General features: G+C 38.2%; 1 long non-coding RNA gene across 1 annotated transcript; it reads left to right on the forward strand.

Annotated features, from left to right (window-relative positions):
• The first annotated feature begins 26,749 nt into the window (after positions 1 to 26,749).
• Positions 26,750 to 39,446, forward strand: LOC134481470 (uncharacterized). Its single transcript, XR_010056959.1, has 2 exons — positions 26,750 to 28,217; positions 30,116 to 39,446. It is a non-coding gene; the product is annotated as an uncharacterized LOC134481470 (long non-coding RNA).
• The last annotated feature ends 32,643 nt before the right edge of the window (positions 39,447 to 72,089 follow it).

Genomic DNA, 72,089 nt, shown 5'->3' on the forward strand with positions numbered 1-72,089 from the left:
GTTGTTTTTTTTTTATTTCACTTGTTGATGGTTGGATGCTTTGAGACTGAATTCTTTTGTTTTTGTTTTTGCATTTTTGTCTTGCTTTAATTTGAGACAGGCTCTTCTATCTGCTTAGACCTCATCAAGAAGAATAGGTTGTCTATCCTAATCTAACCTGTGAGTTCCAGACATCTACCTTGCTCTGTCACCCAATTGCTGGGATTCAAAATGTGGATCACACTTGGAATATTTGTACTGTTTTATTTTATGAGAATTTTGGTGACCCAACTCAGTTCCTCATGTTTTCAAGACAAATATTTTAACCAATGATCAATTTCCCCAACTTTCATTTTAACCTACTGGGGACTGTGTGTATCTGCGTACGAAGTTTAGCACTTATTGTCTGTTCCCTTGTTAAATAATCTAAGCTCCACACCATATTGCTTGTTGCCTGTGTCACTGCTATGATCCAGATTTTGTATGACTATACCCCAGTGTTCTTCTTTGATTGAATATTTTGCCCTAAAGTGGTACTATTAGGAGGTGATGAAACTGTGGGTTGGGATCTAGTGGGATATTTTAGGTTTGAGCATACACTTTTAACCCCTTAGTTCTTGGAGAAACACTGTTATGTAAAATGTATTTTCAAAATTAACTTACCCATTTATTTTACTTTAATTCTTATCATCTTTATCCAAATAGTCAATAATAGATAACTTGAAAATCTTAATTGATAGAACCAATATTGAGTTTTAATCTGGCCTTCTATAATATTTCTACAGTGAGCACTAGATATTGGCTTTCAATAAAATTTTCACATATATTCCCATTCACAGAGGAGATGTGAGCTTTATAATATTGTTTTTGATTTTATAGGTGAAAAGTATAAAAATGTTGTGAGTGAAAATCTACAAATAGGTAGTCAGGTCTATAAGCTATCATGCTTCAGACTAGCATTCACATGTATATTATCTTTCTCCCTTTACTTGTGCCAAAGCCTCATCTTCAAACTGACCTTCACATGTACATATTAGGGTGAGATTCTGCCAACAAGAAACCTAAGAAATTTGGTAGAGATGGCACTGATATTATGAAGTAGAAACTTAAGGGTTCTTTGGTAATGTGGTTAGATGCTGTTTTCCTAGAGCAAACATGTAGAGGAACAAAAGTGGACCCAAGTGTGAAAGCCTAAGGCCGACTCCTGAAGGAATGTTTTGTTGAAGCAGACACAGTAGAGAGGATGTTCTGCTAAAGCAAGCTCTTGAAAGGACATGTGATGAAAGAGTCTTCACTAATAATGCACACACACACACACACACACACACACACACACACAAACACACACACACACACGTATTGGTTTGCCTTACATTGTATACATGAAATGTATTTGTCAGGACACCACATAGAGGAACACAAAATATTTCCAGTGATGTGCTATAGCTTCTTGCTGCTTCCAAGACTCAGACTGATTAGACACATGTGCTAAGGCAAGACCAGTGCTGAGACAAGACCTATACTGAGGAAAAACATATGTTTATGCAAGATCTGTGCTGAGTCACATGGAAGATATAAAGTTTGGAGGGTATATGAAGGACTCATGACAGAGACAGAGCTTGGCTTGCTGGTGAAGCTAGGTTTAAAGCACTGTGCACCTCTTGTCTCTCTGATCTTCACTTGCTTGAGAGAAACACAAATGAAAATTTTCCTGGTGACTGGTCCTGTTGATCCCTCCTGATGACTCAAGCTGAAGTGGAGGCTTAGCTGCCTCTTCTTGGTCATGTCACTCCTGTTATGAACTCAACTTTACTTAGTGGACTGACAATATATCCATGAGTTGTTTGCAAGTGGATCAAACTTCTGCTGTCTGATAACCTGAGATCTGAACCCCTGATTTCCAGACAACACAGAGCTTTCTTTTCTCCAAAGAACCTTTCTAAACAGGTCAATTTTCCCCATATTCTTCATTTTCTACTATCTCTTGTGGGTGATGGGTTATAAGAAAAGCTAAAGCCTTTAAGAACCATCATTAAAAATAAGGTTAAACTGATTAAATGATAATTCTAATAATAGTAAAAAATGTTGTTAGATTTGATTCCTTAAAGATATTTTGGAAGATGAAGCAATACTCTAGTTGGTAAAATGCCATACAATCTGAGAATCTGTGTTCAATTCTCCCATTAAAACAGCAAAATACAAGAGGCGTGTTGGCACATAATGGTACCATCAGTCCTGGAGAGATGGAGACAGGTTTATTACTGAAGCTTGCAGGTCAGCCATTCTAGACTAATCTTCCAGGCACAGATCTTAGTTATAGGGACTCTCTCAAAACAACAAAAATGAATGATATACAAAATTGTCCTCTGCCTCCATACACAGATACACACATCTGTTCACATCTTTACACCCACACAAGTATACATATACGTGTATATGTACACATATATACTTGTTCATAAAAGATACCTTAGTACCAATGGATGTTTAACAATATAAAATTGGATTAAATAGGAAGAAATAGTTATGTGCTGAAAAATATGTCCACTTACGTGAAAATGATAAGTCCCTATAAAGCATATAATCTATTAAGTCCCTAAAACTGGAAAGGCAGATTTCAGCTTTATTTTCTCATGTGGTTCATTATTAATGTGAAATCACGGAATCCTTAAAATACAAGGGCTAAAGGCATCTCCTATCATATACCTACATTTTTCTCTTTTCAGATAACAAGCCTTTTATGTGCTTTACGTGAGTTGGTGTAGTTTCTTCCTTGTACTTAACATGAATATTAAAAATAATACCCATTAGAATTTCTATTTTCTGACCAACTGAACAAGTGGTTGCGTATCATATAAAGAACTTCTTAAATCCAAAGTTATAAGTATTAAAAGTATACATGGAAGAGATACCTAACTGTTCTTTATATTCAGCCTTAAAGAAAACTATTGGAGTTCTTCTACTGGCTTGACCAGAAGCTCTCAATGATTACTAAGTAGATCAACTTCAATTCAGCATGTTTCTCTGCTCTCTGAATGTCTTTTCTGTTTACAGGTGGCCTCCTGTAAACAGTATGATGCAGATCCTTCATCAGGACACTGATGGTCTCATGCCTAAGCTTTCTTTGTTAAACAAGTTACACTTTATCCCAGTGCATGCTTCTGCTTTATTAAAAGTCAAATCTGGATTCTTGACTGTTCTGCAAACTTTAATCAAAACTGTGGATCCTGAATCAAACAGGTAAGTTCCTCTTCCCTACCCATCTTACCTTGCTTGCTCACTTCTCTGAAGCAAGCTGAACTGCCCTGATCCACATTCTAGCAGAAGGGGAACTCAATTTCCCATCTCCTGCCCATTCACCTTCATCAGACCTGTTGATCCTGAACCATGTATGTAAGCTTTCCTTCCCCTACACATCTTCCCTGCTGAATGAGTATTCTGTGCATGCCAAGATGCCCTGAGTAGACTCCTGTCCCAGGTGTACAAACAGTCTCCCACCACCTCTCTGTCCACCTTCATTCAATCTGTGACTCCTGAACCATGCAGAACTGCAGATCTGAAACCCTAGAATCCGAGAATACCCTACCAGACTAAAACTAGTGAAGTTAACGCCCCTCCTAATACCTACCACAACAGAAACATCCGAAGACCATAGCCATCTTGATGGCAAAGGTCCTTGAAAGAACACAATTAACAAATATTAGGACATCTGATATCTTCAGAGCACAGCTATCTTTCTACTGCAAACCATAGATATCCTAATACAACAAGAACAAAAACAACAACAACAACAACAAAATGGCCTTACTAAAGTTTAGAACAGAGGCTGAAAGAATGCCCATTCAGAGCCTGCCCCACATGTGGCCCATACAAATACAGGCACCAAACTACATAAGATGGATGAATCAGAGAAGTCCAGGCTGACAGGAACTGGATGTAGATCTCTCCTGAGAGGCACAGCCAGAATATGGCAAATACATAGGTGAATCCCAGCAAGCAAACTGAGAACGGGATCCCGGCTGAAGGAATCAGAGAAAGGACTGAAAGAGATTGAAGGGGCTTGAGACCCCATATGAACAACAATGCCAACATCAGAGCTTCCAGGGACTAAGCCACTACCCAAACACTATACATGGACTGACCCTGGGCTACAACTGCATAGATAGCAATGAATAGGCTAGTAAGGGCACAAGAGGAAGGAGAAGCCCTTGTTCCTGCCAAGACTGAACCCCCAGAGAACGTGATTGTTGAGTGAAAGGTGGTAATGGGAGGAGGACTGGGAGGGGAACAGCCATGTAGAAGGGGAGGGGGAGGGAGGGGTTTGGGGGATGTTTGACTGGAGGTAATAACAATAGAAATGTAAATAAGAAATATCCAATTTAATGAAGATGGAGAAAAAAGGGAAAATTATCTTTATCATGAAAAAAAGAAACCCACAGCCAAATATTAGATTGTGTTCAGAAGCTCTTATGGTCAGAATGACTGAGGGCCAGAAGAGGATAGCAACTGCACAGGAATACCAAGAATCAAGTAAACTGAACCTCTCAGAGACTGAACTACCTACCTAAAATCGTACATGAAGTAGACCTAGTCCCCCATGTTGCAGATATGGAGCTCAGACTTCAATCTGGGCCCCAAACATGGAGTGGGAGCTGTTCTTAACAGAACAGAATTGAAGACCCAGAAATGAACCCACACACCTATGGGCACTTGATTTTTGACAAAGGAGCCAAAACCATCAAATGGAACAAAGATAGCATTTTCAGCAAATGGTGCTGGTCTAACTGGAGGTCAACATGTAGAAGAATGCAGATCGAACCATGCTTATCACCCTGTACAAAGCTTAAGTCCAAGTGGATCAAGGACCTCCACATCAAACCAGACACACTCAAACTAATAGAAGAAAAACTAGGGAAGCATCTGGAACACATAGGCACTGGAAAAAATTTCCTGAACTAAACACCAATGGCTTTTGCTCTAAGATCAAGAATCGACAAATGGGATCTCATAAAACTGCAAAGCTTTTGTGGCAAAGGACACTGTGGTTAGGACACAACGGCAACCAACAGATTGGGAAAAGATCTTTACCAATCCTACAACAGATAGAGGCCTTATATCCAAAATATACAAAGAATTCAAGAAGTTAGACTGCAAGGAGACAAATAACCCTATTAAAAAATGGGGTTCAGAGCTAAACAAAGAATTCACAGCTGAGGAATGCCGAATGGCTGAGAAACACCTAAAGAAATGTTCAACATCTTTAGTCATAAGGGAAATGCAAATCAAAACAACCCTGAGATTTCACCTCATACCAGTGAGAATGGCTAAGATCAAAAACTCAGGTGACAGCAGATGCTGGCGAGGATGTGGAGAAAGAGGAACACTCATCCATTGTTGGTGGGATTGCAGACTGGTACAACCATTGTGGAAATCAGTCTGGAGGTTCCTCAGAAAATTGGACATTGAAATGCCTGAGGATCCAGCTATACCTCTCTTGGGCATATACACACAAGAATCCCCAACATATAAAAAAGAAACGTGCTTCACTATGTTCATCGCAGCTTTATTTATAATAGCCAGAAGCTGGAAAGAACCCAGCTTTCAACAGAGGAATGGATACAGAAAATGTGGTACATCTACACAATGGAATATTACTCAGCTATCAAAAACAACAACTTTATGAAATTCGTAGGCAAATGGTTGGAACTGGAAAATATCATCCTGAGTGAGGTAACCCAATCACAGAAAAACACACATGGTACGCACTCATTGATAAGTTGCTATTAGCTCAAATGCTTGAATTACCCTAGATGCCTAGAACACATGAAACTCAAGACGGATGATCAAAATGTGAATGCTTCACTCCTTCTTTAAAAGGGGAACAAGAATACCCTTGGCAGGGAATAGAGAGGCAAAGATTAAAACAGTTACAGAAGGAACATCCATTCTGAGCCTGCCCCACATGTGGCCCATACATATACAGCCATCCAATTAGACAAGATGGATGAAACAAAGAAGTGCAGGCCGACAGGAGCCGGATGTAGATCGCTCCTGAGAGACACAGCCAGAATACCGCAAATACAGAGGCGAATGCCAGCAGCAAACCACTGAACTGAGAATAGGACCCCCGTTGAAGGAATCAGAGAAAGAACTGGAAGAGCTTGAAGGGGCTCGAGACCCCATATGTACAACAATGACAAGCAACCAGAGCTTCCAGGGACTAATCCACTACCTAAAGACTATACATGGACTGACCCTGGACTCTGACCTCATAGGTAGCAATGAATATCCTAGTAAGAGCACCAGTGGAAGGGGTAGCACTGTGTCCTGCTAAGACTGAACCCCCAGTGAACTAGATTGTTTGGGGGAGGGGGGCAATGGGGCGAGGATGGGGAGGGGAACACCCGTAAAGAAGGAGAGGGGGAGGGACTAGGGGGATGTTTGCCCGGAAACCGGGAAAGGGAATACCAGTCGAAATGTATATAAGAAATACTCAAGTTAATTTAAAAAAAAAAAAAAGCTGTTGTCTATCTGTGGAATCAGCAGCCCTTTTCTAGACTCAGTGGACATGGGTGGGCCTAGCTGTGCAGATATTTGAAATGCCAGAAGGGGGCAATACCCAGGAGGCCCAACCCTCTTTGAAGGTAACAGGAGGTAGGATAAAGGTAAGGACTGTGTGAGGGTGGGTATGGAAGGCAACATGGATTGCGATGTATAGTGAAAAGTATAAGCAAAATTTTTGGATTTTTGTAGATGTGAAAGTGTCAATAAAATCTTTAAAAAAATTATAAAACATGGCCTTACACCCAATATTATAAAGGGGATAGAAACTTTTAATGATAAATTAATAAATCCTTTAAGAAATGCAGGAAAATACAATCAAAAGGATAGAGGTCTTTAAAGAGCAAACAAGTAAATCCTGTAAAGATGTACAGAAGAATAAAACTAAATGGGAGAAGAAAACACATAAAAATGTTCAAGACTTGGAAAAGAGACAACAAAGAAAACACAAACTGTGGCAATCCTAGAGATGGAAACGCTAGGATGAAAAACAGAAAAACAAATAAAAGCATCACCAAGAATACAGGAGATGAAAGAGAGAATTTTAGATGTAGAAAATAAAATAGTAGGAAATGAAACATCAATTAAAAAATGTTAACTCAAAAAAAATTGACAATAAATATCCAGGGAAACTGGGATACCATGAAAAGACTTAACCTAAGAACAATAGGAATTAGAAGAGCATCCAGTTCTGAAGAGATCCAACTCTAAGAAAAAAAATATTTTCAACAATATCATAGAAGAAAATGTTCTAACTAAAACTAAAAGGAGATACCTATATGCATGTAAGAAACATATAGAATACCAATTAGATTGGATTCATAAAAAAACAATCCTCCTGACACATAATAATCAAAATAAAAAATTATAGAACAAAGAAAGAATATTAAAAGCAATAAGGAAGAAGAGCAGTTGACATACAAAGGCAGAATAATCAAAGTTACACTTGACTTCTCAAAAGAGATAGTAAAAGCTAGTAATACCAGGACCGATATCTTGCAACTTAAAAAAACAAACAAACAAACAAACAAACAACAAACAAACAAACACCACAAATACCAACCTAGTACGAAACCCAGCAAAAGCTCTCAAGTACCATAGATAAAGAAAACAAGATAGTCCAAGGGAAATCCAAATTCAAAAAATTTCTATCCATAAATAAAGCCTTACAGAGAATACTGGAAGGAAAACTCCAACCCAAGGAGGACAACTACAAGGAACACAGGAAATAAATATGTCCATACCTCAAAAATGTAATCCATGCACACACACAGAATATTACCAGCAACATAAAAATAACAGGAAATAAAAATCACTAGTCATTAGTATCTCTCAACATTAATGGATTCAATTTCCCAATAATGAGACACTGGGAAAGTAAATGGATACAAGCACAGGCTTCACCATCCTGTTTCATACAAGAAACACACCTCAGCAATAATGGGAGACATTACCTTAAAGTAAAGGGCTGGAAAATTTTTTTCCAAGAGAATGTACCCAAGAAGCAAGCTGAAGTCATCATCCTAATATCTAAGAAGATAGATTTTCCATATAAATTACTCAAAAAGAGACAGGAAAAGATACTTCATACATATCAGAGGAATAATCTACCAAGATGATATCTTAATTTTGAACATTTATGACCCTAAAAAGGGCATCCACATTTGTAAAAGAAACATTGCTAAAGAATAAATCACATATCAAATCCAACACATTAATGGTAGAAGACTTCAAGTTCCCACTCTCACCAATTGACAAATCATCCAGGCAAAATATTAACAGAGAAATAACAAAACTAACAGACATTATGAAGCAAATGAACCCAACTGACATCTATACACTATTTTACCCCAAAACAAAAGAATATTCCTTCTCTAGGCACATCAGGGTTCCTTCTCCAAAATTAACCATTTTTAGTTACAAAGCAAGCCTCAGCAGATACAAGAAAATTAAATAATGATGTGTATCTTATCAGACCACCATGGATTAAAGCTGGACTTCAACAACTGGAAAGCCAGCAGCAAACCACTGAACTGAGAATAGGACCCCCGTTGAAGGAATCAGAGAAAGAACTGGAAGAGCTTGAAGGGGCTTGAGACCCCTTATGAACAACAATGCCAAGCAACCAGAGCTTCCAGGGACTAATCCACTACCTAAAGACTATACATGGACTGACCCTGGACTCTGACCTCATAGGTAGCAATGAATATCCTAGTAAGATAACCAATGGAAGGGGAAGCCCTTGGTCCCCCAGTGAACGTAATTTTTGGGGGGAGGCGGCAATGGGGGGAGGGTGAGGAGGGGAACACCCATAAAGAGGGGGAGGGGGAGGGATTAGGGGGATGTTTGCCCAGAAACTGGGAAAGGGAATAACATTTGAAATGTAAATAAGAAATACTCAAGTTAATAAAAAAAAAAGAAAAAGAAAAAAATAAAAAAAGAAAGAAAGAAATCAGTAGCCCTTCTTTATACAAATACTAATCTGGCCGATAAAGAAATAGGAGAAAAACCATCCTTTACAATAGTCATAAAACTAGGAAATATGGATGATAGAGTAAATCTAATCAAACAAGTGAAAGTTCTGCATGACAAGAAATGCAAATCCCTGAAGAAAGAAATTAAAGAAGAAATCAAAAGATGTAAAGTCTCCCATATTTATGAGTAGGTAGGGTTAACACAATGAAAATGACCATCTCATCAAAAACAATCTACAAATTCAATGCAATCCTCATCAAAACTACAGCACATTCTTTATACACTTTCAAACATCAGTTCACAACTTCCTATCAAAAATAATAAACCCACTAAAGCCAAAACAATCCTGAATAATAAAAAAATAATAGTGGAGGAATCATGATTCCTGACTTCATGCTGTACTATAGAGCAACAGTGATAAAAAAAAAAAAAAGCTGCATGGTACTGGTACGGGAACAGACATGTTGATCAAAGGAACCAAATAAATAAGCCCACACCACACCCCTATGGATACTTTCATTTTTTTGATAGTGATGCCAAAATCATACAATTCAAAAAAGAAAACCTCTTCAACAAGTTGTGCTGGTTTAACTATATGTTTACATGTAGAAGAATTCAAATAGATTTATATTTATCACGCTGCACAAAATTCAAATCCAAGTAGATAAAAGACCTCAACATAAAATATGATACACTAAATCATATAAAATAGAACACCAATGGCTCAGGCTCTAAGATTAGCAATTGATTAATGGGATCTATTGAACCTAAAAAGTTTCTGTAGGGCAAAGGACACTGTCTTTAAGACAAAATGTGAACCTACAGATTGAGAAAGTATCTTCACCAACTCTACATCTGACAGATAGCTAATATCCAAAATTTATAAAGAACTCAAAAAGTTAAACACCAACCACCCAAATAACCCAATTAAAAACTGGGGCAAAGAGCTAAGCAGAAATGGAATAATCTTGATTGGCTAAGAAGCATTTAAAGAAATATTCCAAGTCCTCAGTCATTAGGGAAATGCAAATCAAAACAAAGATCCCATCTTACACCAATCAGAATGGCTAATAAAAATCTCAAATGATAGCATATGGTGATGAGGATGTGAAACAAGGAAAACAGTTCTTTGCTTGTGTGCAAACTTGCATGACCACTTTGGAACTCAACTTGATGTCTCATAGAATTGGGAGATATTTTTCCTCAATACTCATCTGTACCACTCCTAGGAATATACCCCAAAATGCTCCAAAAATCCCACGAAGATACTTGCTCTACTCTTTGTAGCACTTTTATTTTTAAGAGCCAGAAACTGGAAACAATGTAGATGTCCCTCACTTGAAGAATGACTGAAGAAACTATGTAGATGTCCCTCACCTGAAGAATGACTAAAGAAAATGTGGTATGTCAATACAATGGAATGCTATTGAGCTATTAAAAAACATAATACATCTTGAATTTTGCAGGCAAATGGATGGATCTTGAAAATATCTTCCTGAGTGAGGTGACTCAGTTCAAAAAGACCATGCACAGTATGTATTCTCTCATAAATGGATATTTGCCATAAGCTACAGGTTGCCCATGCTATATTCAACAGACACAAGGTGGCTGCACAGAAAGAAGGGCACAAGCAACGACATTTGTGTCTCACTTGGAAGGGGAAATGGAAGAGTCATGAAAGGCTTCTGGAGTAAGGGTACTGAGTGGAAAAGGGGAATTGGAGGGGAGGAGGGAGGGGTTAGCATTGGCTATGGAAGGTGTAGAGGAGATGGCCAGATAGAATGAATGAAAATTTGCAACTGATAGGAAGAGAATGTGTGGGACATCTCCAGGAAGAGACAGAGACCTGGAATAGGAGAGTTGCCTAAGAATCAGTGGGGCTACCCTAGGTTGTGATTCATAATATTGGGGATATGGAATCTGGAAAGGGTGTGTCCTCTGTCCAGGCAAGAACCCCAGTGGAGTGGACACAAACCCACACACAAAACTTTTGACCCCAAACTTGTCCGGTGTATAAGACATGCAGGGATTTGGTTGGAGCAGAGACTGAGGGAATGGGCAAACAACTACAGACCAACTAGCGACATATACTATAGGCAAGTATAAATCCCTGACACTATTAATAATATTCTGTTGTGCTTCCAAACTTGAGTCTAACGTGGCTGTCCTCTGAGAGGTCATACCCGCCAACTGAGTCAGACAGAGGTATACACCCACAGCCAAATAGTGAATAGAGCTTGGGGATTCTAATGGCAGAATATGAAGAAAAATTGCCATTCCTAAATGCATAGGAACTCCACAGGGAGACCAACAGCATGAACTAACATGGATCACTGGGCTCTCATAGTGTGAAGCATCAACCAGACTGTACATAGGTCTCAATGCACATGTGTAAAATTTGTGCATCTTGGTTTTTATGTGGGTCCCAAAACAGTAGAGGTGGCTATACCCAAAGCTGTTTCCTGTACATCGGATATGTTCTTCTAACAGGGTTGCCCTGTCTGGCTTCAGCGAGCAAGGAGGCGTCTACAGCTATTCTTGTAGACAGGATGGGGGAATTCCCAGGGGAACCCCATCTGTTCAGAGAAGGGGGCTTAGATGGTAGAAGGTTTGTGGAAGGGTTGACCAGGAGGGTTGTCATAATAAATAAATAAATAAATAAATAAATAAATAAATAAGTAAGTAAATAAATAAATAATTAAATAAATAAATATAATAACAAAGCTGTGTGGATATGTGATGTGTATCCTTGAACATGAGAATAAATAAGTAGAAAATTCTGAACTTACTATCAAAATTCAAATAATCAGAACATGGTGTTAATATTTGGTGAAAAAATACAGTACTGAATACATTCCAAATGAGTCTCTCAGGGCCAGAAGCTTATTGTGATATATTCTACATAACTCTGGAAATAAATAGAATTATTGAATTTCTAAAACATGCATATATTTTAAGTAGCAGAGTATAGTACAATTAAGACTCAATAACACCTGTTATATCAGGAGCAACACTATTGGGATCTAAAACTACCATCAAGTTAATAAGATTAATTATACTTAAGTTTTTTTTCCAAATGTCCTCTTTTATCCTTCAAATATAACAAGGATTATGCAATGTTTTCTTCCTATAAATGCCACTTTTCTAAAATAAAAAATAAGACTTTTCTCTTATATCAGGATGTTAACCACACTTTGAAAACATATTTTTTCCATTTATAATTCTTGACATTATGACCTTGTTTGAACTCATATAAATTTCAACTTAAAATGTGTATGATAAGTGACTTAGATCTTAAAGTAAAATCGAAGACAGAATGATGACTACTGAAGTTGAATAATCATTTTCTGAATTTTAAATTTTATTCAATTGATATATTCAGATAGTAAATAGATTATAGTGTAAATGTGATTTGATTTATCCAAAGGTGTGTACTTAAATGAGACATTAAACATTTTTAAAGTTCTTTTAGTCCTGACTAAGAGAACCTATTAGATTTATGAATACATTTATCTTGTGGATACACAATTTTAATTTGTAAAAAATAAGGCTTTGGATTTCTTGTTTACATGAAATTCAACTTCAAATTGTATTTTGGTGGGTGTTTTGGAAGTATGGCAGTGTGGGAGAGTTGTATGTGTTGTATGTGTGCATGGTTGTATGCACATCAATGTAAACATGAGCTTAGATTGAATATGTAATGTATATGTGATGTATATGCATATATTTGAGTGTGGGGGAGGTGCATATACACTCATGCATGCATGTATATATGTGCGTTTATGTGATAGTGGTCAAGGTATGTGTGCATGTATGTGTTCTTGGTTGTATGTGCATGAGTATGAGTGTAGGGGAAATATATGTGCACATGTGATGTGTGTGTGTGTGCTGTGTGTGTGTGTATGTGTGTGTGTGTATGAGTGTGGTGGAGGTATATGTGTACATATGTGTATGTATTTGTATATTCATGTATGTGAATTGGGTGGGGTTTCTAGGTACATGTGTGCATGTATGTTTTTCGGGAACTATCCATCCTGTTTGGTTTCATATGTTGTTAGTTTATAATTATTTACTTTTATTTATTTTGCTGTGTACTTCTCCTTTGCCAAAAGGCTAGGCTTTCCATTCATTCAGCTCCAGAATCAATCTAGCTGTTTTTCCAGAGAGCATTTACTAACAAGGCAGCAAGCCTGGCATCTTTGCATATGGATTTTGTGTATTAAATGGAGGTTTCAGTACTTGCAAGGCAAGCATGTTATCAACTGATCCAGTCTTAAATATTACTCTTTCTTCCAGAAAGAGGACTGTTTCTACTTTATTGTCAGATATAATGTAAAATAGAAATATTCCTATTAAATTCTTGTCTCCAATGATATAGACCAATCCCTTGCCAACTGTGGCTAAAGGAAATAATTCTCTATTCTCTCTCTCCCTCTGCCTTTCTTCCTCCCCCAACACCCCCACTTTCTCTTTCACTAGCTGTTCTTTTGTGACCTGTGGTGTTCCCATCCTCTTTATCTTTAACTTATAATGACTACTTTCTTATTTTAGAGCTTAGATGATAATCACAAATACCTATTCATTTATTTTCTTTTGGGGAACTCCTAAAGAATTACCTTTTAGATTTCACATTTAGCTACCATTTTATTTTCTCTCTTGCTCTGCTATTACTAGGCATTGCAGAAGATCCACATAATTCTGGGACACAGAAAAATACATTAGAACTGTTTTTTGATGTTTTATTGTGCAAGTGAGTATTAAACTTAGGACCTCATACATGTTAGGAAAACACTGGGCTATTTCCTTGGCTCTAAGCTTAACCACTACAATGCCTGCACGATGCATTGTATTTACAGTTGGTCTAGAAGTCATGTGTTGCCTCACTATAAGAATTCTAATTGGAATATATACTAGGAGCATAGAATTTGTACTGTAGAACATAAATAGACAAACTAAGACAAATACAAGTTCACTGTTGACAGAATACTCAGATTACAGCCTTGTGTATTGAGATGCCATTGGCTGAAGCAGCTTCACACAGCAACTGAATCTCATTTGCATGTATTTATATGATTGTTATGTGTGAATTTCTGTGTATGTGTTTATCCTTGTATATGGGTGCATATTGTCTGTGGGCTTGAGAGCATGAGTATGTATATGTACATGAATATGAAGACCAAAGTTTGACCTGTGCTGTTTTCTTTCTCTGTTTTCAATTTCATGATTCAGAGTTGCTACCGGAACCCAGAATTGGCCGATAGGCTATGCAGACATTGTTCTCCAAGGATCCCCTGCTCCTACTTTTCATATACTGATATCATATGTAATCTGTCATTCCCACCCACCAATGACGTGGGTGGACCGAATACTTGTGTGGCAAGAGTTTATACATTGATTATTCTTTCCATGCCTGTACACACATTTTTTTTAAATTTTGTTATCAGATAATAGCAAAGAAAAATGCATTTATGTAGGAAATGTTCTCAGCCTGTAGATAGAACCAACTGAACCAAACTAAGATAAGGAGGGGTGGAGTGGCATAGTGCCTGAACAGAAGGGCATTGAAGCAGCATGACAGCAAACATTGCAATGGACCTGCCGGGAAATATATGCGGTCATTGCCATGGCTCAGTTCAAACATAGACTGTATAGTAGAGCTTCCTTTTATAAAAAATCCCCAAGGTCTAGTGAGTTCCCTCATTTTCACCTAGACGATAACAGGCAGTCTTATCTACTCTGCTTCCTTCAATGACTTCTAGAAGAAATATTAAAGCGGCAAGACCTGTGTTCCTCTTGAATGAAACCCTACTGGAATACACTCTAGTGGTTTGCCATGTGTTTCTTCTATAGAGCAATCATGCTTACATATATGCAGTTAATATGTAGCCTACTCTCCTAAAATCCTCAATATGAACCCACCCAAAGAAAACCATTTTTAATGAAAAAATGACAAGAAAAACACTCACTGAGTATCTACAGAAACATAAGGAAATAGCTCTATACTGTTAACTCCCCTGTCCAGTTCTCATAACAGACTAAACAGACAGGATCACTTTATACAGCTTTTTAATTTACAAAACATCAGATGTTTGATACTCTATAAAACCTATTCCATTTGTAAAATCATGTGCATGAATATGTGTTGGTGAAGATACACATGTAAGTGCAGATGCTATAGATGGCTAGAAGAAGGTGTTGGATCCCTGGTGTAGTAGTTAGAGTTATGAGCTGTCCAGTATAGATGCTAAGAGCCAAAGTTAAATCACCTAGAAGATCAGCAAAGTACTCTTAAATCTTGAGCATCTTTCTAATATCAGAGCAGTGGGCTTTAGATTAATTTGTGTGTATGTGTACTTTTTGTTCCCAATTTAAAGAATTCCTATTTCTCCTCCATACAGCTGAAGGTCACTTTTAATTTCCACATGCTTTTCTTAGAGACCAAAAACCAAAACATTTCAAGAGTCTTCAAAAATCAAGTTGATTCATTTAAACTGTTTAAAGATGCTCTTCCAATAGAAATGAGCTAGGTTGCCTTCATAAGATTGTTCCCTTATAATTAGCAATGAACCACATTGATCTTATTTTGGACAGATAGCTTTTTCTCATAAGCTTGTGAAACCCATATGTTTGCCTGTCCAATCTACCAATTATCATAATCACATTTTACCCCCCACAGTTGGGTAATCATAGTAATTGAAATGGATTGCAATTACAGCAGATGAAGACATTAAAGAATTAAGTAAGTAAAAAGAGAATATGTCAGAAGTCTGTCTCCTACATTTTTCAGAATCTGGTTTACAACAGAGTCCCACTGAGAATTTTTGCTGGTGAGATCCTCAGATAATGATGGTCAAATGAGCCTGCAAGCTCATCAGTGATGTTAAAACAGCACTCAGGATAAGAGTGCTAGTAGGCTTCAAGGAAGAGACTTGGATACAGACAAGACACACTCCTGTTAATGGAAGTTGATAACCACTAAACATCAGTCCCCTCCACTGAATACTTAAAGTTGTTAATCTGTTCCCTACCCAGAACTTTTCAAGGCCCCTTCTTTAAACCAGAGAGCATTCAGGATCAGAAGTCACAGCATGGTTCATTTCAGTGTTTTAAAACTGTTAACAAGAGAAAAAAGATTAGGGAAAAAAACCAATATCTCTTTTAAAATAGGATAGAAAGGCAGGTAATTTCATGTGGACATGGCAGAGAAAGGGGATCCATACCTCAGGGTCTAAAGGAAGTCTTTACCAGCTGAGGATCAAAAATTTTAATGCAATTGTCAACATTTGTTTGGAGCACCCCCGACACCAGCTGTACACTGCAATTTTCTAAGAAATTCTTCATAAACTAAACTCTAATTACAGAAAAAGTTAAGTCCTAATCCTCTTTAAATCCTCTAGGTCAACATTCTTGGCTTGAATTACAAATCAAGAGATGTCCTGAGCTACCCTATTACCCCAGTGTTTAGAAATGAGAAGAGAAAAAAAGAGGGAAGTGTCCCTCAGAAATACGTTGAACAAAAAAAAAATGTAAAAAGCTTTAGTATTTTCCATTCAAATGAATGTGCGTATGTGTGAGTTGGGAAGGTGTGCCTTGGATCCATTGACGCTGACTTTATAAAGAGTTTCTAGAAGAGTGTAGTGGATGCTGAGAATGGAACTCAGATCTTCTGGAAAAACAGCATATGGTGCTTGCTCCAGTTTCATGCAAAGCTTCTAAAATCCTACAAAGAGCCACTTTGTTGGGTGGCATCTCTGTGGACTTGGAACCTGGAATGAAAAAAAAAAAAAAGGAAAAGAAAAAGGAGAGGATGAGCTGACCACCAGTATTCATGTCTTTCCTCTTGACTGGACACAATGTCACTGCTGTTTTACTTCCTACTCAGGAGCAGAAAGGAACAAACACATTCATGTTTGTACTGCTACTATGCCTTCCTAGTTAGCACAGGATCATTTAATCATGAGCCTGAACAAACCCTTTCTATTTTACATTGCTTCCCCAAGTACAGAGAGCAATGAGACAACCAACTAAAACAAGTTTTACTGAAAATGAATAGACAACAGAGGTCTTGAAGTTACGAGAATGATTTTCTTTATAAATTTTTGCACATAAAAAAGATGACAGAATAAAAGCTTAATGTTTAATTCAATTTTTAATATTACAGACTTGCAATGAAAAGCCTGATCATGGATGATTTGTTTTCATATTCAATACAGCCTAAAATAACCAGAGAAGAGTTTCAATGAGAAATTGTCTTGTTCAGGCTGGCCTGTGGACATGTGTGTGGAGAATTGTCTTGATCATGTTAATTGCTGCTAGAAAGCACTGTGTAAAATCAGCTGAGTCCATTCCTTGGAATTGCTCCCTAAATCACCTGAATATTGAGAAAGTTAGCTGAGCAGTGAACATGAATGTGTTTGTTTCTTTCTGTTCTTGACTATGGATGTGGTAATGAGGTTTAACCTCCTGTCATCTAGGTTGCCCTTCTGTAAAGGACTGTGACCTGGAGCTGTGAATTTTGATTAAAACCTTTCTCATTGAGGCTACTTTTGTGAGCATGTCTTGTCGCAATAACAAGGGAATTAATCTAAAACCCTAGAAGAGTGACTGTAGAGTGCAACCAAAAGTTGACGTAGTCACTGTGCATCTCACAATGTTCTTAGGATTCAGTGATTAGAATAGGACAGTCAAATACAACAAGAGAACAATCTGCTCCAGAAATCTTGATTTTATAAGCCAAATTTAGAAATGTTTAACTAAATCTTCACATATTTATCTTATCTGTTATAGATAATCTTAGAATATTATGTGACAAAATAAAATGATTTTATTAAATGAAAAAATTAAAGGAGAATTTACCATTAGTATTGAACTGTATTTCAGCTACTTAGGAGGGAGACTGAGTTAAGTGCAAATGTAGTAAAATACGGCATCAAAAGAAAAATAGGGAAAAAGCTCAATAGTAGAGCCTTTTTCACTTATGTGTGGAGCCTTACATGCAACCCCTAATGCTTTGAAGTAGTCATTATAAAAAGAAAAATTAAAGTCCAGGCAAACAAAGAAATTTTGACACCTTGGGGTTACACTTGGCCTTAGCAGATGCCCTATAGATTTCATTATGAAGATTGTTTAACTTTTTATGTATTTTTTTGTTTAAAAGTTATGTATTTTTAAATAATATCTGGTAATACCATGGCTTTGGTAGCTGTGTGGAAGGAGAGAAGTAAGGAGGAAAAATCATCAACATTAACGTATTAGTCACTGGCGATGTAGTTAAGAGCATGTACTGAAAAGTTAATCCAGCATCAACATTAGGCTACTCATAACCTGTAATTCTGGCTTTGTGTAAACAGACACACACACAAAAAAAAAATACAAAAACAAAAAGAAATTTGTAAATATATTAGCATATTTAAAACATGACAAAGATTGGAAACGTGCCACTGTCAGGAACCTGGAAGGACAGGATCATGAAAAAGAAAGACGTCCAGCATATGAACATAGGAAAAGGTAGGGAGGGAACATGGAACAAGCCAGAAACAGTCCAGTGCACCTGGCCCAGGTTATTGGGCTTCCAACGCTATTTCTTTCCCAATACTCTGGTCCATTTCTGTACTTGAAAAGGCTCTTTTTCTTCAGAAACTGGCTCTATTCCTACAACTATTCACAAATATCCTACTCCCATTCCATTTACTAGGACCTCAAAACTCATTGGACCATAGCCCATGGCTACAACAACGGTGTTCACTGCCACAGCCTCTAAAGGAAAATAGTCAACATCAGAGACCAATTTTTTTTTAATTTTAAACAAATCTAGTTTCCTTTTAATAACTTCAAAGGTAATGTGATATGATAAAAATTAATCCGGTGCTTGAAAACCAGAGGATAAAGGGCTACACCACAGGGTGCAGTACTGGCACATGGAAACCAGATGGCTACTATGATTTAAAGATGAAAAGTTCTCCATGGGCTCATGAATTAGAGTATTTTATCTCTAGCTGATGGAGATATTGAAAAGGGTTTTGCAACCCTTAGGAGGTAGAGCATATCTGGAGGCATGAGGGTCACTGTGATGAGCCTTGAGGTTTTCTAGCTCAGCTCCACTGCCCTTACACTTTCTACTTCCTGGCTGTGGCTACAATATGAGTAGTTGCCACTTGACTTTGCTTTTGTTCCCTTTTCTCCCCCAGGATGGGCTGTATGACAAGTAGTGAGCCAAATCAGAGCCTCCTTTCCTATGTTGATTTGTTATGCATTTAATCACAGCAGTTAAAAGAGCATTTGCTACAGTGTAGATGGGTCTGGTGCTGGCCAGAGCCTTTCTGGTATATTCTAGAGAGAGATAGCTTGGAATTATTTAGAGGTGATACCTGGCATTTTTATAAACCAGACTTCAGAGAAGCAACCCGGCTCAAGTTACAATGTAATGGATATTTGAAATTATTTATGCTTTTCTGAACATCAGTTTCAACATTTCTATAATTCAGAGAAAAGTGATATCATGTCCTTGTGAAAATTGTAGAGTCTTGTCAAATATCAATCTGTGTGAATTTTTCATTACTGTATCAATAACTGCAGGTATCTCCTGACATAAGCATGGCCTATAATTGTTTTTACCAATATAAAAATACTTCTTTCTGCAAATTATGGAGAAAGAAAGAGATCTTCTTCACACATTGCTAACATAGTCATCACCTTGGCACATTTCAACTCTCATTTGCTAACCACATAGACTCCTAAGAAGAACCTCCCTTCTAGCTTGCTCATGTATATTCTTTCTACCTCCTGTGTACATCAGCAGAGAGCTGAGATTCCTGGCCTAAGCAGTACCCCCTTGCTTTAGTATACATATTCCAATGATATTTGAGAAAAGGAAAAATCTTAACCACACATGTGTCACATGGTGCTCGCAGGAATGAAAATATTCTAAGGATATCATGACTCTATTTTTGTCTAATAAAAACCATGTAACCAAAGAAATTGGAATTTTCTCATGAATTGCCTGCTCAAAAAAGAAAGACCAAGGATTCAAGTATGGCAAAAAGAGGCAATTGTCTATTCTAGAAGGTCTTGCAATTTATTGGGGTATCTTACAAACACATTGGAGCAGAGATAGGATGTGTCAGAACCAATCCCTGAAGAGGTCCACTCAGATACATATAACTCTTTCCTTCTATTTAGACTTGAACTTCATGTAAAGATTTTGAAGACCGTTTTGGAAAAGAGAGGGTCACTGGACTACTCTCCTCCTCACATTATGGCCAAATTGAGTGTATTTCCTTTATCTGCTGTCATTATTACTTATTGGTCTCATTGGTCAATTGAGGATATGTGGACTAAATTTTGCTTGCTAGTTAGCCACTAGAGTTCAGGCTCTGACTCTAATAATTGCAGTAACATCTGCTGTTAATGGTTCCATACACAGGCAGCTAATAGCACTAAGGGATGTTGACTTTTTAAAATGGTTTTAGAATATATTCTGATCATTATATTAACGAAAAAATATGTTCATTATCCACAAATGTTATGGGGAAAAAAAGGCGAATCTTTTAGACTTTACCATATTTAAAATTCTACCCATGACCTAGTGTGTGCTAAGGAGACACTGCACACACATGGAAAGGGCAACATTAAATCTTCCTTCACATGATTATAATTTTTGCCTTTATACTTGTTTAGATACTTCAGTATTTAAAAGTGTGAAAATTTTGTACTAATCAGTTTCATATTGTTGCCATCAGGAACTCCTTACTTTTCCTGCAACCAGATCGCTAACACAAGCATCAGCGGATTGGTAAAGTTTTCCCTCCAGTAGGTGGGGAGGGTGCTGGTTTCCCAGAAAGGTCTGACTAATCTCTGGAATAAGAGGATGGCATTTTATAGCTATGATCCCTATAACCAGCCTTGTTTTTTTTTTTTCCATCTTTATTAACTTGAGTATTTCTTATTTACATTTTTATTGTTATTCCCCTTCCCGGTTTCCAGGCCAACATCCCACTAACCCCTCCCACTCCCCTTCTATATGTGTGTTCTCCTCCCCATCCTCTGTCCATTACCACCCACCCACCCAACAATACCGTTCACTGGGGGTTCAGTCTTGGCAGGACCAAGGACTTCCCCTTCCACTATTCATTGCTACCTATGAGGTTGAAGCCCAGGGTCCATCCATGTATATTCTTTGGATAGTGGCTTAGTCCTGGAAGCTCTGGTTGGTTGGCATTGTTATTCATATGGGGTTTCAAGCCCCTTAGAGCTCTTTCAGTCCTTTCTAAGATTCCTTCAACAGGGGTCCCGATCTCAGTTCAGTGGTTTGCTGCTGGCATTCGCCTATTTATTTGCTGTATTCTGGCTTTGTCTCTCAGGAGAGATCTATATCTGGTTCCTATCTGCCTGCACTTCTTTGCTTCATCCATCTTATCTAACTGGGTGGCTGTATATGTATGGGCCACATGTGGGGCAGGCTCTGCCTCTGTTCAAAACTTTGCCTCCCTATTCCCTCCCAAGGGTATTCTTGTTCCCTTTTTAAAGAAGGAGTGAAGCATTCACATTTTGGTCATCCTTCTTGAGTTTCATGTGTTCTATGCATCTAGGGCAATTCAAGCATTTGGGCTAATAGCCACTTATCAATGAGTGCATACCATGTGTGTTTTTCTGTGATTGGGTTAGCTCACTCAGGATGATATTTTCCAGTTCCAACCATTTGCCTATGAATTTCATAAACTCGTTGTTTTTGATAGCTGAGTAATATTCCATGATGTAGTTGTACCCCATTTTCTGTATCCATTCCTCTGTTGAAGGGCATCTGGGTTCTTTCCAGCTTCTGGCTATTATAAATAAGGCTGCTATGAACATAATGGGGCACGTGTCTTTGTTATATGTTGGGGCATCTTTTGGGTATATGCCCAAGAGAGGTATAGGTGGGCCCTCAGGTTGTTCAATTTCCAATTATCTGAGGAACCTCCAGACTGATTTCCAGAATGGTTGTACCATTCTGCAATCCCACCAACAATGGAGGAGTGTTCCTCTTTCTCCACATCCTCGCCAGCATTTGCTGTCAACTGAGTTTTTGGTCTTAGCCATTCACACTGGTGTAAGGTAAAATCTCAGGGTTGTTTTGATTTGCATTTCTCTTATGATTAAAGATGTTGAACATTTCTTTAGGTCTTCTCAGCCATTCAGTATTCCTCAGCTATGAATTCTTTATTTAGCTCTGAATCCCATCATTTAATAGGGTCATTTGTCTCTGTGCAGTCTAACTTCTTGAGTTCTTTGTATATTTTTATAACTAGCCTTCTAACAGACATACAAAATGGGACATCAACCCTTGGGTGACTTCCCCTCTTGAAATCGGTTTCTATCCACCTTCCTCTCCCAACTCAGGTTCTTGCAGCCATACAGAAATGCCTAGGCCTAGGTAGGAACACTTTCTGGTGAGTCCAAGACTCACTGTGTAGCCCCTAGATAGTCCATGTGATGACCTGGATATCTAGCCTGACTTCTACACTTATAATTCGTTATTGAACTTTTTCTCAGGTTGCTGGTACAAATAGTTCAATAGCATCTCCATCAAATTAATGGGCACCTCGTTGTCATCTTTGACTGTGCCTGAAGGCTTTCCACTGTGTTGTCTCCTCGAAAATCTCAAATCTCCAAATACAATGCCAAAATTGATGGTGTCAAAGCTAGTACACCTTTGCTATAAGGTCTACATTCATTATCCATAAGAGCGCAACTCTAAATGGTCCCTTAAAGGCACATTCGATCCAATTACTTTGTGGGATGTTCACATATACTGCCAGCAGAATGGTGAATGGAAAGAGGTCCCCTATTCCCAAGCATTACCTATCTTTCTCCAACCTCTTTCTGTGTCCTTCTTGTTCCCCAACCCAACTTCTCCTAGCCTCTCTTCGTCCTTCCTTCCCGCACCCAACTTCTAGCCATGAAACCTCTACCAGATGACCCTATAACCCTCAATCCAGCTAACAAACTGCCTCCTTTCAGCTATAGAGCTGTTTCTATGCCTTCAAAAACCTAAACTACTGCCTCAGTTTCTTCTTAGCAGACTACCCCAGAGCTTCCTTGCTCGACCTCTCCAGACCCCTGTGCCAGCTGCAAGTTGGTCCAATCGCTCTGCATTGTTATTTACCAACAGCTCTCCCATCACCCTCTCTAAAACCATAGAAAACACACAAGTCTCTCTTCCCCCAGTGACAACTGACTGAGCATTAGTCCTTCCTTTAAGGGATATTGCTGGGGTAGATGGCCTTGTCAGAGTACATGTTACTTTTTAGCTAAATGACCTTTCTGAAATAGAAAGTAGACTGTGTTCCTAGACCTGCAACTCTTCCAACTTTATTAAAGAGTTTCAGTACATTGCTCAGTTTTATAGCTTGACTTTCCAGGGTACATATGATCCTCACTAATAATTGATTTCCTGATGAACACAGGCTTGTTTGGGAGCAGGTAAGAATACATGCAGATGAGATTCATCGAACAAATGGAACATATCCAATTGGATATGAGGCAGTGCCTGGCCAAGATCCTCAATGGAGTTATATTTCTCTAGGTGGTATTTTATCCAAAGATAGACTCATAACCTTCATCTTGGCCAGTCTCTTTAGGACAGCCGTAAAACAGTACATTTTTAAAAAACTTGTAGATGTCATCCAGGACAAACAAGAAAATCACTCTTAGTTTTTAGAACACTTTACAAAGGCCTTATTACACTATACTAATCTATGACTCTAAAAACCCAGAAGGTAAGCAACTTCTAATGACCTACTTTTTTCCCAGAGCTACCCCAACATAAAAGCTCAACTTAGGTGGTTGGAGAAGAGGCCTCTATCTCCACAGGAAGGATATTTGGTGCTAGCTTTCAAAGTGTACCTTTACTGAATTGAAAATGTCCCCAGACAAAAGTACTATATGCTGGCAAAAGCTGTGTGACCAACCCCAGCCACTGTTCCAACTCCTGGTCTTCTAAGACTCAGATATTACCAGGTTCCTGCTGTAAATTTGGTCAAAAAGTTTTTCCCTAACCCCCACAAGCCAAAGGGACCAGTCCTAGGTACCATTAGAAGGGACTTTAACCTGTTGATTGCCTCATATCGTGTAGGACAGAGGACCATCACTTCCATGTATCCCTCCAACTGATCTCCTAGCCTTAGCTACGGATAACTGAAGAGGTCCGAGCTCCCATGACCCGACCATGGCCGTCACTAGCAAGGAGATCTGAGTAGTCATCATGGTATGTGGGTGGCCCTTCTCCTTCCTCTTGGACACTGAAACTACTTAGTCCTGACAGAATTTTGGGGACCCACTTCCTCTTCTTGTCTCCGTATTGTTGGGGTAGGAGACAATCTAACTTTCTCACCAGACCCCATCACTTAGTTGCATTTTTAGGATGTACCTCTCACCCACTCCTTTTTAGTAGTGTCAGTATGTCTTGCCCCTTATTGGGAAGGGATCTTTAAGCTAAGTGGAGAGCCTCTATTTCTTTGCTACTCCTATTGGCCTAAATCAAAGCTCATTAGCAGCCCCTCTGCTCCTTCTTCTAGCCAAGCTACCTACAAACACTAACATGTTTCCTTTACCAGCTTCTCAGGTAGATACCTGAGTCTTAGTCATCCAGAACCTAAACACCATTATCCTGTTGTCACCCTCTTACTGGAATCTACCAGGCACACCACCCAAGCTTAATTTCCTCTCTCTCCAGAGCCTCCGGAGAGTTTCTGACCTCATAAAAGAAAAACTACTTAACCCTACCTCTTCCTCCTTTAACACTCCTTTACTAGAAGTTAAGACACCTAATGGAGCCTATCACCTGATTCAAGACCTCAGGCATATTAATTCTGCAGGGATTCCCCTCCATCCTCTTGTGACTAACCCTTACACACTTCTTTCCACTGTCCCCTCAGGGACTTCCCATTTCTCATTCCTAGATCTCAAGGGTGTGTTTTTCTCTATCTCTCTAGATGCCCAATCACAGAACATATTTGCCTTTACCTGGCCTTAACCTGACACCCACTTCTCTACCCAACTTACCTGCACTATTCTATCTCAGGGATTCCGGGACAGCCCACATTTATTTGACCAGGTCCTGGCTTCTGACTTACTCTCTCTGTCTCCCCCTAAATCTAAGAGTGTTCATTACATAGATGGCATCCTTCTTTGTAGACCCTTTCTAAAAATTAGCCAAGCTGAAACCTTGAATTTCCTTTCTAGTTGAGGCTACAGGTTCTCACCTTCTAAAGTCCAACGGTTCACTCCTCAGCTCACCAATTTGGGACAAGCAATTACCCCAACCCATAAGGCTATCACATTAGATAAAAATAAGATGATTTAGTCTCAAACTGTTATTCTACAAAGGAAGAAATTTTATCATTCCTAGAAATAGCTACTTTTTTTAAAGTTCCTGGGTTCCTTCCTTTTCCCTCCTGTCCTGCCTCTGAGATGAAGGGGCATTAGGTGATACCCACAAGCCTTTTCTTAAACCTGTTACCAAGCCCTTTCAAATGTTCCAACAAGCTCTCTTTAAGGCTCCAGCCTTACATCTTCCCGACTTAACTCATCCTTTTCCCTCTGTGCAACTGAAAAAAGGGATTTGCCTTTGTGGTCCTAGGTCACCAACTGGGACCCTTTTTTCACCTATAGCGTCAAAAAAAAAAAAAAAAAAGATCTTAACCATCCAAGGATGGGAACCTTGTACTTGTACCTTAGCAGCAGCTGAACTCTTTACTGAGAATCAAAACAATTAAGCTTTGGGTCATCTATAACTGTCTTCTCTTCTCTTAATCTGTCACAGCTCATAACTTACAAGGGCTTACAGACTCGACCTGTCTCCAGGGTTCTTTCTCTTTAGGTAATACCAATAGAAGACTCCACAATCACCTAACAATCATGCCTGCTTCTTAATATTTCCAATCTTTTCCTTGACCAAATATTAACCATTTCCTATCTCATTCTTGCACAGAAATGTCAGAGGAACTTTTTTTTTAAATTAGGAACTTCATTTAATAAGCCTTAAAGGTATATGAAAAGCTGATTGTATATTATATTTTAATAAATACTGACTTCTGGCTTCTGAAGGAAGAGCTACATGATAAGAATAATTTAATAATTTCCTCAGAACAATCCATATGAGTACACCTCTCCATAATATAATAAAACAATAAAAACACTACCTTTAAAATTAGATGAGGAGATGTCAAATTGAAATGTAATCCAATAGTTTAATGGCATTCATGGTACTTACATTTAATATGCTTGAACAATTTTACTTACAAAAATGAGGTACTTTATAATTTTTTTCTTTATTAACTTGAGTATTTCTTATTTACATTTCGATTTTTATTCCCTTTCCCTGTTTCCGGGACAACATCCCTCTAACCCCTCCCACACCCCTTCTGTATTGGTGTTCCCCTCTCCATCCTCCCCCCATTCCCACCCTCCCCCCAACAGTCACATTCACTAGGGGTTCAGTCTTAGCAGGACCCAGGGCTTCCACTTCCACTGGTGATCTTACTAGGATATTCATTGCTACCTATGAGGTTGGAGCCCAGGGTCAGGTCATGTATAGTCTTTGGGTAGTGGCTTACTTCCTGAAGTTCTGGTTGCTTGGCATTGTTGTTCATATGGTGCCTCGAGCCCCTTCAAACTCTTCCAGTCCTATCTCTGATTCCTTCAACGGGGGTCCCGTTCTGAGTTCAGTGGTTTGCTGCTGGCATTCACCTATGTATTTGCTGTATTGTGGGTATGTCTCTCAGGAGATATCTGCATCCGGTTCCTGTAGGCCTGTACTTCTTTGCTTCATCCATCTTATCTAATTGGGTGGCTGTATGTGTATGGGCCACATGTGGGGCAGGCTCTGAATGGGTGTTCCTTCTGCCTATCTTCTAAACTTTACCTCCCTATTCCCTGACAAAGGTATTCTTGTTCCCCTTTTAAAGAAGGAGTGAAGCATTCACATTTTGGTCATCTTTCTTGAGTTTCATGTGTTCCGTGCATCAAGGGTAATTCAAGCATTTGGGCTAATAGGCACTTATCAATGAGTGCATACAATGTGTGTTTTTCTGTGATTGGGTTACCTCACTCAGGATGATATTTTCCAGTTCCATCCATTTGCCTATGAATTTCATAAAGGCATTGTTTTTGATAGCTGAGTAATATTCCATTGTGTAGATGCACCACATTTTCTGTATCCATTCCTCTGTTGAAGGGCATCTGGGTTCTTTCCAGGTTCTGGCTATTATAAATAAGGCTGCTATGAACATAGTGGATCATGTGTCTTTGTTATATGTTGGGGCATCCTTTACGTATACGCCCAAGAGAGGTATAGCTGAGTCCTCGGGTAGTTCAATGTCCAATTTTCTGAGGAACCTCCAGACTGATTTCCAGAATGGTTGTACCAGTCTGCAATCCCACCAACAATGGAGGAGTGTTCCTATTTCTGCACATCCTCGCCAGCATTTGCTGTCACCTGAGTTTTGACAACCATCCCTTTTCGCCCTTTCCTCCAAGTAGCATCGCCATGGGCGTAAGATCAGTGCAGCTACCATTAACCCAATGTAAGGCCACCACAATAGAGAACGGTGAAAACAGAACATAAAGAGTAGGGTGGCTCCCAGGACAAATACTATAGCCTCAACAAATCCTTCCCAAGGCGGTGACAATCCCAGACCAAAGTCCAAGAGAGGGCTGCCTCTTCGAACGTATCTACCTGCAGTTCTGAATCCTCCTTGTCGCCAAGGGATCTCCGAATGTGCTGACGATGGCGAGGTCTTTCCCGGGTTTTCGGCACCAGATGTCCCGCGCTTCGTCTCGCCAGCAGGAACGACGCGGCACACACAGGATCCTACTACAGAAAAGCTTTAATGCGTCTTGAGAGGGAGATCATAAGCTTACAATGCGGAGACGGAGAGTGAGGAATAACCGTCCCTTATATAGGAAACTATCCTCGCCTAGGACGTGTCACTCTCTGACTGGTCGCTGCCAATTATGCCATATGACGTACCAAAACGTATGTGTCCCTTTGAGTAGGGAAGTTACCAGGCACCTGCGTATTGCCCTTTTTACTAGGTGCGTTCTGCCGGATGCCGGTGCCATCTTGTAATGGAGTTTGTGAGGACAGCTCCTCGGACAGCTCCTCACATAAAGCCCTAGAAATCCCCTGTGATTTCATATTCCCTTCCATCCCCATTCTTCAGGTAAGGTAGAAAGAACCAACCACTCTTTAAAAAACCACTATTTTGAACCTGTCACAAGAATATCACCTCAATTGGGTAAAACTCTTATGTCTGTCTCTTTTCAGGCTACAAGATTCCCATGAAATCTCTCTTCATCTTAGCTTTTGAACTCATGCATGGATGTCTAATCCTAACTCCTGGTCTTTCACCTAAATGCTCAACCCTCCCAGACCATCTACTCACCCCATTTTTTTGCCACCTCTGCTTCTCTTATTCATCTTTACTGACCATCATCTTCCATGGCCACACCTTGTCCCCTGTCCACTGTCTGTCAATATAGGAGACTAAGTTCTTCTATTCCCTCTAGACTATTGGTCTTTACCCCTGTCTTCTAAATGGCAGGGCCCTTTCAAGAAAATTCTTGTGACCCTTACAGCTGCTAAACTCGAGGGACTCTCTCATTGGGTCTACTTACCTGACTGCAAACCTTTCATTCCTCCACATAAAAATTCTTCATACACATCAACCATAACAGGGCTGTGATCTCTTAAGCTACAGAGAGATCAGTATCACCTACCTTGTCCCCAATTCCAGCAAATGAGACTCCACTGCATTAGCTGTGCTCAACACCACTGGATTAGACTGAGCTTCTCATCCTCCCCATGCTGTTTGTTTCAATCCAGGGTAGCCCTTGCATCTGGAAATTTGAGGTTCATGAAATGCCCACTGATAATAAACAGTGTTTCCATAGAAGGTCAGGAAAATGCTCCATAGCTGAATTCCAGGAACCAATTCAAATTGCTGCCATTCCTGTATCTGTTATCCCATGTCAATATTATGATCTGTTTGCTTGCTTTCTCTTTACTGCCCAAAGTGGCCAGATGAACATGGAGGCTTCTGTATTGGTCTAGTCAGATATGAATGCTAGGATCATGAACCAATCATTTCTTCTACCAAAAACACAAGAAACTCTTTTTCTACACACAAGACCCATGGAATCCAAGGTGTGAGATAGGAGTTGTTGGTAAGCCCTTTCGTAAAAACCAAGCTGGGTCCACAGTAAGTACTATCCACGTCCAGGGAATATATGTCTCATTTGCCCAACCTCTAGGTAGTAGGAAAGTAGGAGAAGTTATCAAACACTCCTCTGAGGTCCTTGCCTCCTTAACATTCCCTGCAACCTCGATAAATGGAACTAACTTGTCATTTCTCTTTTTACCTCAGACCTTGACCTTGGAGTACCAACTCCTTAATGTCACCTGACCTGGCCACTTTAGGGATTGCTGGCTATGTGTAGCCACTAGAACTAGCTCACAATTGCCACTTACAGTCTTTCTGGTGACACAGCCAAATATTGTTACCTTACCTTTCATTACCTTCCCCAACTCTGTTGTAGGCATGACTCCATATAGTTCCTTTACCCCCCCCCCCCTTTTTTTGGTGTGGCAAAATTTTGGGGCTTGATGGCTGTCATCTTGTTAGCAGGGTCAAGGTGAGAACTTCTTTCAAGGGAATGAGAGGGAGAGTGATGGAAAAAGTACATAATACACACACACACACACACACACACACACACACACACGCACACCACAAATTATAGATGCTTCTAAAAGACTTCCATTTTTCAACCTACAAAGGCATGATTTACTATCAGATTTACTATCATTGTCTCTCATTTTCAAAAAAAAGTCTGTTATTTTAACATCTCATTCAAAATGTGTATCAGAAATTCCTGTCCTTAACTGTTTATTAGCTGTATTTTCCACTCTTTTGCAATGGTATGTCATTTGACAGTTGGTAACTGGCAGGAGTCCCCTCACATTTTCATTTAAAATTTTCCCTTCAGAGGGAAAAACTTGTACTTCATCCTTCCTGTCTTTTCTGTTGTGTATTTCATTCATCAAACTCTTTTTTTCCAGGAGCTCAAACACTTCTGGAATCCAGTTCAACATCACCATGATTAGGACCACTGACTGAAATTGATGTAAAACCTGCTGTTGCTAGAGGGATAAAAGATACATTCAGCTTTCTTCTATTCTTGCCTCTCTCTATTATAAAAGAAAGCCACTGTCTCTGCCATGTGTTCAGCTGCACACTTAGTGAAGTAGACTTAGTAAAGTCTGTAACAAGTATTAATGTAAGAGAGTAATAAATAAAATACTTTGTAAAACAGTATCCTTATGCAGAAAAAGTGAAGCTTAGAACTCAAGACTCACTTGGGGATAGACAATGTGATCCTCCAATGAACATGTCAAAAGACCAACTTGTACAACACGAGGAGGAAGAAATGTAGGAGAAAAGAACAGAGAGCAGAAGCATCTGTTTTGTAGAGAAGGGGACAGGTATGCCAGTGATTACCTAAAGCCAACAGTTCCCTTCACTACAGCCTTTGTAGGAAAAATGAAAGTCACAGGTGCCTGGTGTTTTTGATGACTTATGAAATCTGGAGGAGAATATTGAGAAATATTCTGACAAACAGTTTGACCTACAAAAAAGCTTCATGGCTGCATTAGTCACTTGCTTCCACTACAAGTCACTTGACAAATTCTGCTAAAAGAGGAAGGTTTGTTTTGGCTAAGTTTGGGGGAACAATCCATCATAGCAGGGGAGGTACAGTGACAGGTTGAGGCAGCAGGTCATAACAGCATCTGTGGTCTAGAATCTGAGAAATGGATGCTACTGAGCAGCTCCTTCCTTCTTTTCATTCTCTTTGGGACTTGCTCTGTGGACAGGTACTACTCTTATCTAAGATATATTCCTCAATTAACTCAATCTAGAAACTTCTTCAAAGACATGCTCATAGGTTTGTTTCTTACACGAGTTTAGATGCTACCTTATTAAAAGTCATTAATTACCATTAGAGTGATCAAATATTATTTGTGAATTTGTATCCTACTTTCAATGACTTAATGAAATAATGAATATATACTTGTAACACACACACACACACACACACACACACACACACACACACACACACACCAGCTGAAGACAGCAAGTTTTTTCATGGAAATTCAATGAATGTTCTTTACCTTGGAATTCATCATCTAAGAAGACTCACAGCTCACAAGTTGTAAATTTCAATTGTAGCCGATTTATTGGAGCACCAGAAACCAGGTATATGACCTGGGCAAAGAGATCTTACAAAAGACTGATGTGGGATACAGGCTCTCAAGATGATTCTGAAATTATAATTTTACTCGGACTGAATATTTTCACTAAATCAGGCAATATGTTTTCCTCATCTTTATGAAATTGCAGCATATTTTAAAGGTTCTAAATTAGAACTAGGATCAGATTAAGGACAGTTTCAGGATTTCTTAATTAAGTGTAAATAAAAATGTAAATTCAATAAAATTGAATAAATTTTAAGAAGTCAGTTTATAGTTTTAGTAACCATATTTCAAGTTTATAATTATCATTCATAACAGCACTCACTTCAGCACAATGCAGAACAATCCCCTTGTCATAGAACATTCCAATGAGTAGTGTAGTCTATATCCCTATACTTAATTCTTTAAACAAATACTGTATTGCAACCCTCCCAAATAGATGTGAACTTTTTCAATTATTTTCTCAACTGCTGTGATAATAACAAATAACAAACAAACAAAACTGATGAAAACTGTTTAAAAAATAAAGGTTAATCTGGTTTAAGAGGATGAATTCTTTCATTTAAAGGAAAAACTGATAGTGGGCAGGGACTGCCAGTCAGCAGTACCTGTAGACAAACTGGACACATTGCAACCATAGGAGAGATAAAGTGAACAGGAAGTAGACTTGGCTGTCCATCATCATGGTCCATTCCCAGTGATCCACTCCCTCCAGCTAATCATTACCACCTTAAAAAAATCACACCAGTTTGTAAACAGGTGGGGGTACCCAGTGTTCAAAAATATTAACTTGTGTAGAACAGTTTCCATTCAAAGGATAAGGAGAGACATTTTGTTTTTCTTTGCTTCTAGGAGTATAGGAACAAAAATGTGTGCAACTAATCCTGTCCTACGGTCTCCTGTTAAATGATTTTACCTGAGAATAGGCTGTCATTATTCCAAACATCCATTATGAGCAAAGTTTTTGTTTATATCCTCTGTCCAAATATCTCTAGACACATTCTATTCCTTATTCATGTCTTGGTTTATCAGTCTTTTAGTGTGGCCTATTGTTATTTGGCACCAGCATTATTCCATGAGCATTGTAGCTTTGCATAGGTGTTACACTGTATCTCCTAGATGGTTCACCATGATCTTCATTGTGCAGCTTAATTTTCAAGCAGAAACAGTGTTGTAGAAGTTTCAAAAGTTCTCAAGAGCCTGTTTAATGTCTAATGAAAAACTTTCTCTCTATTTAACTTGAAAAAGTCATGTAACACCTGTCAATGTCAGATTCCTTCCTTGTAAAAAGAGAAGAGTTTATGTGTGCATTCTAATATAGCACTTCAAAAGCATGAACCACATAATTAGTAGAGAATAGGAGCTAGCATGGGACCTCTCCTATCATTTTATTTTACTAAACTGTTCCTACTTTGACTCAATTACCGGGGAGAGGAGGTAACACTTTAAAGGAGAAAAAAAGCACCGTTCTCTTACATTCTTTTATCATTTTTCATTCACTTTAATGACATTCTAGGGATTAGGGATGTTCAATTTTTAGTTAATTGCTTGAAATGCAACTACAAGGAACTGGATTTGGATCCTCAGAATCCATGTAAAAGCTGGACTTGTTAACATTCTTCTATAACCTTATCACTGAGGAAGAGGCACTAGGATCCTTGGGGCTTCCTAGGCAGACAGTGTAGCCAAATGAGTAAGCAATAAATAATTGTAATAGGAGACACTCTCTCAAAAGTGTAAGGGATGGAAACAACTGAGAGAAAAATTGTCATTGGCCTTGGTCATATGCAAAGATGCACATACATGTACATGCACACCTGCATGCACACACCAACACACACAAACCAGATGCTAGACCATATTTGTCAGAAGTTAGAGGCAGCTTTTCAAGCCAGAAAATAATGGAGTCTGACATAGTGAATTTATTAATTATCAAACTAACTAACAAATAAGTAAATAGCTGAATTATTTTTAAGTCATTACCAGGTACTTTCAATAAAGATGAGGAAAAAGTATATGCAATTCTCTTGCTTTCTGGGATATATATTCTTCAGTAATTTCATTTTCAGACAAGAGCTAACATGGACACAAAATGGTTAGCACCCTTCAGGGTCACTGCTTGTGCCATTCCTCCATGCAAGCAAAGCAAACTTCACAGCTGCCAAACTGCCAGTCGGGGTGCCTGAATTCCTATGGTACTCTCTCCATGTCTCATTTTTAGAAGAACAAACATATCCTTCACATTTACTACAGACACTTTCTTTGTTTCTTTTTTCTCCTGAGCTTTCTTCTCTCTGCACTCATCTTCCTTGTCTGTATTCCCCATACATTTTTCTTAAAGTACAAGATTACAATAAGGATATGGTACTAATTTGCTTCTCTCTACTGTATTAATTTTAGACTATATTGCTCAGATGCATTGTTACAGTTTGCTTGTATAATTTTATGTTCACCTTGGTAAACAAAAATATTCTCTCTAGCTAGTAGTTACTGAAGGAACATTTAATACTCTGTGAATAGTAACAGCAGGGACTTGTGGTGCTTTTATTAGGTATTCTTGGTTTTCACAAAGAGCAAAATCTGCCATTAACCACGTGGGAAATTTTCAAGATGAGAAAGAGGTGAAGATTGCCTGGAATATGTAATACAGAAAAGTGTATCACAGACTGTGAGAAAATACCACTCTCCTTAAGTTTCAAATCCTGTGTTTCTGAAAATTATTTGCTACCACCAAAAACATCAGTAGTTTATGTTTTCTGTCTTTCCTACATGTTCAAATCTCTGCCAACTGGTTCTCATCCTTCCCCCAGTTTGAAGGGTTTTAGGGGGACACAATTTTTTCTAAGTTTATTCCTAATCTTGAATAATACTAAGTCTAGCACCAAAGGATACCATTTACTTGTGTAAGTTTTATGTGTGTCTCATCTTTAACAACTGAAAGCAAATGCTGTTAAAGTCAAAAGAATTCAAATTGTGACTTATGGCAAAGTGCCTGCTCTCAGAAGAATGCAATATTTGACATCAAGGACTTTTTCCAAGAATGCAGCTTATAAGTAATTATTACAGGTGGACAGTAATGGATACCCAATCAAACACTGTAAGAGCTGTGTGCATTATGAGATGGGATTTAGGGATAAATGGAATGTGAGTACACTTTTACTTCTTTTTGAGAGTATGGAGATAGCTTTGAGAGCCTCACATGTGCTAGGAAAGCATTCTACTATAGCCAAACTGGTAAGCTCAGGTTCAGTGAGAAATCCTGCTCAAATAACAAAGTGGAAAGTGACTGAGGAAGAAAGTAGGTGTGAGCCACAGCACATGAGAACACACATGTACCTGTGCATCAACTGACATATGAGCACACATTACATAGATACCACGAAACATAATTTAAACCAGCCAACTCTGTTTGCATTACAGTCCCAAATGTACATTTAAGAAAGTAGGGACATGGTTGGGGACGAATTGTGTCTAAGAGAACCACTTTGTACTACTTTATTTCTCCCTCTAAATCCTGTGTTCACAATTTAATACCACATCATTTAGAAATTTAATTCAATAAATTCACTAAGACTAGAGAAAGCATGGTTTTGTGGATTTGAGATTTGAGTACGTGTGTGTGTGTGTGTGTGTGTGTGTGTGTGTGTGTGTGTGTGTGTGTGTATGAATGACTGTACACATGTCTATTAGACATTGGAGAAAAAGCTTGATTGTCAATTCTCAGATTGTAATTACACCTTACTTTTTGATACGATGTCTTTCAGTTTTACTCATAACAGCCATTTGGCTAGGCTGCTTGGCAAATAAGCCACAGAAATCCACCAGTCTTGACCTCCCCTGAGCTGTAATCTCAAGCCTGCTATCACACATGTCTCTAAGAGGATTTTGAACCTCAAACTCAGGCATCATGCTTGTACTTGCAAACATCTTGGTCACGGAGGTATTCCTTATTTCTTTTTCATTGAAATGTTAATGCTTGTAGCATCTTATGCTAGAAGTCTCTTCTTTTGTATCATCATTTAATTGTGTTGAGTTCATATTAGAGGAAAATATACGATGGACTCTGATTCTAGCTCTGGACACTTCTCATAACACTCTGAACAATTCTCTTCTATGGTTTTGAGATGCTCAAGATGTTGGAGACTTATTTAACATCACTGAAAACATCAGTAATATCTGCTACATTTCTTACTACTTGCTTATTTACTACACTGCCAAATGGTTCTCATCCTCCCTCGGACAATATGAAAGTCTTCATCCACACTCCAGAGTTATGGAGCTAGCATGAGCAAGCCTGGTCACTGGAGTTCCAGTTACAATTGTCATAATATGTATTATTTCTGTTACTTTCATACACTTGGGACTCACCAAATTGCCATCTGAAATATTGAACCTCCGTGCTGGTATGATCTTTAAACACTTGGGCATGTTTATTTTTCATGTTCGGTAAATATAGACATAAAGGATGTGAGAGCAGAGAATAATTATTACAAGGCTTTGAGCATTGCATCCAGTAAAGAGTTTGGAGACAAGACCAAAAAAGAACTAGGGAGTGCTAAAGCACACATAGGAGCTCTGTGTATACTCAGATTTTGAGAAAACACTATAGTAATAATTTGTCTCACTGCAGTGACCTAATGTCTGCCAAAAGCAACTTAAGAATGAAAGGGTATATTTTGGCTTATGCTTGAAGGTACAAATAACTATAATAGGGAAGTCAATGGCAGCAGGTACATAAGATATCTGGTAAGATTTAATGTGAAGTCAGGAGACAGAAATGGATTAAACTTGTGTTCTAATCTCTAACTCTTTGTTCAGTCAGTCCATGACAGTAGCCCATGGGACAATGCTACTTATATTCAGAATGAGTCCTCTCACCTCAATTAGCTCAATTTTGAAATTCCAATGGCTTATCTTTTAGGTAATTTAGATTTTATCAAATTTACAGTAATTAGAAAACAAAGGAAATGTATTTTTAATTAAAATGCTCATTAGACATTTACCAAGAAAAGAGAATAGAACTTTGCACTCAAGCCCCGTAAGATGGTAAAACCATGCCAGGAAGCTTGGTAAGGTAGAGTGGGTCTGAGGCCCACAAAACTCGATGGACAACCCTCTTAGATTTAGGGGACTCCTGACTCCCTGTCAGATTCCTGGTCTGGAACATACACCACAGCCCCTCATAAAGAAACGTAGCCTGTGGTCAAGTAGGCCCAGAACAGAGTTCTCCAAGCTAATGATGTACATAGAGGCCCTGAGGCCCTAGATAAGCTTGCCTTCCCTGATATTCCTCCCTGCAAAAGGTAAACAATCTCAAGCCCACTCTTCCAGGTTCAGTATGGATCTATTTTCTACCATGAATATTCAGTAAACACTTTAGAGACATGGACTGTGTCTTTCACCTGCGACTAGCATTGGGAACATTGAAAAGGTATTCACTTATAGTGATACATCTAAATCTCCCATAGAAATCTTATGTGCACTCCCAGACAATGACAAGATAAGATTACCACTGAGCTAAGCTGGAGCTCCCTTGTTACCTGTCCCAGGCTAGACACATTCTCTCGACAGACAACATCTAAGCAGAATACAGCACTGAGCCTCTCCCCAAACTGTATACATAATCTCTCAGAAGTTCATGGATAGTGAATGACAGTGACTTTTAAACAACTGTTTCTACAGTTCTAAATACGATATCCTATCTGCTCTTCATGACATCAGTATATACCAGCTTTCCTTCTCAAACAAAAACATTAATCACCTGTCCCAAAGGTACATTGGGTTTCCTTTGTAGATAAAACTTTCAAAGAGAGTCATCTCGATACACATGTCAGGATTTTTAAAGCCTGGAATCCTGCTATCTGTTGAGCTCAATCTATTGTTGTCTCCTTCGCTTTGACCCTGGAGAACTTTTTATCTTTTGCTCCCAATCATTCCTTGACAAAACTGTAAAAGACTTAAGGGAGTAATGTCATCTACATTTCTCACTTAACCATCATATAATAAGATATATATTTTATCTCTCTGGAAACTAACAGCTATCTAGATAAAAGGCAAAATGACAGGTTTAATGCAAGCATAGGCCAAAATGTAAATAGTACTGGCTCTATCCATCATCTCTAAATATTGAGTTTCATTCTGTTGTAAGGGAAGTTTATATATGTTACCGCCAGTTTTCCTATCTCACATATAGAGAGATGAGTACTCTGAACATCCACTCTACATCTTACTTGCCAAACTATGAACCATAGAACAAGTGCTTGTGATAATTCAGTGGATCATACCTATGTCATTATCTTAAGTATTAGTGTCAGATTGGCAGTGAGGGAGACTTCTCAACACAGCCTTATGGGAAAACCTCATTGTGGTTGGCTGTTTATATTTTATGTGAATCAAATGACACACACGTTTTTCTTACTCATGTTTGTCATGAATAGTGCTAAATATATGACATGTAGGAAATAAAGGAGGAAGGGTTGTTTCTAGATTATTGTTCTAGACCTACTATTGGCAGTGTCGGCAAAAGCATGGAGAATGGAGCAGGAAGCAGGTGATGATATTATTTCCATAGTAGAAAGGCAGAGTGCCAGAAGAAGTAGTCTCTGCTATCAAACATCAAGACCCACCCCTACTGATCATCTTTCTTCAGTGAGGCTCTATCTCCTAATGGCTCCCACTATATTCCCAAACAGGATCTCCAGCTGGTATCTAAGTTTTCAAAAACATATGCCAGTGGAGGACATTTACATTTAAACCATAACAGTGACCTTCCTTCTGCTCAAAACCTTAGAGACACTCAATCTATGTCCCCTCTAAAAACAAATGACAAGAAAGAGAAGAGGCTGATAAGAAACCATAGATGTTCTCCTTCCATGATACTCACAGGAGTAAAATCCTTTGCCCACTCCAAGGAGTTCCAGATGTACAGGCCATACTAAAGTAGCTCAGGCTCTACCTCTTCAGAGCAGTCATTCAAGGTTAAATATGATGTTTCCATACTAAGCCAATACTTCTACTGAAAATCTTAGAGCCCAGTGTTTTCTGAGTCTCAGTATGTTCTTTATAAGGTTTTGACAAAAATCAACATAGACACTAACCCTACTGTTCTTGTTGTATGTGCATGTGGCTGAAGATATATGTGCACATGTGTACTGTGCAGGTGGAGGACTGAGATCAGTGATACAGGAATTTCTCTAGCATTCTAGATAACATTTTTTATTTTGAAGCAAGTTTCGTCACTAAATCTGCAACCTGCTTATTTATGAAGTCTCATTTTCCAGAGAACTCCCAGGAGTTACCTGTCTCTGACTCCCATCTTGGGCTTGTAAGTGTACCATTCTCCAAGACTTTTATGTGCATGCTGAAGTTTTCAAACCCAGTCCTCATCTTTGGCAGAAATCACAACAAGGTCTATGTTCCTTATTCTCCCTAAACTCAGCACACTCCTCAGTGTCCTTCGCCTCCCTTGATGCCCCCTATTCTTATCAGGTCTGGCCACCAAACCTTTTGTCTTCTTTTGGATTTTAGCAACAGAAACTGCCCAGTCCTATGGACTGAGAAATGGGAAAACATTGAGATTGAATCTAGCACCTGTGATCACTAAGCATATGACCTTATACTAGTAGGTGGTAAACTTTCAGGGCATCTGCCTGTTTTGTTTTATTAAAAAGAGAGCTAGGATATGTGCGATAAAGCACAGCATGGTATGGTGAGGTGGAAGTGATACCTCAGTGGACCCTGTGGAAGCATCCCCTTCTCCTGATGAGGCCACCCATATGATGAGTACAGTGAAGAATATGGTTTACTTAGGGCATACAGAAAGGAGTTGAGAAGGGAGTAGAGGGAGAGAAAGGGAGAGAGAGAGAGAGAGAGAGAGAGAGAGAGAGAGAGAGAGAGAGAGAGAGAGGAATAAGAAGAAGAAAAGGAGAGAAGAAAAGAAGAGAAGGGAAGGAAAGAGTATCAAAGAGAGAAAAGACAGAGGGAGTGAGAGAGAGGAGGGGACAAACCACCCCTTATATTGTTAGCTTGGCTTACCTGGCTGTTGACAACTAACTGTTGGGTGGAGCCTAAAAGAAATGCCAACATTTCTCAGCTTTGATCTAATTTAAAAAAAAAAAAAACAAAAACAAAAAAACAAGGAAAAACAGAGGTGATAGTGAAACAAGAATAGGGGCATCCTGATTTTTATTTACTTTTTGCTGACTTTGGAGCATCACATATCTGGAAAATCAAAGAAAATGGAGATGAAAGTGTTGGTCCAGCCTTAAGAGAATTGCATGTTTCCTTGCTATCCAGGGTCTCTGCAGCCATCTAAGGGCAAGAAGGAGCAGGTCCAGCAGAAGTGTCTGTTTCTGTGAGAGCAGAGTGGAACATCTGTGTGTAGTCTTTTTGGAGCTGTCCTGGATTTGGATTTTAAGTAAATTTCTGGACTTGATAAAATGCTGAAACACACACACACACACACACACACACACACACACACACACACACAGAGACATCTCTCTCTCTAATATATATATATATTATATATATATATGTATATATATACACACACACACATTGTAGAGAGAATAAAGTTAAGTTCATTTGGGGGACTTTTTTTTCTTATATGTATATTTGAAACCCTTAGGTCTTGGTGGTTAGGGTGAGGGGAGTCTCAATCCCCAGGATCTGGAGAGGAATTCCACACTTTGGAATAGGTAGCAAATGGGAACTTAGACTGTTGATTTTTAGGTGTACTTATCTAGATGGATTTGGTCTAGGACAGGTAGATTTGGGTGGGTTTTTTGGAACTTAAAATTTATAAAAGAAATAAAGTTGTTAAAAGTTGTTAACAGTCTTTAAGGTGAGCTTAGGGAAGACAAAAACCTTTCATGGAGCAGGAGAAAGAAGACTTTCTTTTCTCTCTCTAGGTATATATATATATATAATTTAGGATAATGAGAAACATTTTGAAGTATATATTTAAAAGAGAATTAAAGGACACTCAAAACCTTGACCTTCTGAATATGATAATTGATCATCTACATTTGTCATGAGAAACACCTTTTGATAAGAGATATGATAGTCTTAACTAGTCAACAAATTGACTAATGAGTCAATAAGATGGTGGATTACCTTTAGATAAGAAGGTAGGTCTGTTTTCTAGTTCTCAAGTTAGAGTTAACTTAGCTGTTAATGTAGTCAGAAATGTGAGAAGAATAAATTATAATCTAGGTATCATATACTAATTAAAGAGACAGAGTTTGGTTAATAGTCTACTATCAAAATAGTTCCCAGGGCCTTCTGGTCTCAAAACATGGGCACAATCACTCTGGCCATCAGAACCAAAAGATGAAAAGCTTTTTCCTATGCAGTAGGAACATGGGAGAAATGGCTCATTTTGTCTTAGGCAAATATGAGACATTTAACTCTTTGGGTTTCTTCTGTTTGTCCACACTATAGGTTGAGACCTAAAAGCATACAAGTCAATGAAGTAGTGCTTCTCAGTGGTTAACATACCTCAATCCAGGCAGTCTTGTCACTGTGGGGGATGGGGGGGGCACGACTGTTAGGCTTTGGGAGTCTCTGTCATAATAAGTTTAAACATTTAACTTTACATTTAGCAGATTTCTGACAAGAATAAGAGCTAGTTTCTATTGTATATATAACTTTTCATAGTTTTAAATCTTTAAATTTATATAAAATTATTGTTTACCAATGCAAGATAGAAATTATATGAAATTTTTTCTTAATTGAAGTGTCTTCGGAGACATTAAGTTAAGCCATATAAGTTTAAACTGTAAACTTGATGATGTAACCTGTATCTCTAAAGGTATAAACACTATTTGTAATAGTCATTCATGGTCGCCTTCCAGTCACTCACCACAAGGGACTGATTGAAGGTTGACCCTGAAGCACTGCAAAATAAACTTCTTGCATTTTCATCGATCTGCATGCTACTGCCTCACTTGGGAGGTCTCCTGGTAGTTAACACACTTTGAGTCTTACAGTATCCGTAAAGATATACCCTTCTGGATGAATGTAGAAATTATTAATTACTCCTACCTGTGTACCTGAGGAAAAGTTAATAATGAAAATAGACAGCCAAGCTAGATAATCAGGTCATCACATGATAAACCTCCAGACAGTGTCTGAGAAGAAACAAGGAGAAGAGTTCATGTAGGCCTAGGATTTCACAAGAGAGGAACTGCCTCAGAAGAGAGAGGAAAAAGATCTCATCCAAGGAGAAACTTGCTAGAATAAGGAGTCAGCAAGAAATCCAGTCAAACTATGAATGCGTCTATTCCCAAGGAAACCAAAGGGTGTCTGGGAGCTCCACAGTCCTCCCTTGGTACCAGGAGATGTTTATACTGACCATTGTGTGTGTGTGTGTGTGTGTGGGTTGCTTACCAATTTTCCAGTATTTGAATGGAAAGGTTTAGGGAGCAATCTGATGGCTGTAAAGACCCTGTGGCAGTGGAAAATGTGAACCTGTGAGTTTCTAAATCCCAGTCATGATAACAACATTGTGTTTTATAAAAAAAGTGAGCCAGTATATGTTTGATAGTGTGCTTGGTATGGTGAGATGGGACAGGTGCTTCACCCCCTTTCCCTTGAAGTAACGTGATGGGTATAGTGTAGTATAGAGTTTATTTAGGGCATGGGAAGGGGAGTTAAATAACAAAGAGAGGGGGTCAGTCATGCCAAGAACACATGGAGAGGGGAGATGGGGGAAGGGGAGAAAAAGAAAATGGGTCCGGGAGAGAATTGTGTGAAAGAGAAAAGGGACAGAAAATGTAAGAGAACAAGGAGGAGCCAAATCGCTCCTTCTATAGTAAGCCAGACTGTTGTCAGGTTGGACAGAGCATAGAAGGAATGCCAACAGTGACAACTCCAGAGGTCTCATATATAAGAGTTCTTTAGAATCTCCAGGAAAACATCCTAATACCTAGGCCTGTCCCTTCCCTTCTTATAGGATAGCACTTAGATGTTTTATTTATTGTTAACTCATTTAAATTTAACATCGTTTTTAAATTATATCCATGTATTTCTGTATGACTATATTCATGGGAGGCCACAAGAGGAAATCAGATCTACTGAGTCTAGAGTTATATGTGATTACAATCTACCAATGTGGATACTGTGAATCACTGATCCCCTCAAAGAGCAGCAATTACTCTTAACTGGTATATCATCTCACATCACTAGAAATTACATTTTTTATCAGCTTGCATTAGTATGTTGTATATTGGCCACACTTGAAAAACCACTTGAGCTTCATAGGATTATGGAGATGGTTAAAGTGATACTTAGAATGCTTAAAACACAATCCACAGACCATATGAAGCTCAAGAAGAAGGAAAATCCAAGTGTGGACACTTCAGTCCTTCTTAAAAGGGGAAAAATATTCATAGGAAGAGATATGGAGAAAAAGTTTGGAGCAGAAACTGAGGAATGGCTAATCAGAGAGTGAATATGGAGATCCAGCCTACATACATACAGCCACCAAATACAGACAATATTGCTGATGCCAAGAAGTGCATGCTGACAGGAGCCTGATATAGCTGTCTCCTGAGAGGCTCTGTCAGTGCATGACAAATACAGAGGTGAATGCTAGCAGTAAAACATTGAACTGAGAACTGGGTCCCCATTGGAGGAGTTAGAGAAAGGTTTGAAGGAGCTGAGCTGAAGGGGCTTGCCATCCCATAAGAACAACAATATCCACCAACCAGAGCTCCCTGGGACTAAACCACTACCAAAAGAGTACACATGGACAGACCCATGGCTCCAGCTTCATATGCAGCAGAGGATGGCATTGTTGACCACCAATGGGAGGAGAAGCCCTTGATACTGCCAAGGCTGGAATCCCCAGTATAGGGGAATATCAGGGTGGGATGGTGAGAAGGGGAGTGTTTGGAGAGGGGGAACACCCATATAGACAAAGGGGAGGGAAATGGAATTGGGGGTTTATGAATGAGAAACCAAGAAAGGGGATAACATTTGAAATGTAGATAAAACGAGAGAGAGAGAGAGAGAGAGAGAGAGAGAGAAGAGAGAGAGAGAGAGAGAGAGAGAGAGAGAGAGAGAGAGAGAGAGAGAGAGAGAGAGAGAGAGAATGTTCCTTTTTGGTTGGGGGTGGTGGAGCAAGGGCAGCAGAACTACTAAATAAAACACTGTTTTTCCTTTTCCTCCTTGAAACAGAACAAAATATGATAAATTAAAAAAGCAGCAGAGATGATCCTGTTTTAATTTTGTCCCATTTCACTCATGAAAAGAAAACACCATATTGCAACATTTATCACTTAGGGAGAAATATTCAGATTGTGTGGGCATTGCCCTTACCATCACTTTCCTGGCAACTGATTTAAAGGCTTTAAGTTTTAGAGAAGAGGCAGACATATGTCTGTCACCAGCAATGCAATCATTTTATATCACCCACTGTTTTTAACACCCTCCCACACATGAGGTGGGATGTATCAGGACTCTTTGTGGAAGTTAGCCAATACAATGTTTTCCTATTTTCTCTGTTTGCAGCTCCTATGCGCAAGCTGAGAAGCTTAGAATCCTGAATGGAGTGTGAGATTCATAGCAGAAAATGTGCTTGGAGTAAACGACCCAGATATCGAGGGAAGAATTTGTGTTTATGACATATTTGGCAGCTGGAAACTGAATGCACTGTTTTGTTTGTGATCCATCCAATGGAAAACACACATGGTTTGCATTTTCAAAAGGTTTACAAGGAAATGTTCTTAGGATATATTTGCAAAGCCCAGGGGGAATAAGCCCTGATTCCATACTTGATTTTGCAGCTCCTACATAATGTTCACTTCTGTATGTTTATGACTGGGACTGGATAGTATCTAAGGACCTCTCTCAAGTTTATTGCTATATGAGGATAATCCACAAGGAATGGGACCTGTGGTATACAAAATTGACTGACATGGCAGAAAGCTGCACAGAAATCAAAGTCTATTAGACCTGATAAAAGGTTATCAGCAACATTTTGTATGGGGTGGGTAGGTGATAAGTGCATGCATGCACATGCCAAGTGAGACGGTGTCAGTTATTCTCCTCGATCATTCTCCATCTTGTTTCTTTGGGGCATGTTATTTTTCCTCTCCATGGAGGTAATCATGGTTTTTGTTGTTGTTGTTGTTGTTGTTGTTGTTGTTGTTGTTGTTGTTGTTGTTGCTGTTGTTGTTCTTGCTTCTGCTGCTGCTGCTGCTGCTACTGCTGCTGCTGCTACTGCTATTGTTGTTCTAACTAGGCTAGCAGCTGTAAAACTTCCATCTCTTGCTCCCAGAACACTAGAGTTACAGGTGGTCATGTGTTACCATACTTAGTTTATTTCATGTGTACTGCTTCTGAACTCAGAACCTCATGCTTGTGAAGCAAGTGCTCTTAGCAAGTGAGATGTAACTTCAGTCATAAATGATGTTTCAAGGGCAGACTTTAAACAGCTCAAAAGAAGCCATACCTACCAGTTTGCAGACATCATACCAATGGGCCCATTAGAGCCCACAGAGAAGCTACTTAAGATTTTAGAAACATTGTTCCTTTTTTTGAAAACTGCCATGACCTTCCCTCCCAAATGACCAGCACTATGACATTTAAATATGTAAGAGACATAGTTGGAAAAACAAAGCACAACGAAAGTCTAGGATATGTAGGTAGGCCCAATATTACTGTGAAGAAGAAAAAACTGCCTATAAAGCAAGGATATAGGTATTAGTATTTGCTGTTCAAGAAGAGACACGGGCCTCCAACTCCGCTGTCCCTAGCAGGCAGGTTCTTACCAACTGGGTAATAAATTCACACTGATTAACACAAGAAAAATGGAACAATGCAGGAGTTTCTTCTGAACTGGAGCTCCCAGTTGCATATGAATAGGGAGCCCCAGAGGCCTGTTGTGTCTGCTTTCCCCAAGCACTGAGGCTTTTCTCTCTCTACCTTATCCCTGACCAATTGCCCTTTTATTTTAGGTAACTATTCTCATATTTTCTCTTCTCCCATCTACTGCTGCTACTAATTTACATGTAAACACACATTCACTATGACGTTTATATCATTAAATTTTTTGAAAGAAAACAAACAAACATAAAAAACCAAAAAAACAAAACAAACAAAAAAAAAAACCTCAGGAAAAGCCTACCTTTGTAATCCCTGGCCCTGGCTCCCAGATTTCAAACAAATGTAAATTAGATCATTGTGGGCCCAAACTGAGCATTGGACAAGATTGGATTTTTGTTAGGGAAAGTCACTGTAATTCAAGTGAAACATGATTAACACTCTAAAAGAATCACATCTCTCATTATACAATTAAACAAAACAGACTTGTATTATTATAATTACTCAAGACTACAATTACCGGAAACTAATGGTGCAGAGTAGATGCCAGTGACTTTCATGTAATTAAAAATAATGACAGCTTTCTTGATTGTATATTAAGATAAGAAATATATCCCAATTGACAAAAGTCCGTGTATTGATCTGTAATATATAGAATACTGCACCAGATGATGATTTTGGCTATATCCCTATTGCCAGGAATATAGACTCCGAATGGGATCCATTTCCTGTAATAGCTTTGATTTGGAGAGCTCTAAATTAGCACTTTTTAATGAAGCACACATTTTATTACTTACTTTCCCATCTGGTCAAATGGTAAAAAGGCACAAGGATCAGAAGTCTGCATTAAGTGCTGGTAATGCCATGTGTAGTGTTATAATTACAAATGTGTGTTAAGTCATTTCCAGAATTAACTGAGACCATGCTCTGCATGGCTGATTTCCCATGCTGCCCAGGAAAAACATTGGATGCTTTTCATCATTTCTTCCCTGGGCTGGGAAACTCAACACTAGAACTCCTTTAACTGTGTCTACATTTTTCTTTAAATCATGTTCCTAGCCAAAACTTATGTTGTTTCTTCTCAGTTTTCACGTAGAGCATGAAACCAAAATTTGCTAGCAAAATGGCCCTCTTTGTGATTATCCCAGGTCCACATCCCTAGCTGTGTGGGAAAAAAAGCCATGTCCATTCCCTGCATGCCCCATGAGCTGGACAAGAGCAAATCAGCTGAACTATAGCATATCAACTGAATCTAAGACATCGTGAGTTACAGCAAATTCATCAGTTGCTTGCTTCTCAGGAAAGAAATAATTCCAAGAAAACTATAAAATGCTGTTAGTTATAAAGTATACACAGCGCTAGAGATTTAAAATGCAAAGGCAAAACATTTTGACTTAGCAACACTTACAAGTCATCTTCTATTTCCTTATCATCTTGTGGCACTATCTCCTACCAGCTTCTGTCTACTCTCAACTTGGCTAAGCATGATTTTGCCTCATCCTTTAAGATGTAATTCAATCAACTATCCAAACTTCCTGTATCTCATTACTCACTCTCACAGTGAAATGAATTTACCTACTGGTATCACACGTTTTTATTGGCAACATATGTTTCACAAATCACAAAACATATGTTTTACTGGTAACAAATATTTCAGTTTATAGCAATGGCTAATTTATGTAATAAGAACCACTAAGCCAAACTTGACAAATCCTATTTACCCATAGGTGCATTGATATTTTCAGAAGATAAGTAGAATTAGAGAATGCATCAGGCTGCTGGTATAGAAGGAACATAGCAAAATTCTGCTGAAATTCAGCATACATTTTCTTTTGTTCTCTTTCTTTAAATTAGAAACATCTATCATAAAAGAAGCCAAAGACCAATGGATATGCAGCTAAAGACAGAGTTTCATACTAGATCTTTGGGTTGTAGAATATAAGTACTGGTCCTCACTAGCTTTCTGTGTGGTTTCTTTAGAATTAAAGAAAAAGTGGGTGAAGTTAGTAGGATTTAATATCAGCCATCCACAATTGAAGCTATTCAAGTTGAGCACACCTAAACCCTAAGCTGTAGATTTCCTGAAGTTTTTGACATTAAAGTAAGGACACCCACAGGAGATAATAAATGAAGCAGGATTGGGAAAACAACTTCTCTGTCTTTTATGCGTTTTTCTTAACTTCAAAATAATCAAATGTTTTTGCATAAAATTTTAATCCTTTCACAAATTTCTTTTTGGATTTAATTTACATATCCCATTTACTGCAAGTGAACTCTAAGATAGACTCAGCTAATATAAACCATTTTCTCTGGGCCTGAAATCCTTTCAAAAACATTATCCATTAGGTGAGTTAATTATGTCTAGTGTGGTAAATGTCTACAGGTTAGAATTTTGCTTACAGAAACTCCTATTCAGAACAATTAGAGTGGAAGGTGTGGGGAACAGAGGAGACAAGACAATAATTACCTGCCTTTGGTGCTACACAGATCATGGTGTAAATCACTAAAATTACCAAGTGGTCCTTGCTGAACTGAACTGAGATCCTTGGGCTGGTTATCAATAAAGATGAGCCCAATGCAGTCTTGGAAAGCCTTAATGGGATATAAGCATTGGGAATCGGTGAGATTGTCAGGGTACCCTGTGGGACAGAGAAAATAGATGAAGAACACTGAAATTATCTGTTATTATTGTGGTAAGCTATTGATGGAAGACCCTGATGTCTAATTATTTGGGCACTTATTTATTCATAAGAGGGAATACTTTTGTTGTAAATCCTACCTCAGGAAGAAGTACAAAAATAAAGCAAAATGGGGATTCTCAGTCACCATAAGGGAAAAAAAATACCAAAGCGATTGGTATGATATTTTCCTTAATCCCTACCATGTATGTGTGTGAGCCTGTGTATGTGTGCACGCATATGCATGCCTGTGTTGTCTACCCCTGAAGATGCAGTGTATCATGTGGGTACATGTGGATGCCAGAGGTTGACATCAGATTGTCTTTCTTCGCCATTTCCCATTTTAATCTTTGAGAAAAGGTCTCTTTTTGGTCTAGGGCTTCACCAACTTACCTAGACTGGCTGGTCATGAGGACCAGGGCTCTGCCTTCACTTTTCACTTTATTTTGTGTGACATTGCCTTCTCAAAGATCTGGGAGCTGAGTGACATGGATAGGCTGGATTGTCAGCTAAGCTCGTGAGCTTTTTTTTTATCTTAGCTTCACCAGCACTGAAACTCAAGGTGCTCCATGCTATGTGCAGTACTTTACATGAGTACTAGGAACCCAAACTCAGTTTCTCATGCTTGCATGACAAGAATTTTACAAGTTGACTCATGTGTTTGCATGCACACATATTGTAAATGCTCAGGAATTTTGTTTATCTCTCAAAACACACATCCAAATGCAATTCAGAATAACACTTTCTAGGAAATTATGCTCTAGTAAGGATGGGATCCAAATAATTATCTGGTTAATTGAGGAGCATTAACAGGATTAGTTCCTGAAAAACCAAACAGAATTTTTGACATGCCGTGCAAGGAAAATCAAGACATTAAGAGAAATATGGGCTTAAGTACACATAGTTACAGGCTGTAATAGTACATTTGAAAGGTGAAATGGTAACACCACATTTATTGACGAGTGTTCTATTAAAAACAAAAATGCATTGTGCCTGGACAGCATCACCTGTAGCCAGGCCAACCTATTCCTCATTAAGACAGATGAAGACCAAGCAGGTAGATGACTATGTGTGCTTTTACAAACTCTGTAGGTTCTTACCACAGGGTAATATGAAATTGAAAACAGCAATATATCATAAATAAAGGGGAATTATTGGAGCCATATCTAATAAACAGCCACTGTGAGGCTGAAGACCAGCAGCTGGTTAATAGCTTACAGGCACACTATAAAATTAAGAGATGTTATAACTTCTAATTGAAGCTATACAGACAATTTATAGAAGTTGACTACTATTACTAAAGTTCATTTTCCACCTTCATTAAGTTTATAGTGTTGTGTGGAAAGTTTGTTTAAACACTAGTCAAATCCAAGATAAATATTCATGTTTAAAATCTAAAATGCTGGAAAATAATATAGAATTTAGTATTATTTTAGTTGGGGGAATGAGAGACATTATGATTTTGTGATATTTCAAAAGATTGTTGTAATATGATTGATTATTCAGAGCTATTTTGACTGGAAATAGATTCCTGACCATCATTCTTTCTCCACTGATGAAATATGTATGCCATGTAGAATATACAGCTTAGAGTAAAGACCATTGCTCAGAAATTGTTCCCATTTTGTTGCTTTTACTATGAGGCTATAGGGAACACCAGTTTGAATCTTCTCCGTATACTCACTGTCTCTAAAATCTCCCACAGATTATTATGATTTTATTAATCTTTGACTAACAATGTATATGAGTATGTGTTACACAGTGCCACTGCCAATGCACTGAGATTAAAACACAACTATAGAAGTTGGAGCTTTCTACCTTATCTAAGACAGGTTTTCTATTTGCCACTGAATACACCAGGTGTGCTGGCATGAGTGCAATGAAAATTACAGCCATATGCTACAAAGGCTGGCTTTCTGAGGGCTCTAGGTGGTCCAAACTCAAGTCTTTATGCTTACACAGGAAGAGCTTTATGACTTAGCCATCTCTCCAACTTACAGATTACATTATTTCAGTGAACATCCTCTATATTATGTATCATACAGACACATTGTAAGCTAAAAGTGTATTCTATAGCCAGGTATGTAATAGTGATTGTGGGAGAAAGACTATGATGCTTCCTCATGCAAAAATCCACCTTCATGGACCTTTTTCCACCCAGTTCACTTTCAAGTAGATTCTAAATATGTATTTTATACGTGTGCAAAGACCTGTGTGTGTGTGTGTGTGTGTGTGTGTGTGTGTGTTTCAATCCTGTCACACTTCCTAGAGAAGAAATGGGTAAGCTGTAGATGTGAGTTATAGATAAAAGACTACAGTGTTTAGTGTAGAGCTCAGTGTAGAGTGCACGATTAGTATGTAACATGTTCTAGGTATCCACAATGTATGTGTCATTTCTGTTATTACATTTATTATTATGTATGTGCTAGACTGAATGCAAGCATGCATGTTCCAACATGAAATTATGGAAGTCAGAAGAGAGAATTGTTAAGCCCATTCTCTTCTTTCACTGTGGGTTACTAGGCTGAAACTCAAGTTTTCATTTTGAGTGACAAGTGCCTTTTCCCATGGTGTCATCTTTCTATCTCTTCAGTGAATGGTATTATGCGATGCTTACCTTATTCACCTCATGGGAATGAACTGTCAGCTCTAGGTCAATGCTAGCTCATGCTCACATCTATAAGATCTGAACCGGGTTTTGACATCCTTTACATTTTGTAGGGAAAACAGGAGCAGACAGTTCAGTATGCATGTGATGTATGTGCATATGATGACATGCACTGAGACCACTACCTTTTACATGCTGAGTAATTTCTCCATCACTAAACTTAAAAAAGCCTGCATTCTGTTCTTGTTCATATCTCCCAGTCATTCTGAAAATTTTCTTGTTGCACATATTCTAGGAAAGGCGTCAAGGGACTGAATCATAAGACATTGATGCAGAGAGCCATGGGAACTAAGTCCCCTTTCAATGTGGCTCTTTAAAACAGAAGTAGGCACTATCAATTTTAATAATTGACTCCATTAAAATACTCAACATTGGTACATTTACTAAAACGGTAACATGCCAAATAAGTTTTGTCCACCTGTTTGTTTTTGCTTGTGTTATAGGAAGTATTGCTAGCAATGACTTAGAAATGGCAATGGCTTCTTCCCTTGTCCTTTGGGGCCCTTATCTCCTTTCTGCTTTGTACTTTTGCCCTTCATTCAGAAGGGGAGAAGAGGCTCACAATGTAAAGTGGCAAAACTTTTGCAAGCTTTTGTTTAAACCAATAACAATAAGATCAAAGCCAGGACTTCATATTACCAGGGCAAGCTCTCTATCACTGACCTCCAATGGCTCAAGGAAATTATTTAATTATATAAGGTTACTTCTTAGTTTCTTTTCCTATTGCTGTAATAAAATATACCAATCAATTTAACTGGAATAATAACTGGTTTATTTTTTTTTAATCTCACAATTTAAGAATTAAGTAGTGGCAATGTGGCATGGATGTTAGGGCAGCATGAGCATGAATGAGCTGCTATGACATATCCACAATCAAGAAACAGAGAAGGATGAAAAGATGGTGCTGCCCACCTTCCTATCTCTACGGTATGCCATCAGGATCAGATATCCAGCCCTGTGAATGACCCTGCCTACAGTTATAAGAATGGGTCTTTTAATGTCAACTAGCATACTCAAAGAAATCTCTCACAGATATTCTGGTTCTAAACTTAATGTTGGTAATCCTTCTTTGGTGATCCTGGAGGCTTGATCATGAGTGCATCTAGATTCCATCAAGGTAACAGCATTAATCATCGTAGCTACACAGAGAGTGTTCCTTTTAAAAATATAATGTCCTTTGAGCATATCCTTTTCAATTCACTACTTGTCTTCCTCATGCCCCACATTGCCCCATTCTTCAAACATGGTTGCTTCTACTTGGATGTCAAATTAGTGAAGTGGAAATATTCAGACCCATTGCAAGGCAGACAGTTTGCTACTGCAGTCAGGACAGAAGAATTGAATACCAACTATAGAAAATGTAATATATTTATTTGATTACATATATGGCTAGGTGCACCCGTGAAAGTCAAAGGACAATGTATGAGATGAATCTTTCCACCTACTATCTGGATCCCAGGAATTGAGCTGGGTGATGAGCACCTTTACCAGCTCAGCTGCCCATCTGGACTACAACAGTTTTTTTCCCCTAAATTTATCATAAAACATTGCCTCAGTCACTTGCCTTCCTTGACCTCTGATTCATCACATTCAAAGAATATCATACCAGTTTAGTATCATTATTAAGTGAATCAAATATGAGCCAAAGAAAATTTCTAGGTATTTAGAGGGCAAAGAGGTTGCTTATCAAAAGCAACATGCCCTTTTCCTGTGATCTGGATCCCTTTCATCTTCATTTCAACACTGACCTATCTCACTGAGGAAACTGAGTTAGGAATTTGTCCTGAAGGGCCAGTAACTTACTTTCAAAAATTGTTATCTATGGAGACTCTTGGTTGTATATGACCCATTGAAGAATGGAAAATAAAAGTCATATTGACTGCTAGGACACAATAAAACAGAACTGAAAATTGTTCTTCATTCAAATGATGTTCAGTTTTCCTGGCTATGGGCTAAGCTGCCTTCCCCTTCCATCAATTTTCAAACCTGCAAAAGAAGAGGACTGACCAGACTTAAAGTTAGGAACTATATCTGCTACTATAGTTGTATGTGTAAATACTTCAGCTCAAGTACCCTGGCACTCATGTGAACTAACACTGATGAGCAGTGAAGTCTAAACCACGTTGGAGTTGGAAGGTACAGATATTAATATCTTGCACCTTTATATTTATCCACAGTTAAAAATAGAAACAATTGAAGAAAGGGCTAAAATACCATCCTTTTATTTTAAACAAATGAGGAAGACAAAGAAAATAAAAATCTTTACTGATTCTTGGCATAGCATGACTATTTACATTCCTAAGTTCAAAGAGCTGTGATTACCCACACAAGACCTATACTAGATGTGTTACACCAGCACCTTGTTATTCAGAACAAGGAGCTAAAGATGCCTTAAACAATCATAAATTTTACCCAGTTACTGGTTGTTAAATAAGAGGATATGTTCTTGAGTAGTGTAGCTACTAGTAAGGTAGTTCAGAATTCGTTGCTGCCTACTCATGCTCCTAATGGAAGCCATTGGGTTAATAAAGCCAAGACAATGAAACTAATTAAGGAAGTAGTTTGGAACAGGAGGGATCAATCAATAGGAATGGGAGCAATCAGGGAAGAGAGAAAGTAGGAGAAAAGTGGTGATGAATAAGATCAAAATACATTATACATGTGTGAAAATGTTGTAATGAACCAATTACCTATAATTAATATATGCTAATACACAATCAAAGACAAAACATACACAAGAGCAAACAGTTGCAAACTTACAGCTCTATGTGAGACAAGGATGCCAGCCAGGAAAAACAGAGGTGTTACTATGCTAAGTCTAGAAATGTTTCACAAAGTAGGTAAGAAACAGCCTTTTTAGCCCATTGAACAAAAGTTCTAGGAAAAAGATAAATACCAAGTGATAAAAAAATATGTCAGAGATAATATAAGAAGATAATGTCAATCAGAGCAGGAGGGAAGATAAACCAGTCACCAAGTTCTTGTGTGGCCGGCCAGAATATTCAGCAAGAGTCTTTGAGATAGGGTTCTGGAGAATACTTTACTCAGACCAATTTCCTCAAAACCTCTGTGGAGGAAAGTTGGGCATTTATACTAAAAGACAGAAAAATAGCAAGAAAACAAAAAATAAAAAATCATGATTTGGATGGGGTTGACATGGTTCAGGAGGAAGAATTCTTGCAGTTCATGCTTGACAGTCCTCAGAACATACCTAAAAATCTAAAGGATTATAAAAGCTTCTGCATTGATAATAACTGTATGGCTGTGAGGGATGGGAAGTGAAAACAGGTGAATCTGCAGAAGCTTCCAGGCCATCTACCCAACTAATAACTAAAACTTTATCTTGACAAGAGAAATAAGTAAAGAGAAATACCCAAAGCATGCCCTCTGTCTTCACATGTGCTTGCAGACCCCTAAACAAGTGCCTCCATAACAAAGAAAGATGTCTACTCACATGTCCCTTGTTGCCTTTCACCCTGCCCCTACATGAAAAAAAAGATATTTGAATGATATTAGTGAATAATTTGGTCAATTAATGCTATAGAATAAAGGAACCATTGAAGGGTCTTCAATTTGGGAATAACCAGGACAGAGGTACACATTCTCAGAGGGCAATATGTGGTTAGAGGCAGAGCCACTGTTGGAGGTCACCCCAAAGATTACCATGACGGGATAACAGGAGAGTAGCAGGAAAAAAATCAGAGCTGGGGTGAACCAGGAGCTATTTCTAAAAGAACACTTGATACAACTCGGCAAAGGCTCCTGGAGCTTCAATGAAAAGTCGCTGGAAAGGAAGAAGGCAGAAAGAATCTTGCTTGGCTTTCAGTGGACAGAGCTGAAAAATCTGCATTAATCTCTTTATAAACAATATGAGCAGGGGGCAGGCATCTCTTAACTTTAGACTCTAATCACTTAAACAACACAAAGTAGATTAAAGCTGATGAACAAATGATTTACTAACGTTGATAAATCAAAAATATTCAAATACTCAGAGATGCTGAGAGATGAAAAGTAAAACATCTATATCAATCTGCACAAGACCTATGTAAAGCAAAACCCATCAACATTACATCATGGAGTTGGAAGGGTCTTCTTGGCAGTTAACAGTGACAATGGAGGGTGGAAACAATTTTTTCAATGTTATAATCTTTGATAAATTGTTCATGGTCCTGTAAATAACTCCTCACTTATGTTTCTGTAATTAATTCTAATTAAACTTACTGGTCCATGTAAGAAGAAGATATGAGGGTAGGACAATTTGGGAAGAAGAGCAGAGCCAGCAGAATTGGGTGAGACAGAAGAGGACAATGAGGTATACATGAGAAAAATACATGGATGCACGAAATTCTTATAATGGAGCATGTCATTACAGACCAAAAATTAATTAAAGAACCATGCAAGCTAATAAATAAGTCAAACAAGGGTTTCCTCTTGATTATACTGCTTCTCAGCAATTTCTTATGTCTGTAATATAAGCCACTCTCTGACATATTCATTTGTGTCATATTATTTACAGTGTGATCTTAATTAATAATTTGTTTGTGAATTGTTGAATGAAACGTGACTGGAGATTAGAGTGGGAGTCATGTTTCCATTTCTCCCTTGACATTGTCAGGGAGTCATCCAAATGCCCCTTGATTGATGGAATATCCAAGCAGGTGAAACTCCACTGATGAATGTCAGCAGCAAGCTCTCTCACTGCATTCTTCATAAATTACAGACTCAAGCTTTCCTAGTTGCATAAACTTGGCTTGTGCTCCAAGGTACAATGGATCTGTAGGCTTTGTGTCAGTGTATGAGAGGATGATCTTCTGGTGTTGTTATCATTAGTATCTGACAGAAAAATTGAGGTTGAATGTGACTTTCCTATTTTTGCAAGACAGACTTAAATTTAAATGTCCAGTTTTAACTGCTTCATTCTAACATATGTCAATTTTCAGCCATCTTGGTGCCTTTGGAGGCCTGCTGGGAAAAGGACTTCTAAAAAACAAGTATGTCTGGAAGGCTATGGCGCAAGGCCTTTTTGGCTGGCTAGAAGCGAGGCCTCCGGAACCAAAGAGAGCACACAGCTCTTCTTAAAATTGAAGGTGTTTATGCCCGAGATGAAACTGAGTTCTACTTAGGCAAGAGGTGTGCTTATGTGTACAAAGCAAAAAACAATACAGTGACACCTGGAGGCAAACCAAACAAAACCAGAGTCATCTGAGGAAAAGTAACTCAGGCCCATGGAAAGAGTGGCATGGTCCATGCCAAATTCCGAAGCAACCTTCCTGCAAAAGCTCTTGGACACAGAATCCATGTGATGCTGTAACCATCCCGGATTTAAACTAATGGAGAGTAAATACATAAAAGTAGATTTGTAAGAAAAAAAATAAATAAAATTATGTCAAGCCTGAGACCATTTTGATCCCCTAAGATTCAAGTCATCTCTGACAAGTTCTGCTTCTTAGTATCCATTTTATTCTTACATTTGCTCTCCAGGTATTTTAATCTCTCATGGAAATTCTATTCACTGTGAAGAGGAAATGGGAAGACTTCCTTCTCTCTTCTATCATGTGCCTTCCCTGAATCTGTGCCTTCCCTGAATCTGTGCCTCTATATCTCACCTTCAAAGTCTATACAGGATCTGCTAGCGAGTTTAACACAAACTCGGTCTCCATCTGTGCATAATACAGGCTTCTAAAGCTTAAACTAAGGAGAAACGAAGTTATATAAAGGAACTATCGAAGTGTAAACTCAGAAACTAGAAGAAAATTGAGGGCTTACATGGCCATTATATTACTCTGCTTCACTAATGATGATAAAAATTTAACTTTCTCATATCCAATCTGGAGTAAACATAAAGAAACAGAAATGAATTAAGAAATTCTGTGAAAGCTACGAACATATCAGAGAGCACTAGGTTGGAAAATATTTCTAATTTGGGATTGCTGCCTTGTATCCCATAGGTAGTTTTAACGGTCAACTTGACACAGTCTATAGTCATCTACAAAAGAAGTCTCAGTTGAGAGATTGCTGTGATCAAGTTGGCTTATATGTCTGTGAGAAATAACTTGTTTGTTGATTGACAGAGGTGGATCCAATTTACTTTGTGGGTGGGTTCCACTCCATGGATGTTTAGCCTGGTCATAAAAGAAGCCTGAGAATATCATCTTTCCATGATTTTTCCTTCAGGGTCCTGAATGAGTTATTGCCTTGACTTCCCTCAATTATGGACTATGAATAATAGTCTGAAATAAACACCACTCTCCCCATAAAATGCCTTTGTTCAGAGTGTTTTATCAGAGATCCAGCTTTGAAACTAGACATCTTGAAAGTCCTGTAAATGTATTTCTCAACATCTTATAACATGAGATGTCTTTTAACAGTTCTGTCTACTGACTGTTGAACTCTGTGCTCAATGAGACAGCTTACTGTGATGGTCTGGGCACTTAGCTCTGTGTTTATTCGATCTCACTAATGGCATCTCAACATGATTTTAGCTAAATCACTAAGGCATTGGTTATAATTTATCTGAACCTGAGGACAGAGTTCCAAAACTTATACTATTTACTTGGTATACAGATGGAGGCTAGTTGCAATTGCTTATATAAAAGAAGGCAATGTAAGGAAAGCCACTGTTAACTGCAAAGCTGTGGAATATATTTATGTGGCCACTAGTATTAGGTAGGGTAAACAATTCCATACTTTTTTTCATAGCTATCACCCTTCCTCTTAACTCCAGTTACATCCACTAACTACAACTCCTTCTTAGGTTTGGCATATTCTATAATATCTAAGTAAAAAAATCACTACTGGCTTCTTTCTTTTTAAAAATTCATATCAGGCAGAATCATTTATATGGTTAATTTCATGCAGTAATTGTTTGGCGACTGTGAATTAAAAGCTTTAATGATACACAACAAAGAGAATTTTCATCATTTAATTAATTTATTTTTTTTATTTTTTGAAGACTTTAGGTATTTACACTTCAATAGTTATCCCTTTCTCACCCTCTCTCATGCCCGCTCCTACCTCCCCATGCTTCTATGAAGATGCTTCCACCCCTACTCATCCACTTCCATATCAACACCCTGACATTCCCCTATACTAGAAAAATGAGCATTCACAGAACCAAGGGCTTCTCCTCCTATTGATGCCAGACAATGCCATCCTCTGCTACATATGTGGCTGGAGACCTGGGTCCCTCCATGTGTACTCTTTGTTTGGTGGTTCAGGAGCACTGGAGGATCTGGTTCGTTGATATTGTTGTTCTTCCTATGGGATTGCAAACCACTTCATCTCCTTCAGTCCTTTGTCTAACTCCTCTACAGGGGTCGCCATGCTCAGTCCAATGGTTGACTGCAATCATCCTCATCCATATTAGTAAAGCTCTGGGAGAGCCTCTCAGGAGTTATCCATATCATGTTCCTGTCAGCAAGCACTTCTTATTATCAGCAAAAGTGACTGGGTTGGTGGCTGCATAAGGGATGAATACCTAGGTAGTGCATACTCTTCATGACCTTTAGTGGATGACCTGCTCCACACTTTGTCTGCGTATTTCCTCTCATGAGTATTTGGTTTCCCCTTCTAAGGACTGAAGCATCTAAATTTTGGTACTACTTCTTGAGCTTCCTGTGGTCTGTGAATTGTTTCTTGGGTATTCCCAGCTCTTGGGCTAATATCCACTTATTAGTAAGTACATACCATGTGTGTTCTTTTGTGACTGGGTTACTTAACGCAGGATGATATTTTCTAGTTACATCAATTTGCCTAAGAATTTCATGTAATACCTGTTTTTAATAGCTGACTAGTACTTCATTGTGTAAGTGTACCATGTTTTCTGTATTCATTCCTCTGTTGAAGGGCATCTGGTTTGTTTCCAGTTTCTGGTTATTATAAATAAGGCTGCTATGAACATAGTGGATCATGCAACCTTATCATATATTGAAACATCTTTTGGATATATGCCCAGCTTCCAATCCCATCAAAAATAGTGGAGCGTCTGCTGTCCTCTGAGATTTTTAAATTAGCCATTCTGAATGGTGTGAGATAGAATCCAGGGTTGTTTTGATTTGTATTTCCCTGATGACTAAGGATGTTGAACATTTCTTGAGCTGCTTCTTGTCCATTCATTATTCCTCAATTGAGAATTATTGTTTAGCTCTGTACCCCATTTTAATAGGGTTATTTGGTTCTCTAGCATCTAACTACTTCTGTTCTTTGTGCATATTAGATATAAGAACTCCATCTGATGTAATATTGGTAAAAATCTTATCCTAATCTGTTGGTTGCTGTTATATCCTATTGTCAGTGTACTTTGCCTTACAGAAGCTTTGTAATTTTATAAGGTCTCATTTCTCAATTCTTGATCTTAGAGTATAAGCCATTGGTGTTCTGTTCAGGAAATTTTCCACAATGTCTATTTGTTCAAGGTTCTTCACTACATTTTCATCTATTCCTTTCAGTATATAAATTTTATGTGGAAAACTTTGATGTACTTGGACTTGAGCTTTGTACAAGCAGATAAGAATGGGTCGATTTGTGTTCTACATGCTGACCTCCAGTTGAACCAGCACCATTTATTGAAAATGTTACCTTTTTTCCACTTTATCCCCTTTGTCAAAGATCAAGAACCATAGGTGAATGGGTTCATTTCTGGGTATTCAATTCTATTACATTGATTTCCCTGCCTGTCTCTGTACCAATACCATGCAGTTTTTATCACTATTTATATGTAATGCAGCCTGAGTTCAGGGATGGTGATTCCCTCAGAAGTTCTTTTATTGTAGAGAATTGTTTTTGCTATCCTGGGTTTTCGCTAATCCAAATGATTTGCAAATCGCTCTTTTTAAGTCTCTGAAGAATTGAGTTGAATTTTGATGAGAATTGCGTTGAATCTATAGATTACTTTGACAAGATTGCCACTTTACTGTATTAGTCCTGCCAGTCCATGAGCATAGGAGATCCCTTTTCTGAGATCTTAGATGTTTTTCTTCAGAGACTTGAAGTTCTTCTCATACACATCTTTCACCTGCTTGGTTAGAGTTATGCCAAGGTATTTTAGATGATCTGTGACTATTGTAAAAGGGATCCTTTCCCTAATTTCTTTCTTAGCCTATCCTTTGAGTAGAGAAAGACTACAGATTTCTTTGGGTTAATTTTGTTTCTAGCCCCCTTGCTGAAGTTGTTTATCAAGTTTAGAGGTATACTACCATATCATCTGCAAATAGTGATATTTTGACTTCTTCCTTTCCAATTTGTTTCCCTTTAACATCTTTTTGTTGTCTAGATCTTCTGGCTAGGACTTTAAGTACTGTGTTGAATAGATAGGAAGAGAGTGAGCAGCCTTGTCTAGCCCCTGATTTTAGTGGGATTGCTTCAAGTGTCTCTCCATTTAGTTTGTTGCTGACTACTTGTTTACTATATATTGCTTTTATTCTGCTTAGGTATGTGCCTGGAATTCTTGATGTTTCCAAGTCTTTTACCAAGAAGAGGTGTTGAATTTTGTCAAATGCTTTCTCAGCATCTAATGAGATGATCATGTGGGATATTTCCTTTGAGTCTGTTTTATAGTGGAGTACATTGAGGGATTTCCATATCTTGAACCATCCCTGCATCTCTGGGATGAAGCCTATTTGATTATGGTGAATGATAGTTTTGATGTGTTTTTGTATTCAGTTTGCTAGACTTTTATTGAGTATTTTTGATTCAATACTCATATGGGAAATTAGTCTGAAGTTCTCTTTCTTTGAAGGGTCTTTGAGTAGTTTAGTTATAAGCATGATTATGGCTTTAAAGAATGAAATGTGTAGTGTCCCTTTACTTTTTATTTTGTGTAATAGTTTGGACAGTAATGATACTAGGTCTTCTCTGAAGGTCTGATAGAATTCTGCACTAAACCCATCTGACTCTGACTCTGAGCTTTTTTTTTTTTTTAATTATTTCTTTGTTTGTTTGCGGTGCTTTTAATGACTGCTTTTCTTTATGGCTCATGGGACAGTTAATATGATTTATCTCATCATGATTTTAAGTTGGTACCTGGTATCTGTTGTGAAAATTGTCCATTTCCTTTAGATATTCCAGTTTTGTTTAGTATAGATTTTTGAGGTAGGATCTGATATCTTTTTGAATTTCCTCATTTTCTGCTGTTATGTCTCCCATTTCATTTCTGATTTTGTTAGTTTGGATACTGTCTCTGTACCCTCTGTTTAGTCTAGCTAAAGTTTTACCTATCTTGCTGATTTTCTCAAAAAAAAAACACAAAAAGAAACAAACAAACAAACAAACAAACAAAAAACCCAAAACAGCTCCAGGATATGTTGATACTTTCTTTAATTCTTTCTGTTTCTACTTGGTTGATTTCAGCTCCGAGTTTGATGAATTCCTGTTGTATATTCCTCTTGTGTATTTTTGCTTCTTTAGGTTCTAAAGATTTCAGGTGTGCTGTTAACGTGTTACTGTATGCTCTCTCTAGTTTCTTTTTGGATGCATTCAAACTAATAAATTTTGCTCTTAGCACTACTTTCATTGTGTCCCATAAGTTTGGGTATGTTGTGCCTTCATTTTCATTAAATTCTAAAAAGTCTTTTATTACTTTCTTTATTTCTTCCTTGACCAAGTTGTCATTGAGTAGATCATTATTCAGCTTCCGTGTTTATGATGACTTTCTGTTGTTTTTGCTATTATTGAAGACCAGACTTAGTAAAATGGTTATCTGATAGAATGCATGGGATTAGGTCAATCTTTTTATATCTGTGAAAGACTATTTTGTGATTGATTAAATGGTCAAGTATAGAGAAGATGGGGAAGAAGGTATATTCTTCTGTTGTAGGAAGAAATGTTTTAAAGATATCAGTGAAATCCATGTGATTCATCACTTCTGTTAGTTTCTCTTTGTCTCTGTTTTGTTTCTATTTTCATGATCTCTGTCCATTGATGAGAGTGGACTGTTGAAGTCTTCCAGTATTATTGTATGTGATGCAGTGCATGCTTTGAACTTTAGTAAAATTTCTTTTATGAATGTGTGTGCCCTTACATTTGAAATATAAATGTTCAGAATTGGGAGTTCACCTTTTTCCTTTTATGAGTTTGAAATGACCTTCCGTATCTTTTTTCAGAACTTACTGGTTGAAAGTTAATTTTATTCCATTAATGGATACCGCAGCTTGATTCTTGGAATTATTTGCTTGGAAAATGTTTTTCTAGCCTCTTCCTCTGCTATAGTGTCTGTCTCTGTCACTTAGGTACTTTTTTTTTATTTGTTATTATATATTCCTTTACTTACATTTCAAAGCTTACTCTCCTTCCAGGTTTACTGTCCATAAGCCTCCCCATTCCTCCCCTCCCCCTCCCCCATACAGGTATTCCCCACATACATCCCCCTTATTGCCCTCCCCCATATTCCCCTGCACTGGAGTCCAACCTTGGCAAGAACAAGGGCTTTCCCTTCCACTGGTGTCCCAACAAGGCTCTTCTCTGCTACATATGCAGTTGGAGCCCTGGCTCAGTCCATATATAGTCTTTCGGTAGTGGTTTAGTCCCTGAAAACTCTGGTTGGTTGGCATTGTTGTTTTTATGGGATTGCAAGCTCCTTCAACTCTTTCAATACTTCCTGTAATTCCCCCCCAAGGGGGTCCTATTCTCAGTTCTGTGGTTCACTGCTAGCATTGACCTCTGTATCGGAAATGCTCTGGATGTGTATCTCAGGAGAGATCTATATCCAGTCCCTTTCTGTATGCATTTTTTACCTTCATCAATCTTATCTAGTTTTGGTGGCTGTATATATATGGCTAACATGTGTGTCAGGCTCTGAATGGATATTCCTTGAGTTGCTGCTCTAAACTTTGCTATTTGCAGCAAAATGCATGGTCCTGTTGATGTATCCATTCTCCTGGTTTACATCTTATTTGGGGGGGGGGTGGGAGATTGAGTCCATTGATGTTAAGAGGTATTACAGAACAGTGACTGTTATTCCTCTGAAATTTGTCAGTAGAAGTGGAATTATGTTTGTGTGGAAACATTCTTTCAGGTTTGATGAAAGAAGATTAATTTCTTGTTTTTCTAGTGTGTAGTTTCCCTCTTCATTTTGGAGTTTAACCTTTATTATTCTTTGTAGGGCTGGATTTGTGGAAAGATACTGTGTAAATTTGTTTCTTTTTTTCATGGAATATCTTGATTTCTCCATCTATGTTAATTGAGAGTGTTGCTGGGTATAGTATCTTGGGCTAGCCTTTGTGTTCTCATAGGGTCTGTATGACATCCGCCCAGGATCTTCTGGCTTTTATAGAGTCTGCTGAGAATTGTGCTGTAATTCTGATAGGTCTGCTTTTGTATGTCACTTGACCTTTTATTCCTTACTGCTTTTTGTATTCTCTCTTTGTTTAGTGCATTTGGTATTTTGACTATTATGTGACTGGAGGAATTTCTTTTGTGGTCCAATCTATTTGTAGTTCTGTAGGTTTCTTAAATGTTTATGGGAATCTCTTTCTTTAGGTTAGGGAAGATCTCTATTATATTTTTTATGATATTTACTGGGGTTTAATTTGGGAATCTTTGATGTTTTCTATACCAATTATCCTTACTTTTGTTCTTCTCATTGTGTTCTAGATTTTCTTTATGTTTTATGTAAAGAGCTTTTTTGCATTTTGCATTTTCTTTGATTATTGTGTCAAAGTTTTCTATGGTATCTTCTACCCCTGAGATTCTCTCTTCTATCTCTTGTATTCTGTTGATGATGCATGCTTCCATCTCTGACTCCTGCTCTCTTTCCTAGGATTTTCCTTATCTCCAGGGTTGTCTCCCTTTGTGATTGTTTTATTGTTTCTACTTTCATTTCTAGATCCTAGATGGTTTTGTTCAATTCTTTCACCTGTTTAGTTGTGTTTTTCTGTAACCCTTTAAAGGATTTTTGTGATTCCTCTTTAACAGCTTCTACTTCTTTTCCTGTGTTCTTTTGTATTTCTTTAAATGTATTTCTTTTATGTCCTTCTTAAAATCCTCTATCATAATCATGAGATGTGATTTTAAATTCAAGTCTTGTTTTTTATTTTTTGGTTTTTTTTTCTGGTTTGTTGGTGTATCCAGTACTTACTGAGATGGGAGAAGCACATTCTGATGATGGCAGGTACTCTTGGTATCTGTTGCTTTGGTTTTTGTTCTTGTGTCTAGCCATCTGGCTATTTCTGATGTTAGATGGTCTTGCTGTCTCTGACTGAGCCTCTGATCTTAGGAATTGAAACCACTCCTGGAAGACCAGTGATCTCCTGGGAGGCTTTAGGTCCAGAGGGCTGTGGGACAGTCTCAGCTCTGGGTACAGAGTGAGACCAGAAGAATCTTGTCCCAGGCTGCTCTGTGGTTCCTGCGCTTTGTGTGCTCCTAGTGGGTCCCTATTTGGACAGTTAGTGAAGCAAAGGTGGTATGTCTCCATTGGACTCAGGAGTGAGAGCACTCTTGGAAGACCACCTCTCTGCAGGCAGGTTGTGGGTCCAGAGGGCTGTGGGAAAGCCTATGCTCTAAGCTCAAATAGAGTCAGAAGCATAATTTAAATATTTTATTTTATGTAAATTTTATTGAATATTTTACTTACATTTCAAATGTTATCCCCTTTCTTGGTTTTTCATCTATAAACTCCCTATACTATCCCCCTCCCTCTGCTGCATGAGGGTGATACCGCACCTACCTACCCCTTCTCACCTCCCAGAGCTGACATTCCTTTACCCTGGGGCATTAAGCCTTGGCAGGAACAAGGGTGTCTCCTCTCACTGATGTCCAATAAGGCTATCCTCTGCTACATGTGCTGCTGAAGCTATGGGTCTGTCCATGTGTATTCTTTGGATGGAGGTTTAGTTCTGGGAGCTCTGCTTGGTTGATGTTGTTGTATTTGTGGGGTGGCAAACCCCTTCAGCTCCTTCAATCCTTTCTCTAACTCCTCCATTCAAGACCCTGTTCTCAGTTCAATGGTTGGTTATGAGCATCTGCCTCTGAATTTGCCATGCTCTGACAAAACCTCTCAGGAAATAGCTATATGAGGCTCCTGTCAGCATGCACTTCTTAGCATACAAAATAGAGTCTGGTTTTGGTGGCTGAGTGTGAGCTGCATCCCCAGGTTGGGCAGTTTCTGGATGTCCTTTCCTTCAGTCTCTGCTCCAAACTTTGTCTCCACATCTCCCCCTTTGACTATGTTTGTTCCTTCTTTTAATAATGACTAAATCATCTGTACTTCGGTCTTCCTTCTTGAGCTTCATGTGGTCTGTAGATTTTATCTTGGGAAGTCTGAGCTTTTGGGCTAATATCCACTTATCAGTGAGTGCATGCCATGTGTGTTATTTTGTGATTGGGTTAAATCATTCAGGATAATATTTTCAAGTTCTATCCATTTGCTTAAGAATTTCATGAAGACATTGTCTTTAATAGCTGAGTAGTATTCTGTTGTGTAGATGTAACTCATTTTCTGTATCTATTTCTCTGTTGAGGGTGATCTGGGTTCTTTTCAGCCGCTGGCTATTATAAATAAGGCAGCTATGAACATAGTGAAGCAAATGTCCTTGTTAAATGTTAGAACTTCCTTTGGATATATGCCTAGGAGTGGTATAGCTGGGTCCTCCGGTAGTACTGCATCCAATTTTCTAAGGATCCTCCAGATATATTTCCAGACTGGTTGTACTAGCTTGCAATCCCTCCAAAAATGGAAGCGTTTTCCTCTTTCTCCACATCCTTGCCAGCATTTGTTGTTACCAGAGTTTTCTTTTTTATCTTAGCCATTCTAATTAGTGTGTGGTTGAATCAAGTTTATTTTGGTTTTCATTTCCATGATGACTAAAGATCTTGAATATTTGTTTAGGTGCTCCTTGGACATTCATTATTCCTCACTTGAGAATTTTTGTTTTGCTGCGAACACAATGTTTAAGTAGGGTTACTTGATTCTCTGGAGTCTACCTTTGTGAGTTCTTTGTATATATTAGATATTACCTCTCTATCAGATGTACAATTAATAAGGATCTTTTCCCAATATGTTAGTTGCCATTTTGTCCTAATGACAGTATCCTTTGCTGTAATGAATTTTACAATTTTATGAGATTCTATTTGTCAATTCTTGATCTTAGAGTATAAACCATTGGTGTTCTGTTCAGAAAAATTTTTCCTGTGCCTATTTTCGCATGTCTCTTCCCTATTTTCTCTTCTATTACTTTGAGTATATAAGTTTTATTTGGAGGACTTTGATCAACTTGGACTTGAGCTTTGTACAAGAAGATAGGGATGGGTAAATTTGCACTCTTTTTCCATTCTGACTGCCAGTTGAACCAGTGCCATTTGTAGAAAATGCTTTTTTTCCACCGGAAGGTTTTAGCTTCTTTTCAAAGATCAAATGACCGTAGGTGTGTGGGTTCATTTCTGGCTCTTCCACTCTATTGCATTGATCCCTGTCTCTGTACCAATGCCATAGAGTTTTCACCACTATTGGTCTGTAGTATAGTTCAGGAGGTAACTAAGAGAATATTATTAAAAAATAGTATAAAAAGACACTTTTACCTTATTTCTCTATAGATGGTCAAAATGTAAAGATATCTCTTCTCTCTTATTTACAAGCTCCTCTTTTACAAAAGTACAATTGCAACTTTGCAAATTATCTCATTCTATTTATCACAGTAACCATTGGATTTGAGAAGCATGTAGTTTTGTTTCTTCTATATTCTATTACTTCTTGATAGTACTCTCAGTGAGTCCCAAACTTCAGAAGTTTTCTAAAATATAATCTAGATCCAAAATATTATACCTACTTTAAATCACAGTAGTATATTTATTGCTTGAATAGTGCTGGGAAACCCTGTTACATAGGGTCAAAGTCTAACAAGTCTGTTTATCTCCTCTAAACTCAGCATGCAACTGAGACTCCTTTTCCCAGCAGGGCTTCTTCTTCTCCCTTATTTTGGGTATCCAATCTCAACACTCTACCTAAGAAATATCACATGCCCTTGGTGATATTACAAATTGAAATTCCTAGAAGTCTCTTCGTGCAAACGAGGAATCCCCAGAACCTTAAACCTCATCCAATGAAACTTCACCATAGAAGAACCCCATCCCACTTTCCAATGGTTATATAGCCCTGTTAATCTGTAATAAAGATCACAAGATGATTTTTTTTCTGAGAGAGCTGATTTTCAAAACAGTTCAAACATAGAAATCTTTGGAAGAGACATCCCCCTATCCTCCTGGCACTCACTGTCAGACTGGGATCCTATTTATATATCCACTATGGAACTCACTGCATTCTTTCAGGCCTGGTGTGTATTAGGGTCCACATACCTCAAGGCAAGGAGCAAGAAATAGAATCACATGTTAGTATGCTTATATTGGCATAGGACTCCTAAAACACAGAGAATATTCTAATGGTGATAATACAGAGACTTGAAGAAGCTGACCCCATCTCTGCGTCAAGCATTTCATGTACACAGAGAAAACAAATTTGAAGTCAGGGTCTTTGTAGATATTACAACCTTGCTTATATTTGAGGGTTTTTACATTTATGTTAAGAGATTTGGCACTGGGTGCACCTCATTAAGTCAGATTGGTCCATCTTCCAAACACTACACTTGGATTCTGGACCTACTTAAAAGCCTTAGGATAGGGTTAACCTAATATATATATTTGGGGACTTCCTTTTAGACAGGGCTAGCCAAAGTATACATAAATCTAAGACACTCTTTCTTTTTGATGACAGATAATAAAGACGTCTCTAGAACTGGAATTCCCTTGCTTTGCAACCAAGTAGCCCCTTGTTCAACAGCCCCTTGGCCAAAACCACTTAATCTCTAGCTCTTGAATCTGTCTTTGGTTGAGAGGAAAAAAATGACTACAATAAAAGTTATTTTTGAAGACTAGAGTTTTATTCATCCTTAGTGTCTTATTCTTACTGCCTCATGTTTTCCCATAAGACAAGTAAAAGCCACATGAAGTACTCAGATTTTGGAAGGAGGCAGAGCAGAGCTTATTTTTCTTTTCTATTATGTAATGTTTCATATAACATTCAGAGTCTTCGTTATAAAATGAACCAAGGACTTTCTATCTTTTTTATGAAATATTCTTAATACTCAAATAGATATGGACAACACTAGCTTCCATTCTAAGCATCTCTTTGAATATTAGATTGTACTTAAAAATAGAAATTTCTACTATGCACATGTCCAAATAGCTAAAGTTCATGCGTGTATTATGTCCTGATTTCAGATCTCCATAGGCCTCATAAATCCATATGTGGCAGTACAGTCAGTATAGCTAGCACTCTAAGAACAAAATTGGTAGAGGGAATGAGGAAATTCCTGGAATGTTGTGAGCCAGCTAGCCTATTATACAAAATAGATAAGAAGATCTTGTCTCAAACAAGACAGAAGCAAGGGATGAAATACAATAGTCCTATGACCTCCAAACATGTACTGTGGTACACACATGCTTGCAGTCCAACACATGAATACACAAAGACAATCAGAGAATCACCAATACAAGGATAAAAATAAGAAAATGTGAGGTTAGCATAGGCATTCATACCTATAAACCAGGATTCAGAGAAATAAGACAAGAAAATTCAGAACTCAAGGCTAGCTAGGCTATATTTCTGTGTTTAAAAAATCCAATTTGGAGGCTCTGGGAGCAACATATTGATGTAGAGAACTTGCTCTTCTTCTGGAAATCCCAAACTCATTTGCTAGCACTCATGTGGTATAGCTCACAACCACATGTAACTCCACCAAAATGTCCTTTTGTGGTTTCAGTGTGAACATATCCACACGAATCAAGTATAGACAACATGAATCCCATATATACAGACACAAACGCACACACACACACACACATATACACAAACATACACACACAAGCACACAAACACAAGCACACACACACACACACACACACACACACACACACACACACACTCACTCACAAGATGTTTTCCCAGGCTTTAGCCAACCTAGGACTATTCAGAAATAGCTCATCTTATCCTAAAGCAGCATGTAGCAGTATATACCTAGTACCTTCAAAATGTATTTAAGAATTATTAATCATAAAGCTCACCAATGAATATGATGTTGCGGTAAAGAGTTAATCTGCTCTGAGCTCAGGATTGCTTGGCTGTGTGTGTTCTGTGCCTTCCCGAATGCTCAGGATTCATTAATAAAACACACACACACACACACACACACACACACACACACACTCTATATTGATATTCCTTGACTAACTCAACGACTGGACACTTCTAAACCTCCCTTAATCATTCACATATTTGCACTACTTGCTGAATCTATATTTTATTTCTGATACCCCAGAGGAGTATCAGAGGAGTGGTCTTTGGAGACATTTTCCCAGATTCTTACATGTTGGCAGGGCTTTAAGTCTGATTATTCTGCTTCTCTGTCAAGGTGATTCTGTCCCTTCTCTCCTCTACATTTCTTGCCAGGGAATCCTGTGCCAACAGATGCCCAGCTACTACCCATTAGTTCTTTATTGTTCAATAAAAGACTTTAAAAACAAAATCCCATTATATTTTAGAATTATGATATTGAAGCAATACAAATTCTAAATGAATTCTTAGCTCTGTCATTTTGGAAAGTGTGATTCTGGAGACATTTCTGTAACCCCTCCTCTCCTAATGTGCAAAGTTTGAAATATAGCCTATTCCTATGGGAACCACAGTATGAGAGCTCTATGTCCAGAAACAAGTAAGCCACTCTACAGTTGGATTAGACTGTGGTAAATACTACTGGATACAAAAATCCTACTCCCATTTTCTGATAATTCTATAGTGAAGCAATAAAAAGACATTTTTGAACTACACATGATTAATTCAGTCTTAACTATTTCTGTTAGTCTAATTATTACATGTGCGTGAGAAGAGAAAGCCCTTTTAGATTTATAGTATGTTTTTCACCCCTAGGCCACCCTTAATCCTTGTGCTTGATTTGGTATGTTTTAGGAAGAAGCTCATTTTGGTTGAGTTAGGTGAACTTTTACTCACAGAGAAAAGGAGAAGATAACAGAGAAAATGGATTGGAAGAGAGAAAAATAAAGAAACTCAGAGGATAGTTAGAAACAACAGTAAGGAACAGGGAAGGGGGAATGAGGGAGAAGAAAGGGGGGTGGTGGAAGGAAGGGCATAAAAGGGGAGAGATGGTTATAGAAGTCAAAATTTTTACCTATGAGGATCTCAGTTCTACGTCCTGCACTTTCTTAATCAGGGTTTCAGAGTCCCACCCTCCAGGATGAGCAACAAGATACCTGAGTTTTCAGACAGATATCTATTCTTTGGCTGTTTTGTTTATAGCTGATTTTGCATTTTTGTTGTTGTTATTTGTTTGTTCTTTTTCTTTTGTGGGTTCTGGAGATGATATTGAGGTCTGTGTGTTTGGAAATCATACAGTTTATTGATGTTACTATATTTGTATATCTAAACTCTCATATTCATTAAAAATATCTTTTCAAGTTCATGCATACATAAAGAGTGGGACTTTATCCAATGACGAAATAATCATTTTCCTCTCCGTATGTCAAAAAAAATTACACTCACAAAGAAAATCCCTTGAGAATATCCATCCATCCCTTGAGAATATTAATAACAATGTGTAAATATAGAGTGGAATCTTTATGTCAGCCTCCATTGTCCTGCCATGGCTTCTCTCTCTCTCCCTCCCCTCTCCTTTCCATTCCATTCTCCTCCTCTTCCTACAAACTTCTCTCCTACCCATCCTTCCTTCTCCTCCAATGACAGGCCTCCTTCTATCCTGTAACTTCCCCTCACCTGTATTTTACAAATTCAATGGGGAGAAGTTTCTGGTGAAGTCTCCTGATTCCTGAGTAGGTGACTTGGCAGCTGTCCTTGAGGCAGTGGAATTAGCATCAAAATACAGATAATTCCAGGGCAAACCGCAAGATTTCCCCCCTTTTGTCTAGTTAAAAAGACTTTTTACTATGTATAAAATGAGTACAATTATTATCATTCTACAATTTATAAAACATATGATATACTCAACACCCAGTCCATCAGAACATATAGTTATCCATCCCAGCTTAAGAAAGCCTTAAAATCTATATTATATCTTTGCTAGTTTGTATACTATCTGATAACTATGCAATAAAATATATATATATATATATATATATATTCAGAATTAAATAATATGATAGGCTATGAGACTATAATCAGTTTCAATCCGTCAGAAATCTGATAATGACCAAATATCTATACACAAAGAAAGCCTAACAGGGCTTCCAGAACTAAGAGGTTGTAGAGACAAATCTCCACTAGCACAGTCTCCTGTTAGCAACATGTGAGCACAAGTCTTCAGCCTTCTGGCCCAAAATCAACTGACAGACTCTTGAAATGCAGATTTTTAAGGGCTGATCACCCTGTCTTGGCAGACTTTATCAGTCAACTATTCTGCATAATTTGTACTTTTCTGTACAAGTAACAACAAGTAGTATTTCAACTCCCAGCTTTGAAGAAGGCTAGAGAAATCTGAATTTCTATCTATTGAGGTTAAACTTCCCCATACCCTTTGTAGACTGAGTTAAAGGAATATATTTTAAATGGCAGGTTTAAATATGATTTACAAAACGTAATGACTAAAACATCAGTTTTTCCTTTAAAAAATTATCTCTTGTTTTATAACTTCAACAAGTTATAAAATGTAACTTGAATGTAAATGAGACAGTCATTGGTAGTATACTATGAAATAATGAAAATGTTAGAATCATCGGACAAATTTAAGAACAAACTTTATGAGGAACATTGTCTCAAGAATCAAACATAGCAGATAAGTAAAAGAACAGAATGTCTTAGTAATAAATACAAAATCTTAATAAGAAAATGAAAGATATAAAAAAATCAAATAAAAGTTTTAGAAATCCAAAATACAATGGGTTGAGCATCCAATATCCACATAAAAAGCTGGGTCTGATTATATGCTTGTCATCCAAGGGCTACTTGCAGTGGAAACAAAGATCACTGGAACATGCTGGTAAGTCTACATTCAAGTTCAGTGAGAATCTTTGTCTCAAGACAAGAAGACTGAACACAATAGAGCACACACATCCTTCTCTGTCCTCAATACAAACACAAAGGTGAATGCTCCTGAATATACATAACACAGAGAGAGAGAGAGAGAGAGAGAGAGAGAGAGAGAGAGAGAGAGAGAGAGAGGGAGAGGGAGAGGGAGAGGGAGAGGGAGAGGGAGAGGGAGAGGGAGAGGGAGAGGGAGAGGGGGGGGATTCAAGTTAAAACTAATAGATGCATGTGGAAACAATGAAAACTATAGGACAGAGTACTGATGAATATATACCACCAGTTGAACATAACATGCCAAATATATGATGAGGTTTGAAATTATTTAGTTTGAACAGGTAAACTAAAGCTGCTCGGTAAGCTATACTAAAAATGATGGTGCTGTTCAGAAATAAAATATGAAAGTCACTAGCTATAGAAGTATCCAGATAGAGGCTGCAGAATTGGCTCAGTGCTTGAATGTGTATGGCTTTTATAGAGAAACTGTTATGCCTAGTTTCAAGCACCAATATCAGATGAGACAGATTTTGCAGCTGTCAATAGCTATGACTCTCTGCTTTTGATCTCTAT

The sequence above is a fragment of the Rattus norvegicus genome, chromosome 13 (genome assembly GCF_036323735.1).
Source record: "Rattus norvegicus strain BN/NHsdMcwi chromosome 13, GRCr8, whole genome shotgun sequence".
In the NCBI taxonomy this organism is placed as follows: domain Eukaryota; kingdom Metazoa; phylum Chordata; class Mammalia; order Rodentia; family Muridae; genus Rattus; species Rattus norvegicus.